At 43.7% G+C, this 61,110-nt stretch overlaps 4 protein-coding genes across 4 annotated transcripts; 3 read left to right on the top strand and 1 right to left on the bottom strand.

Moving 5' to 3' along the window:
- The first annotated feature begins 61 nt into the window (after positions 1-61).
- On the top strand, positions 62-1,033 carry LOC130131356 (trace amine-associated receptor 13c-like). Its single transcript, XM_056301019.1, has one exon. It carries the CDS (start codon positions 62-64, stop codon positions 1,031-1,033), a length of 972 nt encoding a protein of 323 aa, XP_056156994.1.
- A 5,947-nt stretch (positions 1,034-6,980) lies between these two features.
- Positions 6,981-15,646, top strand: stoml2 (stomatin (EPB72)-like 2). Its single transcript, XM_056301018.1, has 10 exons — positions 6,981-7,115; positions 10,550-10,702; positions 10,864-10,963; positions 12,557-12,615; positions 12,741-12,842; positions 12,933-13,067; positions 13,348-13,492; positions 13,943-14,022; positions 14,135-14,263; positions 14,606-15,646. Exons 1-10 carry the CDS (start codon positions 7,074-7,076, stop codon positions 14,705-14,707), a joined length of 1,047 nt encoding a protein of 348 aa, XP_056156993.1. The 5' UTR covers positions 6,981-7,073; the 3' UTR covers positions 14,708-15,646.
- Positions 15,647-25,224: 9,578 nt separating this feature from the next.
- LOC130131678 (vascular endothelial growth factor C-like) lies at positions 25,225-40,921 on the top strand. Its single transcript, XM_056301459.1, has 8 exons — positions 25,225-25,326; positions 29,137-29,404; positions 30,643-30,833; positions 32,291-32,421; positions 33,839-33,942; positions 34,209-34,343; positions 35,287-35,488; positions 38,620-40,921. The coding sequence occupies exons 1-8, from the start codon at positions 25,225-25,227 to the stop codon at positions 38,729-38,731; spliced, it is 1,245 nt and encodes a 414-aa protein (XP_056157434.1). The 3' UTR covers positions 38,732-40,921.
- A 5,766-nt stretch (positions 40,922-46,687) lies between these two features.
- Positions 46,688-57,012, bottom strand: LOC130131818 (uncharacterized). The gene is made up of 8 exons (XM_056301593.1): positions 56,993-57,012; positions 56,813-56,828; positions 56,410-56,546; positions 55,850-55,991; positions 54,731-55,012; positions 53,595-54,266; positions 48,809-53,213; positions 46,688-47,948 (listed from the first exon to the last, which is right to left on the bottom strand). The coding sequence occupies exons 1-8, from the start codon at positions 57,010-57,012 to the stop codon at positions 47,938-47,940; spliced, it is 5,685 nt and encodes a 1,894-aa protein (XP_056157568.1). The 3' UTR covers positions 46,688-47,937.
- Positions 57,013-61,110: the final 4,098 nt, after the last annotated feature.

Here is a 61,110-nt window from a genome sequence, read left to right on the forward strand (position 1 = left end):
GTGATGGAGAGGCCAAGCAGAGAGCTGCCAAACCTCTGCAGCTCTTCCATCAGCAGCCCTGATGGACACCTTGGACGAGGCCGAACACTGCTTTCCTCAGCACAACTCTTCCTGCAGGAGGCGCACACCCCCCAGCACGCTCCTCTACATGGTGTTCAGCTCCATAGCGCTCCTCACAGTGGTTCTCAACCTGCTGGTTATCATCTCCATCTCCCACTTCAGACAACTCCACAGCCCAACCAACACCATCCTGCTGTCGCTAGCAGTGGGTGACCTACTGGTGGGACTGCTGGGGATGCCCATTGAAAGCTTACGCTACATGGAGTCTTGTTGGCTCCTAGGGACATTGCTGTGTGCTTTAACCCCTTATTTTTCTTACTGTTTATGCTCCATAAGTGTGGGTAACTTGGTGCTCATATCGATAGACCGCTACGTGGCTATCTGTGACCCGCTGCACTACTCTACTAAGATCACAGTGACTAGAGTTAAAATCTGTATCTGTCTGTGCTGGGTCGTCACTCTTCTGTACAACGGTCTTATTCTGATGGATCATTTAAAACAGCCAGACAGGTTCAGCTCCTGCTACGGAGACTGTGTGGTAGTCATCAGTCACCTCTCAGGGATCATAGATCTGGTGTTCACCTTTATTGGACCATGTACTGTCATAGTGGTTCTCTACATGAGGGTGTTTCTGGTGGCTGTGTCTCAGGCACGTGTCATACAGGTGCACTATGGGGTTGCTTCGTCTTCCCTGGTGGCAAAGAGATCAGAGAGAAAGGCAGCTAGGACTCTGGGCATAGTTATAGTTGTGTTTCTAGTGTGTTTCTGTCCGTACTACTACCCCTCACTGGCAGGCGAGGACACTTCCAACAATTTGTCATATTTTGCTGTGCTGTCTTGGATCATGCTGACCAACTCCTGTATCAACCCTCTCATCTATGCCATCTTCTACCCCTGGTTTAGAAAAGCTATTAAATTCATATTTACCCTCAGAGTCCTGCAGCCCAGCTCTCGTGAGACCAACATACTGTAGAAAGAAAGGCGGTGTGGGGCAGAAAGGCGTGATTTTTTTTCGTACCCGTTTTCCGAGAACTCTGCCTCTGATTGGCTAGTACTCGTTACCTCCGTTGATTAGGTTGGTTAAGGTTAGGGTTAGGGTGGGGTTAGGGATAGGGATAGGGTCTTCCAGGAATCCAGGTGAATGCTCTCTCAACGAGTACTAGTCAATCAGAGGCAGAAAGGTGCAGACAAAACTACTCGTCTGGTCTCATGCTGATATCATTGTGCTGGGGAAGCTTTACAGGTTTTGCCATATCTTCATTTCTAAGAGAAACCTAACTGATGAATCATTAAGGAACGTTCAGATCCAGTGTTTCTCTCCTGCTGGGGGAGATCAGAGAGTGTCAGTTCAGTGTCAAGCACATCTTACCCCAGAGAAAACAACGGTTATCATGGTTGCATGTGAGAGTGGTTCAGTAAATCCAATCAATGTCTTGAGCTTTGTGCAAAAAAAACGAAAAACAGTGGTTATCTGATATGTGGATTATGTGGGCGGCATTTTCTTTGAGAGCAAAACACTGTCATACGTATATGAGAAAGAAAAAAATATGTTCTCATTTAGTTTCCCTTATTCAGAGAAATGCATTTTGTCATTTACTCTAAAACCAAGCTAATTTGCACCCACTCCATGTCTATCTGCAAAACCGACTGTAAGCTTCCATGACTAACATTAACACTAACATTTTAATATTGCAAATTGGATTATTCCAGTATGCATTTAACTTTGCCACAGTCTGAAAGCACTCCTACTTAAAAAAAAATTTTTTTTAAAAGCAAAACACACTGAATCAACAGACTGCAACCCCATCCCCATGCATTATAAATGTATATATTCACAATGTAAGCATGGGAAAAGCCATTATCATTACTTTGGCATATCATATAGAGGCCACAATGCCTGCCTTCCTTAGATAAATATAAATATACAATATACTGTAGCGAATTCGGGGAACAATGCAACCACAGGTACTGCTGCGGCCGGGAAGCGAACCCGTATCGCCCGCACCGCAGGAGACATCGCTAATCGCTCAGCTAAAGGGTCAGACTCGCCATCCAGCGGCCAGCGTGTCTACTTATCCATGCATGTTACAATACCATAATAGACAATAAATAATACATGCTGCTATAAAGTATAAAATAGTATATTATAAGATCATTCAACATTATAATCAAACTGATCAGACCACGTTCCTCCTCAGAGTCCCTGAAGGCTCTTTCTGTGACTGCTTGCTGATGAGCTGGGAGAAGAAAAACATATCCTAATGACAGGTTTTTTACTCCTTTTCTTTCTGTCCCCATTGTAATGCTTTGAATAAATGTATTAAAGATAATTTTTGCCGCCATCCTGTAAGTTTTTTTTTCTTATGATCTTAATCAAATGAGAGATGTCTGCAATCACCTTTCACTTTTTCATACGAAATGTAAAGTATCAGCATAATAATAATCATCATCATCATCATTATAAAAAAAATTTTTTTTTAAATGCGCATGTACATATTTGTGGCACCTTAATTAAGACTTAACAACTAGCGTCAGTCTTAGGTTGTCAAAGGTTGATATTCTACATATGACTTTGTAATATTTAAAAAGAAATACTGCCCAGTGGTGTTGATGAATTATGTAATTTTTTAACATAATTGATACAAAGCCCAAAGGCAAACATCAATTATCATATATACATTAATTATTCGATATCAACGGTTAATTAATAGACATTTATATGCTTGTTTGTGTTGTGTTAATGTGCCCAGCAGAAATTTTCCCACCCAAGTACTAACCAGGCCCAACCCCAGCAGAGATTCTGTGGGCACATCTTTATTTCTTTTTTTGTGGCACACTTGCCTGAGTAGGTCCATTATAGAGCAGACTGCTGACAGGTAAACATGCTTTCCTTGGCCATTGAGTATTTAACTTTTTGATTTTACAGGGTGAGCAGTGCTTACCTTCCTTACAGGGACAACGGGTCCTTGAAAACAGGTGCAAGCGAGAAAAACTAATCCCATCACAATGAGCATCAATCTTACCCAAAATTGTTTTGTATCTTTCAGTGAAATCTTATTTTCATGGCCTTTTTGGCTATACACCTTCTGGATACCAGTGTAAAAAGGAGATTCTGATCCAGAGATGATAGCCTGAAAATTTTTTAACAGGGTGCTAAAAGAATGAGTAGCCACAAGGTGCCACAAGCAAGCAAGGTTTTTCTATGCATACACACATAGTCAGTTGGGCTTCATAGATATGGAAAGTAGAGAGTTTTACTCTCTGTAAGCATCTCTTCTGTCTTCTCAAATAAGGCTCAGTGGAAACTGCAAATAAGTAGACTGATGTGCTGCATCTTCACTAGATGTGATGGCCTAAATAGCTATTGAAATGCCATTGCTCTGTAAGTGAGGCTTTGTTTGACATCATTAAAGGAATGAGGCTTGTTGGGGATAATGTAATCCTACCGATGACAAAGAAAAAGGAAGAAGAAGGGGGCGTCCGGTTAGCATAGCAGTCTATTCCATTGCCTACTAACATGGGGATCGCCTGTTCGAATCCCCATGTTACCTCTGGCTTGGTCGGGCATCCCTACAGACACAATTGGCCGTGTCTGTGGGTGGGAAGCGAGATGTGGGTATGTGCCCTGGTCGCTGCACTAGTGCCTTCTCTGGTCGGTCGGTCATTCGGGGCGCCTGTTCGGAGGGGGGGGGGTAGCGTGATCCTCCCACGTGCTACATCCCCTTGGCAAAACTCCTCACTGTCAGGTGAAAAGAAGCAGCTGGTGACTCCACATGTATCGGAGGAGGCATGTGGTAGTCTGCAGCCCTCCCTGGCTCAACACAATGAGTGGAGCAGAGATCAGGACAGCTCGGAAGAGTGGGGTAATTGGCCAGGTACAATTTAGGGAGAAAAAGGGGGGAAACCCCCCCCCCAAAAAAAAGAAAGAAAAAGGAATAAGAAAAAAGCTAGAAGCAACAGAAGACAAATCAAGAGATGTGGTGAAGACCATACACTAGACCTTCACTGAAAACACGAATGAGACTAGCCTAAACTAAAACGAAGAAGAGATGCACGTTGAGCGACAAATCACTCAGCTTAGATAGTACTCACACCAGACCGAGGAAGACAATAAACCATTTTATGAAAGAATTGAATTTGTTGGATATTTGGAGATATGGTAAACCAAATGCAGTAGAATATTCCTGTTATTCCAGTACTTATACAACTAACGTATAGACCACTTTTTAGCCACAGCACTACTTGTTTGCAAAACTGATGAGTGTCATTACAGCAGTATGGTTCTACCCAACCATGCAGCTATTTCTTTGAGTTATAAAGATACTAAACTTCTGAGTCATCCCCCGAAATGGCGCTTTCAACCAGGGTGGCTTGTGGACCCTACATTCACAGATTTCTTTAGATAAACAAATTGACTTGTATTTTGAATGCAACACTTCCCAAACATCTGCTCACACAAGATGGGAGGCATTCAAGGCATTTATTAGAGGTCAGATAACTTGTTTTGCCAGCTCAACAAAAAAAGAGATCCCAACTTGAAACTGAAGACATTAGATGAGAAAATAAAAGAAATAGAAACAGATATCCACCAAAACAGGCCTAGCTCTATAGATGCACATACAAAACTACTCCTACTCGGATCACAATATAATGACCTGTCAGCTAACAAAGCAGCTGTCAGTTTAGGCAACGGAATAGACCACTACGCTACCCGGATGGTAGGAAACGGCACGCCCAAAGGTGGTGTGACTAGTCTATTGTTATTTTCCATCAATGATGTGTTTTCCAGGGTACCAACCGATACGGGGAGATTGTTGTTTGGTGATGATGGGGCCTTGTGAAAAAGAGGGAGAAATCTTGGGTATGTGATCAGGAAAGTACAAGGAGCAATGGATAGGGTAGTACAATGAGGATTTGATTGGGGGTTGTAGATTTTCAGGTAAAAAAAAAATTAAACTCAGACTGTCCTCTTCATTAGGAAAATAATTGAGGAGGGTATGAAATTAAGGATGTATGGGAAAGAATCGCAAAAATCTAAACACCCCAACCTTTTATGAGTTTATTTTGATTCTCGGTTAACTTGGTTAGAACATATTAGCAAAATAGAAGAGTAAAGTAAAAAGTGGTGAGACGTGTGACAGGTAAGGGAGTGGAGAGCAAGTGGATCATCTTTGAAAGTCATACATGTGGGCACTGATGAGACCTGTATTTGACTATGCCTTGTGTGGCATATGGCTCAGCAGCTTAATCTCTCCTTGGGAAGTTTGATGTAATTCAAGCATAGGTATTGAGAGTATGTTGTGGGGCTTTCAAAACCAAAATCTGCAGTAAGTGCATTACAGGTAGAGATGGGAGGAATGCTATTGGAATAAGGAGCAAACATCTGGTGGTTAATTACTGGGTCAATTTACAAGGGCACAGTGACTCTCACCCAATCTGCAGGAATGCTAGGATAACAACAGGTCTAAATAGGATAATTTGGGGCAGATTGGCAGTGCCCTTGCAGAAGAGATGGGAGATATGTGGAATGAGAATTAATCCTAGAGCAGCAGTCCCTGCAGTGGCTCCATGGATGCTTCCATCACCTAAAGTTGATTTGTACTTACTGGAGTTTAAGAAGGGAAGTGATAAGTAAAGTATACTTGGTATATGCTTTCAACAGCTATGTGGAATCAAAGTACAAAGGTTTGTTACAGATGGAACTAAAAAAAAAACTTGAAATGAGAATTACAGGCTTTGGAGCGGCAATCCCAGCAAAGAAGGTAGAAATAAATGCGTGCACATCTAACTTGCTAGGGGTTTATATGGTGGAGATGATGACAGTTTTGGAAGCATTGTAGTGCATGGAAGAAGTTAAACCAGATTAAATCAGATTTGCTGAGATTTTGTTCAGTTCTTGCACATTTAAGATCTTTACACATTCAAGCCGGGGTCAGGATATTTTATATTAAGTCATACAGTCAGTCACAAAAATCATTAATCAGGGTGGTCAGTTTATGTTTGTGTGGGTTGCTGCACATGTTGGGCTGAAGGGGAATGAGAGGGTGGGTGATCTGTCAAAGCAAGCTTTGAGAAAATAATAGATACTGAAATCATGATTCGTACATCAGAAGCCAAATGCATTGTTTTGGGATGAAACAAATCAATTTTGGAAAGAAAAGTGGGATGGAGAGGTGAAGGGGAGACATTTATATCAGATCCAAGAAAAGTATCAAGGTGAATAGAACAGCAAGTGGTAATAAGAGAGAACAGTTAGTAATGGCTAGACTAAGGTTGGGACACTGTGGGCTAGACAAAACACAAAGTAGCTGGGAAACATCAGTCAGGTTTATGTGAGAAATGTCAAGTGGGGGAATCAGTTGAGCATGTTATAATGGTTTGCAGGAAATATGAGGTATACAGAGAGGTGATGAGGTCAGAGCTGAGGGAATTTGGTATGCAGGGATTGTCATTAAAAAAAAGTTCTCGGATGTGCCTGAAGTAGTATATATCAGGGTGTCGTTTACTTTCTTAAAGGAGACAGAAACTTTTTTTTAGGATTTGATTGTTATTATCTATTTTTTTATTATCTGAACCGTTTATCCTGCTCTCAGGGTCGCGGGGATGCTGGAGCCTATTCCAGCAATTGCTGGGCGGCAGGCAGGGAGACACCCTGTGATGGCCTGTCGGCAGGGCCTGGCCAGGCCATCACAGGGCTTGATTGTTAAAAGAGAGAAACTGTGTTTGTTCAGAGTATGAAGCATATATGTTGTAGTACATGAAGGGATGAATTGGTTTGTTTTTTGGGGGTTTTTTTTTTGTTTGTTTGGGGTTTTTTTGTTTTTGGTTTTTTTGTATGATCCACACTCCGGAGCAGATGGTGGCGGTAATGCACCATAAAGTTGGATGCCAACCGCCTTTAAATGCTAAAACGAGGAAGAAGAAGAGGTCGCGCCCCATCAGTTCCAGGCTAATAGCCAACCTTTAAGAGGAGATACAGCTGCCCAGCGCGCTCTGCACTGCGTAAAGACAACATGCTACGGACACTGTGTCGGAGTGGAGGTGCTCTTTTAAAGGTAAGGTGTCCGTGTCCGTTTGGCGCTTGTTAACATGGGCTGTTTTCTTTGGGCATGTGGAAAAACCTAGCCAGCTGGCTAGCATAGCTGGGTTAGTTAGCCTCTCTGGGTAACTCATGGCACTTCGAAGAAAGTTGAATCAGTTCATCTGGACACAGCGTTTATCGACAGAAGCCTTTTATCACTCATCTAAGTGACCTGTCTGTCAATAAACGTTGTGTCCACATGAACCGAGTCAACTTTCTTTCATTTTCATACCTGGATTATTGAGCATACACAAAGACATCATGGCACGTCAGTTAACGGTAGGTGCTGTAGCTAGAAGTCATCTGCAGTGGCGGCTCCTGCCAAATATCTCGATGATTGGGGTGATTGCAAGGTGACCTGTTCAATGGGTAAATAACCTAAGTCAGCTAGCTAACTTGACATTGTCACATTGCACTGTATAATTTTTTTTTCCTGGTCACCTCACGTAACAATACCACCAATAACCACTGGATGGCAACATAAGGCACGGATCGTTCCTTGGGCCACTGTACATAGTGTACAGTATTTGTGAACCGCTACATAGCAGTTCATTGTAAACGTCTTGAATAAAATTATTTTGGCTTTACAATGAACAATCCACTGTGGTCATCAACAGATAAATTGTCTATCAGGCTGCCCTCACAAATACCTTTCAGTGTAAAGAGAGAAGAGACTGCTTTACCATTAATCAAATAGAATTGAGTAAGGTCTTCACTCTCACAATAATCTGATTCAGTCTTCATCAGCTAGCCTTTGAACACTCCACAAAATGTCACACAGTTGACAAGACAGGCTACAATGTGGCGGTTCTTGCTCACCTCATCGTTGTGAGGATGCACAGCTAGCTATCCTGTAGCTCTCGTCCAACTGTGTGGCAATGTTGACCCTCCCAAGAGCTGAAAGTTTCAGGCAACTGTCCATATGCATCTTCAATGTGTCATGCTTTTGCACCTTCTGCGAGAGATGATGCATTTCGGTGACACCCATAGTTGTCCAAGAAACCAGGTGGCTTTATAACAATATAATAGATATGGAAATCCTACATTTTTATAGAAACTTACAAAAGCTGAAATTCTAACTAATTTACATTCGATATTGCCTATTCATAGACTGGAACTTCACGGAGGTACATCTGAATTGTATTTCTGTAGGTTTGCATCTTATGACCTCCTCGTGCGCTTCTGAGCCCAAATAGAGCCTGCACTGCCTTCTATGGTCAGTGCGACACAAGCACAGAGAGGCAGCTTCACAGAGCCAAGTTCCACTTGGTACGGCCGATTCACCTGACCTACATGTCTTTGGACTGTGGGAGGAAACCGGAGCACCCGGGAGAAACCCACACAGACACAGGGAGAACATGCAAACTCCACACAGAGGACGACCCAGGATGACCGCCAAGGTTGGACTACCGGGGGTTCTAACCCAGGACCTTCTTGCTGTGAGGCGACTGCACTACCTACTGCGCCACCGTGCCACAAAGGCAAAATGTCCACCATTGAATTAAGTGCGGACTTCAGCTTTTGAACGTCTCACACCAGATGTGTGTGTGTCAGCCCTGTGATGGCATGGTGGCCTGTCCAGGGTGTCTCCCCCTGCCGCCCAATGACTGTTGGGATAGGCTCCAGCATCCCCGCAACCCTGAGAGCAGGATAAGCAGTTTGGATAATAGATGGATAGATGCATATCCCACAGAAAGTTGTAGCTTCTCAGAAAGTTAATGGTTTGGCATAGAGCTGATTAGATCCACCCCCAGTAACTGAATTTGATTCTAATAGGTAACCAGTAAAATGCTCAATTTCTCACATATATAACAAACCAAATTTTATGAAAATCGGTTCAGAATTAAGTGAGTTAATGTTGATTTTTTTTTTAAGTTAGGTCTGCATCTCTCAACACAAATATTTGTTTACTAGCGGATCTTGAATGCTCCAATATGGCGAATGCACATATGCATAGCGGTGGCATGCATGACGCAGCACTGGCCAATGAGGTATGGCTGGCTGCCCTGGTTACATATGACGAAAACACGTTAGTGCAAGCCCTCCCGGAACCCATAGAGATTGCATTGCAGCGTCTGCAGTTAAATAAAACTGCCTTACCATGAAGGTCTGTCTATCAGAGCTATCTGGGCGATTTTCAACCAGACTGAAATCGCCTCAAAGGGGTGGTACTCAATGGAACACGACTTGACACTGATTGGACAATGATATCCAAACGCAGGACAAACTGTAGAACAGTCGCAGCTCGCGTAACACTGTGGTAGAAACATTTTCTCCCTTTTCCATTTGGTGTTGCATCACCTGATTGCTCTAAGGCATAAACTGCCCATGGCAATGTGTCAGTAAACTGATTCTCTTATGTCCAATAAGCTGGCCAAGCCCTCCGGTTGCAAAACAAGTATATACGAATTAAATCATTTTCAAATCATACATCATATTAGAGTTAGTTGATCTGACAGGTATAGCTAATGTCATGGATATATATACACGTTTGCAAATTTATCAAAGAAGGTTGAATCAGTTCATCTGGATAAAACGTTTATTGACAGATGCGTTTCATCACTCAACTAAGTGACATCTTCAGTCTAAACTGACTGCAGCTATCCCCACCCTTATAAACAATACAGTGCCTAACGACAGAAACCAACGAATATGGGTGTGATCTTTAACTAGAGTTTCAAAGGCCATGTGTACTATTCACAGAGGATAAGGGATTGTTGCAATTACAGCATTGTAAGATGGTGACAGATGTATAATGACCGAAAGCAACGACCAGTTTGATATACAAATATGAGTGTGCCCATTAACTAGAGTTTTGATGGCCATGTATGCCATTTACAAGGGTTGGGGAATAGTTGTAAGATGGCGACAGATGTACTCTTAGCCCCCCCCCCCCCCCCCGGTTTAGGGATGGTTGTTCCCTCTTAACATAGATGGCCTCTTTGAGGAAACCATCGTTCCTCCCTATCAAGGATGTGCACATCCTCATTCCTGAAAGTGTCCACTGGCCTGTAGATGGGTGTAGACTGCTGAGTCACAGGAGACCAAGACTCCGCAGTGTACACCCATCTATAGGTCACACCCATATTTGCATATGAAATTGATCATCGGTTTCTGTCGTTAGGCACTGTATTGTTTATAAGGGGTGGGGATACTTGCAGTCAGTTTGGATTGAAGATGTCAGTTGAGTGATGAAACGTATCTGTCGATAAGATGAACTGATTCAACCTTCTTTGATTTTCTTACCTGGATTATTGAGCATGCATCAAGACGTTTGAAAATTTACTTTATTGATTCCTTCTGTGCAATCACACCAGCCATGAATCTCCTCATCTGACAATACTTGTGAGGGCAAACCCATGAATGGACCTAAAATGCTGACGTTGTCTTAATTCTGTGGCTCTGCAGAATTCCCAGAGGAATGTTCCCCGGCTGTGGGTAACTCCAGCACAGCAGCGATGGGCCTCAAGCTTGCCCATGAACACTGTGGTCCTGTTTGTGCCACAGCAAGAAGCCTGGGTGATTGAGAGGATGGGTCGCTTTCATCGGATCTTAGAGCCGGTGATTCCCTTGTCATCTCACCTGTTTGTCATCTATCTATCCATCTATCTATCAATCTCTCTATCTATCTATCAAGACAGAGCAACATTTCCTTAATTTCTTATTCAAATCCTGACATTTTTGCTTTGATTAATCTTCACCCCCCCTCATACCTCTGCCAGGGATTGAACTTCCTGATTCCTATATTTGACCGAATTCGTTACGTGCAGAGTCTCAAAGAGATTGTAATTGATATCCCAGAACAGTCAGCAGTTTCTCTAGGTGAGTAACACCATGTTTTCCCATTACATATAGCAACATATGCATAGTAGTAGTAGTAGATATCTACATATGCAACCTATAGCTTTGGATAAGCTATATGTTTATATCCAATGGCAAGGGAGTGCAAGTTGTTGTGTTAAAGCTGCTACAAGGAATTTGGGATTGATGCTGACATTGCGCCGCTGTGGACACAAGTGGTAGTGTTTGGCAGAAAAAAAACCTCATTGGTGCAAAGATCACCATTCAGCCTTGTGGTAGCTCGTGCCTTTTGTTTTGAAGAATGCAGTGAGAGATGTAGTGGTGTTTTGGAAAAGCAGCTGTTTGCAAGATGCACAGTGATGATGTAATGTGTATCCGATTGTGGCTATGTATCACATCTGTGTGCCGTAAATCGTTTGTCATATTTCACTGGGAATCCGGCCTGAGACCAGCATTTGGAATTATTTCATAACAATATACTCTTTCTAACATTCTCATTTGCTTTTGTCGCTCATATAGAGGTGTCCAAATTTAATAGACTTTTAATCAGTGATGAACTCTTCGTAGCAGCTTTAAATTTGTTTGATAATTTTTTTTTGTCAGCTTGCTTGAAGGCTAAAGCCCCCAGCTGACTACACAATTGTTCTTATTGTATCAGACTGAAAAGTCAACTCATTGCACACTTAATGACTGAAATTTGCAGATAGTCTGCAAATCTTAGTGGTGCACATGTTTGACATTTTTTTACAGTTGACCAGCTTCACACCACACAAGCACATTCAGACTCATCGTCATTTGAGTCGTTAAAATCAAAGGATGGCTCCGACTGGTCAAAGTGTCGGTCAGGGGTGAGAGATTTGAGTCTTAAACCCCCACACATTGTCAGGCGTGTGCCAACCGTCCATGGTGACGTGCCCTATTTTCCATGGACCAGTGCCTACTCTCCATATTCTTGAAAATCAGTTGTCATAGCCAAAGTCGTGGTTGTGACTGGGCTTTACGTCATCGATTGCCTTCTCAGCTTTGCAAAGGTTACGTTACATTTGACAGTGCAATAAGTCATGGTTTGCAAAGGCAAGAATAAAAATGTATAAGGATTTATCTTGTTTACCATTGAAGCTACTTGTGCTGGTCACATGACACGTTATGTGATCATCGCACCCTGTCTAAATTAATGGCATTAGCTTAAGTTTGACCAACGATGCTTTACTTGCATGGCATAGTCCAATATGCTCCTAATAGCGCGCAATGCTAATTTTGGCCAGCAGGTGTCACAGTTTCCCCCTGTGTATGATATTGCTTTGGGCAAGGAATGTGGGGGATTCTTTCTACCGTGGGGATGGCACCAGACCTCAGACTTTACAATGACTGGGCAAACCATGTGTGTGTTTATTTCGTCAAACACTTAAGACGTGAGCAGTAATGCTGAATGAGTTTCACTTTTATGTAAAAAACTGCTGTCATTTTTAAAAATGTCTTATTGATTGCTTTTGTACAAAACAGTCACTTGTAAGCTATTAGTTTGCATATTTATGTTTCCTTGTTTAAATAAATTCTAGGCTAAGCAAATACATTTTTACAGTTGAATCAACTGATGTTTGTTTTTGTGCACAGATAATGTTACACTGCAGATTGATGGAGTCCTTTTCCTAAGGATCTTGGATCCTTTTAAGGTTTGTTGGCAAGAGTTAGAGTTCTTCAAAATGCTGGACGTAACATGCACCATACTCTCCTATTCACCAAGTCACTGTGATTTGAATGAACTTCCTAAAAGCTGGTCCATCCTGTTTCTTCCCAGGCTAGTTATGGTGTGGAGGATCCAGAGTATGCAGTAACACAGCTGGCACAGACCACGATGCGTTCAGAGTTGGGCAAACTCACACTGGACAAAGTCTTCAGGGTAAGAGACAGCTGTCCTGTTCAGCATGTCATCGTTGTGTTTCAATGAGAAGTCCTCTAATCTTGCTGACCCCCCCCCCCCGATTTCAAGGAAAGGGAATCCCTAAATTCCAACATAGTTGACTCCATCAACCAAGCATCCGACGAGTGGGGGATCCGCTGCCTGCGTTATGAAATCAAAGATATTCAAGTTCCACCTCGTGTCAAAGAATCTATGCAAATGCAGGTAAGTCAAGTCTTCGAAGTTAATGATGGCACTCCATAACAAGGAGGAAGTATTAATTATGCAAAGTGATGTATATATACTGTTGGAATTATTGTTAGTCTAAACTCTCTTATTTTACAGGTTCACAAGATAATTTGAGTAGTAACACACAAGCGGTTTAAATAAGGGACTGATGTCTAAAAACCAAATGCCACAGAGCATTATTTCTGTGATTTCTCAGTGGGTCCGAGGTAGCAGCACCCCACGTCCATGTGTCTTTTACTTTTTTTGATCTGTGTAGGTGGAGGCCGAGCGCAAGAAGAGAGCTACAGTGCTGGAGTCTGAGGGAGCAAGGGAAGCAGCCATCAATGTTGCTGAGGGTTGTAAGCAATCTCAGATCTTGGCCTCTGAGGGAGTAAAAGCCGAGCAGATAAACAAAGCAGCTGGTGGGTGAATTTTTTTCGTCTTTCTCAATAAACATTTGATTCAGAGGAAAACCAAAATCAGTTAGGATTAATCTTGGATGACTGCGCTTTGGAAAATATCCGGTGTTTGAGCAAAGGTGTGTATTTGAACTCTGCCAGATAAGCTTTTCTGACACACACCTCTTTGGCTGGGATCGCACAGCCATATTTGAACAAAGCTGATTAGATGTTCATTATCTTCTGATTTACATTTCCATGGCAAATTTGAAGTGTTGAGGAAATGTTGATCACAAAACAGCAGAACCACACACCATCGGCTATTGAGTAGACCGAATCCAATGCCAGCAACCGCCAGAGGGAAACACAGCTGTAATGGAGTGATCCAGCAGTAACGGCTTTGTTTAAATGAATGAACTTCCATTAGAGCCTAATACATAAAGTGTGATCCTAGCCTTTCTGTCTTGCCTCTAGGTGAAGCCCAAGCTTTATTGTCTGTCGCAGAGGCCAAAGCCAAAGCCATTTGCCTTCTGTCTAATGCCCTAGCTGAACAGGTAATGAGGATTTAACTGCTTCAATAATTAATGCTTGTAAAATCCCAGGAACAGGGACATTGTTTTGGAATGCTGACGTCAGTCGAATCATGTTGTGACTGTTTTTGGACAGAACGGAAACGCGGCGGCCTCCCTGAGTGTGGCTGAACAGTACGTGTCTGCTTTCTCCAACCTTGCCAAACAGTCCAACACCGTCCTTCTACCTTCCAATGCGGGGGACATCAATGGAATGGTTGCACAGGTGCGTGTCCATGCAGAACTTGTTGCAACACATTTGCCTTTTTCAGAATTTGGCAAAAGAAACCTCTTCTTTTTCATTTTCACTATTATAGATATCACAAGTTTATGAGCTTAAGAAGAACTTAACATTGTTAACAAGTCCAGGGTAATTATTCTTAGTGGCAGTTACAATGTAACGACTTTATGAAAAAGACAAAAAATCACACAACCTGCAAAAGCATGTCTGTTTGCAAAACCTTGATGACAGAATATTGTAAACCGCTTTCTCTTTCTCTTCATGTGAACGACTAGTTTTCTTTGTCTGTACAAGTAACCGGCTCCCATGTTATTATCCTGCCCTCAGGCCATGAGCATTTACGGTACGCTAGCCAAGCAAAGGCCAACAGTGCAGAACACTATGCCTGAGACGGCGGTGGAGGAAAAGAGTGAAGAAGTGGCCCAGTAGCAGGACACCCTAAAGTACTCTAAGCCTTAACAGACACAGGATTAGATCAGAAGGAAGCATTATAAGACTGGGGTCTCATGGCTAGCTGTTTGAGACCTGTCAATTTCTGGTGCAAAGGACACATATTACAGTATCTGCTGCGGAGAACAGGATGTTGACACTGAAGGACGGGGTGGGTTCTTGATAAACTGAAGGAATGAAGCCTTGGAGGTCTTGGGACATAATGTTCTGCTATTAAATGGGGCAAAAGCAACATAGAATAGACCTTCTCTGTTTAAAAGGATATCAGCTGTCGGTAATGTGTACCGTTGTGAATGTTATCGTTTTGTTTTTCTTAATGTGATTTCAATACATCTGATAGAATGAGGGGAACACCAAGCAGTGCGGCATCTGGACACTGCTTGGCGTCCTCCTCACCACATTCTTAATATATCTTACAATTCCATTATGATTCTGTTATGCTCTTTCTATGTTGTATTCTGTAAACTGTGTACACACAACATCTGTCCGTCGTGGGAGAGAGATCCCTCATCTGTTGCTCTCCCTGAAGTTTCTTCCTATTTTTTCTCTCTGTTAAAGTTTTTTTTTGGGGGGGGGGGGGTTGTTCCTTATCTGATGCAAGGGACTAAGGACAGGCTGTTGTATGCTGTAGAGCCCCCTGAGGCGAATCTGTGATATTGGGTTATACAAATAAAATTGACTTGACAGTTGTATGTGAATGACTTGTCAGTTTTTTTTTTTCATTATTATTATTGGACTAAATCTAAATCCACCCATGATGAAACAGACCCATGGTATTTGGGGAAAACCTGTTGGTTGTGGAGGACAGGATGAAACAAGATCCTGGGGACTAATGGGTTTGTGGACTTTTGTGGGGTCACTTATTGTTGGGGGTTTACATTTGGCACTGGACAAAAAAATAATAAATTGGTTGTTATAGGTGAACTTTGTCATGGATGATTTTTTTTTTAGACTATATTAGGGTTTGTCTTACTCTACATTAAAATTTTACAGCTACTTCGAAAAAGGTTGGCCATTTCTATTAAACCGAGATGTACCCCAAAACTTCACGTGGTGGGCTTCTTCATACAAGCATTTGGAATCAGATATTTCAATCGTACTTTCTTCCAGTAGTTTGTTTATTTTAAGCAAAAACGAGTTTTGGAGGACATGAAACGGATCATTCACATTTGTACTGATGTACAACGTGTCCCCATACCAGCCGCACAGTGTTAAAACCGATTCCTTTTTCTTGAGTTGGGCCCCCGGCTCAGTTTCATTCAGACAGTTGTACTTTGTGTTCCACGTCACCCTCCCGCCTCTGAACACCACTTCTTGACACACAATTATTGCTGCAACATACATGAATAGAGTAAGAGTCACAGGCCAATGTTAGCATTCGCATATTCAAACCTACTGAAGATACTTAAGTAGGTTTACTAGCCTACACAAAAATGTTCTGCGATGTGACTACTGACTCTGCACTGAGACCTGTAACTAATCCGCGGGTCATACTACTGAAGCAAGCAGTACACGTCTTTTCAGAAAGCGATATTGGCAGTCATTCCCCAATTTCACCTGATCTTCGCTTCGGGCTAGCGAAATAGACAGAATTCTTCTCCACGATAACTGATGGTCTCAACAGAGTCGTCTGTTTTTTTTTAACCCCCTTTTTCTCCTCAGTTGTGCTTGGCCAATTACTCCACTCTTCTGAGCCATCCTGGTCGCTGCTCCACCCCCTCTGCCGAGCCGGGGAGGGCTGCAGACTACCACATGCCTCCTCCGATACATGTGGAGTCGCCAGCTGCTTCTTTTCCCCTGACAGTGAGGAGTTTCGCCAGGGGGACATAGCATGTGGGAGGATCACACTATTCTCCCCAGTTCCCCCTCCTCCCTGAACAGGTGCCCAGACCGACCAGAGGAGGCGCTATTACAGCGACCAGGACACATCCGGCTTCCCACCCACAGACACGTCCAATTGTGTCTGTAGGGACGCTCGACCAAGCCGAAGGCAACACGGAGGTTCGAACCGGCAGTCCCCGTGTTGGTATGCAATGGAATAGACCGCTACGCTACCCGTACGCCTCAGATTCATCTTTCTTGTTCGAATCCCCCTGTTACCTCCGGCTTGCTCAGGCGTCCCTACAGACGCAATTGGCTGTGTCTGCGGGAAGCCGGATGTGGGTCTGTGTCCTGGTCATTGCACTAGCGCCTCCTCTGGTCGGTCAGGTCGCCTGTTCGGGGGGAAGGGGGAACTGGGGGGAATAGCGTTATCCTCCTACGTGCTATGTCCCCCTGGTGAAACTCCTCACTGTTAGGTGAAAAGAAGCTGCTGGCGACTCCACATATATCGGAGGAAGCATGCGGTAGTCGGCAGCCCTCCCCGGATCGGAGAGAGGGGGTGGAGCAGAGATCGGGACGGCTCGGAAGAGTGGGTTAATTGGTCAGATACAACTGGGGAGAAAAACGGGGGGGGGGGGATTCGTCTTTCTTGTTGATTTTTACTGAACAGCTAGCCTGAAGAGCTGGTGTGTGGTGAAGGGAAAGCACAGTTCTTCTCTCACTCACCCTGTTCTATCTCTTGCAAACGAGAGAGAAAACTTCCCCGAGTGTGTCTCCATTTGACCGTATTGCTAACTGTCATCATTATGGTCACAGCTATGTGCTAAGGAGGCTGTCCCTTTGCAAACTACAACTTGGAGTTAGCTGACTTGTATGGATGGATAGACAGATATTTTGCAAAATGCCATCTACAGCTAGACTAAAGTCTTTCCTTGAAATTAGGTTTTAGGTTATGACTGAAATGAAGGTGTGGGGGGGGGTCTGAATTTTAATAAATCCATTAGCGGGACCTGGACCGCCTCCACAGCTCTATGGTGTCTCTTATCAGGATTTAACCCTTCAAATCCTGTGAGAGACACTGCAGTTGTATGGTTTCCCTCCCTTCCAACTCGCCACAGAACCGTTTTACTTCAACTATGCCACGGTTTGATTTCTTTGCTGTGAAATTCCTCATGTGGGCCTTCACATGCTAAACCTGCCTGTGTTTCCACAGACCTTGCATCTTTATCTGACCTGCTTGCACTGTAGAGCTGAGCGCCACCTAGGTATAACTTGGATAATCACAGATGGATGATAGACAACCCTAGTTTTACAGGATGAATGAACTTAATGACATAATTAAAGGTGGTAACAAATTGTCAGCAAACAGCTTACTGAAGGCTTCCAATGGGGCAGTATTAAAATATCTTGCATGTTAAGCAAACATAAACAGATTTAGAATGAATGACACTTTGTGCATTGAGCCCCTTCAACTTTTTAATGACCGAAAACAAAATATTTCTAAAAATCTCCACTGTATTGTCCTTTAGGACTGTTAAACATCAGAGTATTGGAGACTTTTTTGCATCTGTGTTGCTATAACAGTGATAATAATAGTGATAAATTAGTAGTAGTATGTCTTTGAATGACTTTTCATACAGACAGCTTGCTGTAATCTTACTTTAAAACTGTCCTTACTGTGACATTATGCTTCACATTTCTTCGGAAGCTCGATTCAAATTTCATATTATGACAAGTTGTATTATCACAAAGCTCTGTTTACTCATCTCCTGGGTCTCTGAGATATGCATACCAGAAACTAGCGACTATTTCCTCCTCCTATTCAGTCTTGGGCCATATGTGTAGTCATGAATGAGGCGCTGATTTAATGCTTATCTGAGTCTGCCATATTCTCTGTATGGTGAATGTAGGGATGTGAAAGGCTGCTTAGACTTCTTGCTTACTTAATACAATTTTCTATATTTTGAAATAGGTTGTGTGTTCTTGCCTATAGTCTTCTCTCTATATCACCATCAATTTTAATAAGTGCGATTGATTGGTCATACAAACTAATCACAAGGAATGTCTTGATGCATGCTCAATAATCCAGGTAAGAAAATCCAATAAGGTTGAATCAGTTCATCTGGACACAACATTTATTGACAGATATGTTTCATCATTCATCTAAGTGACCTCTTCAGTCTCAACTGACTGCAGGTGTCCCCACCCTTATAAACAATACAGTGGCATAATGACCCAAACCAGTGACAAATATACAAATATGAGCGTGACCATTAACTAGAGTTACAATGGCCATGTGTACTATTCACAGAGGATTTGGGAGTGGTTGCAATCACAGCATTTTAAGATTGCGAGAGATGTACTCTTAGCCCCCCCCCCCCGCCCCGTTCAGGGATGGTCATTCCCTCTTCACATAGGCGGCCTCTCTGACTCCCCGTTCAAATCAAGAGTTCCTCACTATACGTCCGCGGTGGCGTAGCGGTCCAAGCATCGGCTTGGTGTCGATGCAGTTGCCCACTGGGGACTGGGGTTCGCGCCCCGGTCTCGTCAGATCCGACTATGGCCGGACTCGATGAAGCAGCAATCATTGGCAACGCTGTCTTCGGGAGGGGGGCGGAGTCGGCTTGTGTTCGTCATGTGAATGCGTCTCTGTGTGTGTCGGAAAAACAGTGGTTCGGCTTGGATTCGCCTTGTCACGAAAGTGGGGAGGCGCTTTCCTTCGAGACTGCCGGCCGGAGAGATGCAGTTGGCGAACGCATGCAATACGAGGGTGGGTGTTTGAATTAAAATAGGGATCAATTGGCCACTAAATTGGGAGAAAAAAGGGAAAAATCAGAAATAAATTAAAAAAAAAAAAAAAAAAAGAGTTCCTCACTATAACATCTTCATCCTTGAAAGAGTGGCCACTGGCCAGTAGATGGGTGTAGACCTCATCCTTGAAAGAGTGGCCACTGGCAGGTAGATGGGTGTAGACTGTGGAGTCCTGGCCAGGACTCCATCCATGTCCACCTATGTTAAGAGGGAACAACCATCCCTGAACCGAGGGGGGGGGGGCTAAGAGTACATCTGTCGCCCTCTTACAATGCTGTGATTGCAAACATTCCCAAATCCTCTGTGAATAGTACACATGGCCATTGAAACTCTCGTTAATGAGGTGTCTGGGTGGCATGGCGGTCTATTCCATTGCCTACCAACACAGGGCTCTCCGGTTCGAATACCCATGTTACCTGCGGCTTGGTCGGGTGTCCCTACAGACACAATTGGCCGTGTCTGTGGGTGGGAAGCCGGCTGTGGGTATGTGTCCTGGTAGCTGAACTAGCGCTCCCTCTGGTCGGTCGGGGCGCCTGGCCGGGGGGAAGGGGGAACTGGGGGGAATAGAATGATCCTCCCACATGCTACGTCCCCCTGGTGAAACTCCTCACTGTCAGGTGAAAAGAAGCGGCCTGCGACTCCACGTGCATCAGAGGAGGCATGTGGTAGTCTGCAGCCCTCCCCGGATCGGCAGAGGGGGTGGAGCAGGGACCGGGATGGCTCAGAAGAGTGGGGTAATTGGCCAAGTACAACTGGGGAGAAAAAGGGGGGGGACACCCCCCCCAAAAAAGAAACTCTAGGTAATGGTCAAGGCATTTTGCAAATGAAACCGGTCATTGGTTTCGGTCGTTATGCCACTGTGTTGCCTATAAGGGTGGGGGTACCTGCAGTCAGTTGAGACTGAAGAGGTCACTTAGATGAGTGATGAAAAGTATCTGTCAGTAAACATATCCAGATGAACTGATTCAACCTTCTTTGGTAATCATATGGAAGGCCCACAGAAACAAGCGTCCTCATGAAATCAGGTTATATAGCCTGTAATGGCATTTATATGTATGACTCGACCGACAAGCCACATCCTGTCTCCTGGTAATTAATCATAATACAAGAGACTACGATCTCAATGAGCACAACATTAAAGCGACCATAAACGGCGCGACTGCATAGTTTGAAATGCCATCCTTGTAATCAGCTGCCCGGCCCATGACTCTCAACAAACACTGATCCATTAGTACGAGTCGTGCCCCACAAAGACCTCGGCTGTTTGCTCAGTGCAGAGACTTTGAGTTATGAATGCAACCGAACAGTTTCCATGCTCCCACTGGCAGTGATGTCAGACTATCAAACATATGAGCAGCAGACACGTGTGTAAGGATAAACTACGGATGGGTCTATTTTGCAACTTACTCTGTTATTAATGCAAAAACATAGCAATTGTGTTGAATTAACGAATTATAGCCAAGGGTTAGCAACTTGAACCATGAAAGTTAGAAGTTTCTAACCGTTTCCGAGCTCACAATGGGGGATTTCTTTTTTTGTTGTTGTCATCTTACAGTCCATCACAGCCATTTTCCCCATAGACTTTTTTTTTTACAAGGGCAATGCTTTTCATCTATGTCATGCCGAGGCAAGCGGCATATTTCCAAATACTGTTTATATTTCCACAACTATGTCATTCACACAAACTAGCAGTCTTTTGCAGCCAAAAGCTCTTGTTCATCCCCGCTGATACAGCATGCTATGGAAAATGAAATTATGTGATATGAAACTGTACTCTGCTCTGGTTTAAACAACAGCAACAAGAAACGGGTCCAAAAAGTATCCCGGACTTCATCCAATAATCGGTTTACATTCAGGGGGGGACAAAAGGAAATGACGGTGAAGCAGATGTGATACTTGATATCTTAGAAGCTTTGCTTTAATTTTGTTATAAATAACCAAATGCACGAGCTGCTGGTTTGGAGTTTTTCTCGAGACTGGATGCTACAGCTCGTGTGTTGGAGCTCTTTCTGTCGTCGCCCATGAAAGGCTGCGGCTGCAAAGACCGAGTCTGGCACTGTGCTTCACTTTGATCAAAACCGTGTTGTTCAGAGATTTTGGTCTCAGGGGGAGATAATTCAGTTTGTGTGTGTGTGCGTGTGTGTCTTTAGGGAGTATCATGGAAAAGTCGATTTTGCATGAGGTTTATCAACATTTTTAATCAAGAGGTCTGACGTCCGTTGAGGCCAAATCCCCTAAAAACAGAAATGGAAACACCCGACTCCATTAGACAGGCTCATTTTGGGGCAAATCATCACATGTTGCCCTGTCTGAAAAAAACTTTTGCCCTCATCAGGTCTGCTGGTTATTTGGTACTTTTCCCTCAACCTTACCTACAAGGATAAAAGGGACTCATAGTGTATAATCAGGCCGATCAATAGGCCTCTAGTTCTTTATACGGGCTACTTGGTCAGCACCGTAGACCCATAGCTCACAGAGAGTAGCCTGCGACTCTGGACCAGGAAGTGTTCCCTCTATCATCTCTAATTCTATCTGCAGAGTTTCGTTCACAGGATGAAATGGAGAAAGCAATGAATGGAATGTGGAATTTGGTTACGCGGATTTCAACACATAAAGCGCATGCAAGCAGACACTTGCCACTGAGTGCATGAGTGTGCATGAGTGTGTGTGTGTATATATGTCTTCAATCCCTGGAATGGCTCACTGTGATTGGCCAAAAAATCGGATGTTTTTTCCACGCAGGCATTTCCCAGACACACCCCCCCCCCTCTCTTAGCGTATGCCCTGGCCCTAACTCATCGTCTGTCTCTTCTTGCTACTCTTTCTCTCGGGGCATCTAGTTTGCCTGTAGTGTGTGTTACGGTTGTCAGTATCACGTCGCCCTCAGACTGACAAGATGCCATTAAAAGACAAATAAAGCAGTTTGCCACAGTGTGTATGGCTCTTCTGTTCAACTCTCCTTCACCCAGAATACTCCCACTCCCGTGAAACACACACAGGCAACGCAGTCAAGTGTGTGTATGTGTGTGTGTGTGTGTGTGTGTGCGCGCACACCCACAAGTGAGAGAGTCTGAGAGAGAGTGTGAAGGTGTTATGTGTGTGTGCGCACCCACATGTGAGACCAAGAGTGGTGTGTGTGTGTGTGTGTGTGTGTGTCTGTGTGTCTGTGTGTCTGTGTGTGTCTGTGCGCCCACATGTGTGAGAGAGAGAGAGAGAGAGTGAATGTGTATTTGTGTGTTTGTGCGGACCCACATGTGAGAGCGAGAGAGAGTGTATGTGTGTGTGTGTTTATCTTTTCCACACAGACCACCCACACACACAAACACACTATGCGGTAAGAATGAAACTTGGAAAGGAACGTACACTGGCATAGGGTATAGAAAGTGGTGGATAAGAGGAGAAAAGAGATATGCAATCAACCCCAGATTCCGACAAAGGTGCAATACAACAAACAACAAAAAAACCTGTGGAAACTTTTAATTACATCTTTAAATGTCATAGCTGTCTGATTGCTCCGGGAGGAGTGTGACTAATTGCATTACGCTTTTCTTCTCCATTCACACACACACACACACACACACTTCGACTGAGCTCAGTGAGGTGAACATTATTAAAAGGAGATCAAGGCAGAAACGAGGGGGATGGGAAGATGTAAAGCACAAACGGGTAGATTGATAGATAGAATGGAAGGGGGGGGCGAGGGTGAGAGAGACAGCTAAGACATGAACACCTCGTAAAAAGGCACTCAGGGCTGCAGTTTGGGAATTCACAGACCGATTTATCCATTCACCGCTACCAGACACGCACGCACGCACGCACGCACGCACACACACACACTCGCCTTTTAAAGTAATTAGGAAAGGGTAGAGGCTCATGAGGGGAAGATGATGAATGTGTGAGGAACGCGAGGGATGAAAGAGTGAAAGGAAAGGGAGTATATATACCATTTTAGTAAGCTATAAAGTTGTGTTTTTTTGCTGGGAGAAGGAAGGTGTGTGCCAACCGCTGCCTTTCTGGCAACAATTAAAAACCACAAAAAAATCCCCGTATGAGTAGCTACCGTGAAAGTGGGACACTTTCTGAATTTGAATCGTGACCCCCCCACCCCCACCACTCCCCACCCCAGGGGCAATAAAAACAGGATGGCTGACTCCTTCCCAAAGGATGTAATGACCTTAACTAACGCAGCGTTTCTTTCCACGTGTCAAACTAGTCAAACTGCCCTTTATTTTGCAATCCGCGACACTTTGTTATTACAACAGTCACGGGAACGGGAGACGCATTTTCCCGCAAAACAACAAAACAAAAACGCAGTGAGTTGCAAAAGCACTTTCATCACGCCACACGGGGGGAAAAAAATAAAATAAAATAAAAAAAATCACGTTGGCTATTTCCACTGGAAAAGTCACGCGGGCGTATGGCGACACGAGTTGCATTGAGAGGAAGCAGGGCACGAAGAGGCATTGTCTCCTGCAGCAAGACACCACACGGTGCGCGACGAGACGAGACGAGACGAGGAGGAGGAGGAGGAAGAGGAGGAGGAAGAGAAGTAGTACAATCAGTTGCCACGCACCTTTTATGCTTGCCTGCGGCGGAGCCTTCACTCCGCCAAAGCGGGACACACACTTATTTTGGTGCCGTTCACGCGACGGGACAGTAAGTAGGACGCGTGCGCCTTCTTTCGGGAGTCGTCCGCGGGACGTTGCAGACCGGTCTGCGCGACTGGCTCGTTCACGTCCTGGGACGTCGCGGACGAAAGTTTCGTCTTTTCTGCACATGCAAATTGCTTCTGTTGTGGTTTAAAGACTCTCCCTCTTCTGTCTGTGATGCGTCGCGGAGGGCGCTGCCTGCGGGACAGACGAGTCATGTCAGGCATAGACAGATTGCGATAGCCTTCCTGCCTACCGATCAAATCTCATAATTGTTTTAGAGAGAGGGGGGAGAGGGGGGGGCGAGAGAGAGAATTTGCGTCTTTGCCGGTGGCTCGAGACACTAAGTGAGGAAGAGGCGATGAAGAAGGGAGTGACCGAGTGAAAAGATCGAGGAGAAAGAGGAAGAGGGCAGCACTTTCTAAAGTGGATATATAAGTATATATATATTTAAAGAATCGGGGGTGATGCAAGACAGACTGATGGTATGACGACACGCCGGAGAGGGAGAGAGGGAGAGAGGGGACGTCAAGAGTTAAATATTCTGGCAAAGACGCGAATGAATGGATGAGGGAGAGAAGGCGAGAGACTTCACCTCAGAAGCGATATCTCTACGAGATCTCTGCACGGAGCAATGCGACGAGAGGCGAGAGAGAGCGAGAGAGAGCGAGAGAGAGCGTGCCTCTCTCTGAAGACAAATGACGTCTTTTCACTCGGCTGATTAATGACGCGTTTCCCCCGCTGCGGTGGTCATTTCGTTTTGTTTCGTCAACTTTTTTTTTATAGCCTCTTTCTGACCAAAGGTAACACAGACTTTGGTGGGCTCTGTACCTAAAGTCACGAACAGGTCACCAGAGGGAAGGAGGGAAGGGGTTAGAGAGAGGGAGCGAGACGGCGAACAGAAAAAGACGAATCCCCTCATCATGTTGTATTCGCTGAACTCGCCTCTCTCACACGACGACCTGCGCGCGAAGAGCACGTTTGTACCTGGATAAGGAAGGAGGACGGGACCGATACACCTGGAATGAGAGAGGACACCGGCTGATTCCCAGAGCTCAGCACTGCACCTCCGCCTCCCCTCCTCTCCCCCCTCCCCCATCTTACTCTCACCTACACACACCCCCTTCCTTTCCTCTCCCCCCGGTCTGGCCTCTCCTGTTTTCACCTCCTCTCCGTTCATCTCCTCTCATCTCCCCCATCTCTCCTCCCCCCACTATGTGGATGCTAGTTGTGCTCCTATGGGTTGTAAATAACACTAATTTGCTCCTCGGACAAGACTACACAGACTACTACCAAACTGGGGACACGGGCACAGAGGTAAGGCTTTATTCTGCTCCACACGCTGAAAGGACCAAAAGTAAGGCGCGCTTGCATGCGAGTGGTTTTGACTCGATGAGGATCAACAGCACGTGTTCCGTCGTTTTTTTTTTTGCAAAATGTTACAAAACGTTTGTGCATTTTCACACAAAAAAAACCCCCAAAACGTTTTGAGTAAAAGCTGGTCTCCTGTTTTGACATGAAGGTGACGGCATCACATTGTTCTTAACGGGTTTATTTAGTGTAGTTTTTTTGTTTTTTTTTGTCACTCAGCATTCATTTTAAATCGCCCCTAATGGGTCAGGATGCGCCTCCTCTCGTCTTCAGCTGTGATGGACGGGTGAAATGTAGCTCGGGCTAAACGCAAGCCAGCTTTCACGCTAAACGCCGTTTCAGTAGCGCGCCGGAAACAGCGGGGAGATCAGAGACTGACGTCACTTTCTTCCATGTAACCGCGGGCTCCGTTTGCGTCATGACCGGCCATACAGTTAGCTGCAACAAAGTTAAAGTTGTGTGTGTGTGGGGGGGGGGGGGCTTATATAGTCGTGCAATCGAGTAGATGAGGAGACATAGTTGGATACATTAATGCAAATGACTTCAAGAATAAAAAAAAGAAAGAAGCAGTTTGATGTCAGAGTCTGTGGCCCAAACCATCTCTGCGGTATCTCTTGTTACTGCACAGTAGTGATGGTGTTTGCAGGCCGCTCCATGGTGGAGTAATGACATATCTGGAAACAAGCTCGGGGCCTGTAAAATGTGTGGTGTCCTGTAAGAGTTGTAGGAACGCTGATCTGAGAATGATAAGGGTGTCATGAAGAGCTTCGCTTCTTGTCACATGTCCTGACCACTAACACGAAACCAGATCTTTTTTTTTTTTTTACTTTAAATGGTGGGTTGGAAACAAGGGTGGCCAGGCATCACCCACTAGATCTGCCCTTGCATAAATCTAAAACGAGTATAAAACTAGTTGACCTGTGCTTGGTGCCATTTGTTGGGTTGAAGTTCAATGTGGCCTCAGAGTGTAAGCCGCGCTTCCATGTTAAGTGGAATGAATGAGTGAATATATCTATTCACTCGTTCAGTTATTTATCAATGACATCCACATTTTGTACTCCACTCCCATTGTCGGTTTGCTAAAACGTGTTTGTCTTTGAAGTGGATAGGAAGATAATAAAATGATTAAGTATGAGCGCATGAAAATGTATGAACAAGTAGACAAGAGGAAGAGGAGAAAAAGTGCAGAAGGAAAGATGGAAGGTATTGATTAAACAATTACATTTCGATGTGTCTACCTCATCTGCTAAGTGTGCGTGTGCACTTGCCTCTGATAACTTCGGACACATGCTGTTTATGTTGTACTCAGAATATGTGACACATGAATGTGTGTGTGTTTGTGTGTGCAAGCTTGCGTGTGTGCACATGGGAGCAGTGTGTGAAGATGCAGAACCACCCTTAAGAACAACTGAATGCTTATAGGCTTGTGTGTATAAGCAATTGGTCAGTCATGACCTCATGGTCCCACAGCGATGACCTCATGTCATGTGATCTCCTGGTTGCACGCAGATGGAGAGACAGACAGGCAGACAGTGGGAGAGAGAAAGTAAGACACAGACAGGCCTTGAAAGAACAACAGGAGATGGGGGGGGGGTGTTGAAAGGTGAATGAAAGAAAGAATCCCTCAGTTTTCAGAGGATAGAAGAGAGGAGATGAGAGCGACGTGAGAGACGGAGAAGGTGAAGAGGGATAAGCAGACCGCGGACACGAGGAAAGTGCAGAGAGAGTCTGGGGAAAGAAAGATGGAGTGAGTGAGACAGAAGGAAGGAGAGAAAGAGATCTTGTACAGATCTGGCCATGGTATGCCAGCTCTGCCAGTCTTGTCTTTATCAGCTCGGAAACTAAAATAACAAATCTAATTTCCCGGAGGAAGATTTAGCTTGAGACATTATCCAAACTGTTGGAAAAGAAAAAAGAAACCCTAACTCAGTGTAGTCAACCACAGGCAATAGCGGGCCGTTTCGCTCACAGAAAAAAAATAATTGTTTTTTTTGGGGGGGATAAGAAACCAGGCCCCTCTTCTTCAAAAAGTGAATGTCAACTATGCAGCAAAAATGCCAGTCGGTTTTGTCGATTCAGGCAAGCTAAACACAACATTACATCTAAAAGTAATCAAGTATTCATGTGATACTTCATTAGTTACATACACATGCGTGCACACACAAACACACACACACACACACACACACAGAATAGCATTGATCAAGTCAATCAACCTGAACAATCACTGGTTCCTTAAAATGAAAATGAAAAAGAGGAGGTGGCCCGCCTGGTCAGCTCAAACATACACATAAGCGAAGACCCCGCTCACACCCGAAATTGGCAGCGCGAGATTCCTTTGCGTGTCCTTGCACAGAATAAAATAGGACGACGTGAAACTGGTAAAATGATAGCTTCCTCCATTTTGAACTCTCCGGTACGGCCGCCCTGTCAGAGTCAAAACAATTTTCCTACTAGTCGACGGCATGAGTTCACGTGTCAACGTTTTCTAAAGTTGGACTCCACACGAAGGTATCGTGCGGATTCGCTTTTCTACCAGACGCAAATTCGCTGATCATGGTGGATCCCCTTCAAATAAACGGATTTCGGTGCCACATATTGGGCGGCACGATGGCTCAGTGGTTAGTGTTGTCGCCTTACAGCAAGACGGTCCTGGATTTGAACCCCGGGGTTGTCCAACCTTGGGGGGGGTCGTCCCAGGTCATCGTCTGTGTGGAGTTTGCATGTTTTCCCCATGTCTGCGGTGGGTTTTCTCCGGGCGCTCCGGTTTCCCCCACCATCAAAAGAGACATGCACGTTAGGGTTAATACTCCTGTCTGTGCCCATGACCCAAGCATGGCAAGACGAACTGGAGCTGGTCCCCGGGCGCTGCATGGCAGCTGCCCACTGCTCCTAGCTGCACAGCTAGGATGGGTTAAATGCAGAGAAAAAATGTCCCCCACGGGGATCAATAAAGTAGTTTAAAAAAAGTATTGCCACCATAGATGCTGGTGTTACCAGTACCTCAGTCTGCCTCCCTGCAGTTAATGTTCTGCTGTCGCTTGACCTTGCTGGTGGAATTCAGGCTTATCTAAAGGGCAAGGCTCCCCCTCCACTCACCCGAGAGTCAAAATCCAGTCCTTTAACATTTGTTGAGACTTCACAACCAGGGACAAAAATATAAATGCATGTTTTGTTCTAGACTGGATGTATTGATTAAAACGGGTGGAGACAGGGAGAGAGAGTAAAGGATGGAAGAGACTCAGAAAGACAGAGAAGCTTAAATTTGCACTTGTATGCCAACTGTGTGTGTGTGTGTGTGTGTGTGTGTGTGTGTGTGTGTGTGTGTGCGTGCGTGTGTGTGCACGTGTGAGAGAGGAGAGGACACACTAATCTGCAGTAGCCACAACAGTAACATGTTACAACACATTGGTAGCTTTTGGTATTCCATACTTATCAAGGCAGAACACCGAAAACTTGCGCTAGAGGTTATTTAACCGAACAGGAGTGGCACCATTTCACCATCTGTTCAGAATTGAAACACAAACAACAATTTATCTCTTAACGGCAACACCCACATACTTACATCGGGTCTGAAATGGTGGTCATACCGAGAAAATCAATATCTGAATTTTTAACAAAATTCTACTTCATCGATTGATTTCACTGAAAGCGGCTCTCTTTGTACAAGTATTCTTAACGCTGAAAGCTATGATTAGATGATGTCAAAATTAATTTTGTGCTTGTTCAACTTGAATCTACTCTCCCGTCACGCAGGCTCCAGTACTGTCAGACGGCCGACTGAGTTTAGAGACGGCGACCAGTGTGGACCAGCTGTTAGAACTACTCTACCCAGAATACAGTTTACTTCAGCACTGCGTGAGGAAGAGGTCACGGCCCGCTTCTTTCCCTTCCGCTGCCGTCACCACCACCTCCTCTTCCTCCTCCTCCCTCGCCCAGTCATTCTATCACCCTGGCGATGAAGGAGATCTCTGGGGCAGGCCAAGGCTGGGGGCTCTCTACAAGGCCGACGGAGCGTTTGAAGGTGAAAAAAAAAATGAAAGCGAGTGAAGTTACATGAAAAGGGCCAGGGGCAAAAGCATCGTGTTAAAAATGAATGAGCAATAAAAAGAGTAAAAGGCGTAAAAGCAGCAAAGCAAAGAAATTAAGTTTATCTGGTAAGAACGGCAGGGAATGAGGAGACATGGGGTTGTTATTCAAAACTGGAGCAACCTATGATGGTTTTTTGGCATAGTGGTCTGGCAGTACAACTTTATTCCTAAACCTCTCCTGCACTGTAATCCTTTCAACACACACACACACAGACACACACACACACACTCTCTCACTCACTCACTTCCCTTTCCCCTAACTACGGTTTTTGTTTCTATGATGGGCTGCCATCAACCCAAAACCTCAACTTCCTCAACCTCAGCTATATTTCCCAGACTATAAGTCGCTGTTTTTTTTTACTCGTCTGGCTGGTCCTGCAACTTGTATTCCAAAGTGACTTATACAACGCAATTTTGTCGGAGGAATATGCTGCATTGCAACTAAGGCCACTAGATGGCACTGTTTAATCTTGTGACAATTTAAAATACTGTGCCGCCATATAAATGCGACTTATACACCAAAGCGATTTACATGTTTGTTTGTTTTTACCTCGCAACAACGCATTTTTTGCTGAGTGTGACTTATACTTCAATGCAACTTGTAGTCCAGGAGATATGGTAGCTGCCCAATTCAACTTGTACATGGAAATAAATGCAAAATACTTCATGTCTTGTTGTCAGGGTGCAGCGTTGTAGTACTCGAGGCCCTAATAATTTGGCATAAGATATTGATAGCTATATTAATACCATAACATTATTCAGTTTCGTGCAAGGGGCAGGCACGTGTGTTCCACCTACATGCGGATTCACGTGCATACCCTCATGCAAATCCTGTTGGAACTCGACTCAGACTCAACCTTGATGACTCGGACTCAGGTTATGGGGACTTGACTCGGACTCTTCTTTGGGGACTCGGACACCGTGGACTCGAGATTCGACTCGGACTTGAGGTTTAGTGTCTCGACTACAACACTCAGGTTGCAAACATTACTCTTCCACCTGATCAAATGCTTTGTATAAGTGGCGGGGCAGCAAGGTAAACAAACAGAAAGTGGTTCTCGAGACCATCTGTGGTGTGTGTGCTTTTAAAACACGACTTGTTTTACTTCGCGAGCGCTATGTTCGCGCCACTGAAACTCCGGAGTGTGTTCTTGTCTGTGCGTTTCCGCAGTCATCCTAGATGAGGTCCAGCGAACCATGTGTCGGCCAAGAGAAGTGTGCGTCGAGGTCTCCAAAGAATACCCAGAATCCACCAATCAGTTATACCTGCCTCGCTGCGTGTCACTACATCGGTGCGGTGGATGCTGCAACAACGAAGCCCTGTATTGCACCAATACAAGTCACACACTCGTCAGCAAGACAGTAAGTGACACACCGGGTGACCGACAATCCTGCAAAAACAGTGCGTTTGATTCGTTATATTGGCTGCTCTGATTGCAGCAGACCAGGGGTTGTTTAAATTCCTTACACATCATCTAAACCTTCACGAGGTTTGTTTTGGTTGCCTACACTTCACCGTAACCTTAAGCAAAGCTGTTTTGCGCACTAAGACTTACTTGTTATGTCATACATGGTTAAACAATGTGCATCATATATTTATTTATACCCCAGAGGTGGTCCCTAAGTGGTTCCTTTTATAGAGTGTAGGTTTAAAATGACATATTTTACTGCAGTTTTGTGTAATTTATTTTCTGTGTCTCTGTTATCATTGTATTTGTTGGCCTTGCTCCTATGTAAACGTTATCAATCCATGATTGACATTTTCCTCATTTTCTTAATGGTTTCCTTTTTGGATCTTATTTATTGTTTGCCAAGTAATTTAAGATGACATTTTGGGAGGTACTAAATAAAAGATGCATATGAAGTAAAAAAAAAAAAAAACTTAAACCCCAGCCCGAGCCACTATTGGATCTTAACCTGCCTAAAGATACTGCAAAGAGGAGCCAACCTATTCAGTTATGCAACATGAAGATCCTGTGATATAATCAACATATTTAACTTGGAGGACTATTTGGCTGCTTCTGGACATCATGTCCATGCAGACACACACACACACACACACACACACACACACACACACACACAACACAACACACTCTAACACTTGCACAATCTTGCAACTCCTTACGCAACATTTTAGATTTTGGGCATTTAGCCACGACTTCCATCCAGAGGGACTTGCAGGGATTTGAAGAGGCTTTGATCGACAACATAAAAAGCAACGATTAGTGAGGAGCACGAGGGTCAGAGCAGCAGCGGCCTGACAATACACGTACTGTATAAACAGACATTAAAGATATGGAGGAGAAATGACACAAAGGCCCTTTTCTGTAACGGCTAGCAAGACGGGCCTCTTCAGAGGAAACCCAGTGCAGTGAGGAAGAGGGGGGCAGTAAACTGGGAAAGAGGAACACAAATGTCTGAAAGCGTTTTCATGCTCAAGTTATGGAGCGAGTCTGTCGTCATCGCTGGAATGGGAGGCGCCGTTTTGTTGTTGCTGAGCAAACAGTTTACAAAATACATATTTTAAAAGCCATCAGGAGTTTTTCCTTGCATGCATTGGCACTCTTACCCCAGAAATCCCTACTTTACATACTGAACTGCAACTTGTGCCTTGTTAAAAACACACAGCTCAGTAGCGTAGTACACATACGGTGATCTTAACTATGGAAAACTTGAGTCATGTTTAGATTTAAGATCTTTGGGAAACACCGTGCTTGCTGCCATAATTGTGCTTACACATCAATGTGTATTTCAGCTGCATACAGCGCACACACACACACACATTTTGCTAACCTTAAAATGTCTGTCTCTGTCAGCTGGTGGAATTGTCTCCGCCCAAGGTGGATCGCACTTTTGTCACAGTAACCTTCGTCAACCACACCTCCTGTGAGTGCCAGTCCAAACGGCCGCTCCACTCCATCATAAGACGGGCCGCAACAGAACACCTGTGAGTGGAAGAGCAAATCTTAACTAAGTCAGGGGTTTCTCAGATTTCGTGTCAGTTTCAACTGTGTCAAGACTAAATTATAAAGGTCATGTACATAGGTGTACCGCAGGGATAGGCAACATGGTCCAGAAAGGTCCGGTGTGGGTGCTGGTCTTTGTTCCAACCAAGCAGTTACACACCTGATTCTATAAGTCAGCCAATGGTCTTTGCTAAGGACCTGGATTTGTAGACTCAGGTGTGCAACTCCTTGGTTGGAACAAAGACCTGCACCCACACTGGACCTTTCTGGACCATGTTGCCTATCCCTGGTGCCAGATAAAAATATGTACGCAACATGCAACAATTTCAAAGATTTTACTGAGCTACAGTCCAAACAAGGAAATCAGTCAATTTGTGGATTTCACATAATTGGGGACATAAATATGCATCTGTTGGTGACAGAAACCTTAGAAATAAAAAGGGGGCATTTGGGTGGCATAGCGGTCTATTCCGTTGCCTACCACAGGGATCACCGGTTCAAATCCCCATGTTACCTCTGGCTTGGTCGGCGTCCCTACAGACACAACTGGCCGTGTCTGTGGGTGGGAAGCCGGATGTGGGTATGTATCCTGGTCGCTGCCCTAGCACCTCCTCTGGTCGGTCGGGGTGCCTGTTCGGGGGGGAGGGGAACTGGGGGGGATAGCGTGATCCTCCCACGCGCTACGTCCCTCGGGTGAAACTCCTCACTGTCAGGTGAAAAGAAGCGGCTAGCGACTCCACATGTATCGGAGGAGACGTGGTAGTCTGCAGCCCTCCTTGAATCGGCAGAGAGGGTGGAGCAGCAACTGGGATGACTCAGAAGAGTGGGGTAATTGGCTGGATACAACTGTGGAGAAAAAGGGGGGGAAATAAATAAATGAAAAGGGTCGGGTCGTGGATCCGTCAGTGTGACCATTGTTTGCTTCATGCAGCATGACACATCTCCGGGTTGCTGTTTGTGATTGTGGCCTGTGAAATATTGTCCTCATCCTTTTCAATGTCTGTGGACTGGTCTGTTGTCCCCGGCACAAAGGCACACCCGTATAATGATGCTGCTGTTTAATCAGCATCTTGATATGCTACACCTGTTGGGTGGATGGCTCGTCTATGCAAAGGCGGAGTGCTCACTGGGGTGTAAACAAATTTGTGCACAACATTTGAGAGAAATACAGCTTTTTGCATGTGTGAAAAAAAATCTGGGGTGTTTTACTTCAACTCTTGAAAAACCAGACCCAAAACCTAAATGTGTTAATGCACACATTCATGTAACTGACTGTTAATAAACACATAGGAGCATTTCATTGGTGTGTTCATATACATTTATATGTGTGTGCATCTCATTGTGTGCATGAATTGTGCATATATGTGTGTGTGTGTGTGTGTGTGTGTGTGTATATAGATGTTCCCCTCCCCAGGTTCCCTGTTCGCCGGGGCAATTATGGGATGCAGTCAGCTGTCAGTGTGTCCCTGCCGACAGCAGCAAGTACTCTGCAAGAGAGTTGGGTGAGTATGACTGTGTGTGTGTGTGTGTGTCTGTTCCTCTTCAGTCATCACCTTATTGGGCAGAGCTCTTGACACAATCATGATAATGTGTTGCTTGGGAGACACATCAGTCCCGTTTCTCCTTTTACGACCGCATTTCATTTGCATGGACCAACACCCTATGACTTGACTCATACTGGAATCTGTTACAGGACTGGCAACCATCAAATGTAAAAAAAATTGACAGAAGAAATTAAATTTTTCCTCTTTTTTTCCCCCCATTCCAGAGGTGTTGGACTCGGGACTGCTGGCTCTTTGTGGGCCTAACAGGATCTTGGAGGAGTCTACCTGTGATTGTGTCTGTCGCAACGGGCTGACCGAAGCCAGCTGCGATCCGGGCTGGAGACTAGATCAAAACACCTGTGAGGCTTGTTTAGATTATTCAAAATATTTCCCCACATTACATTTAGTATTCAGAAAAGGACGTAAATTCAAAGGCAGGAATCTTACTTCAGTTAAATCAAACATATGGCTCAACCCGATGCATGGTGCATGATCATGCATGTTATGTTACCATGTTACAAAGCTTCAGAATGTCAGGAGAAGTCAATGAAAGAATAAGTTTTGTATTAAGGGTTTCTGGGTAGCATAGCGGTCTATTCCGTTGCCTACCAACACGGGGCTCGCCGGATCGAATCCCCGTGTTACTTCCGGCTTGGTCGGGCGTCTCTACAGACACAGCCGTGTCTGCGGGCGGGAAGCTGGATGTGGGTATGTGTCCTGGTTGCTGCACTAGCGCCTCCTCTGGTCGGTCAGGGTGCCTGTTCAGGGGGGAGGGGGAACTGGGGGGAATAGCGTGATCCTCCTATGCGCTACGTCCCCCTGGTGAAACCCCTCACTGTCAGGTGAAAAGAAGCGGCTGGCGACTCCACATGTATCAGAGGAGGCATGTGGTAGTCTGCAGCCCTCCCCGGATCAGCAGAGGAGGTGGAGCAGTGACCAGGAGGACTCAGAAGGGTGGGGTAATTGGCCGGATACAATTGGGGAGAAAAGGGGGGGGGGTCCAAAAAAAGGTTTTGTATTAAGGAGAGAAAATGAGAGAAAATTTGGCTGACAAATACACTTAGAAATAGGTATGAGGTATTTGGAGGTAGCGGAGGCCTATAGTACCTCTAATACTGTCTAACTTTCCAACCCATTTGGGGAATATGTGTAGTCCCATGGGAGAGACTTTACGACTCGCTGGGTATGACAAAAGTTACTTCAGCAGAAATATTCCAACTTATTGTAACCTCAAAGACTTAAATTCATCCCTTTTTTACCTTCTCCCCCTTTTTCAATGGATTGCGTCCCATCCTCTTCCAGGTGAATGCCAGTGTGAGGGTCAGGGCCAAGGGAGGTCGTGTCCTCATGGCCAGCGGTGGGACGAGCAGCTCTGCGGGTGTGTGTGTGAGGCGGACTGTCCCGGTAACCAGCCCCTCAACCCCAACACCTGCCAGTGTCAATGCAGAGAGAGTCCACAGTCCTGTCTGCTGCAAGGCAAGAAATTCAACCCCAACACCTGCAGGTAAGAAACAGGAAAGAGACAGAGCACTGAGCTGTGTGGTATTCGTTGGAAAAGGGAAAGAGATCAGGTTTGAGCAGTTTTACATGCTTTGAACGAACTAGTTTGTTCAAGTCATCGTCGTCCAGAGTCATTCATACCTTATCGAAACGGCTGATATCAAAGGCGGGGCAAGAGGCTGTCCGTAATAGAGACGGGTGGGATTGTAAACAGGAAGTCTTCATAATCTCGAGACAGAAACGGTCGAACGAATGCGGATCAAGGCGAACACTCTCAAGAGGGTTTCTCCTTGAAGCTGTTCATGGTGAGTGTTGAGAAGTCAACACGGTGGCAAGTAGCAGTTTTACAGAGAGTTACCAAAATGAAATTTGCCGGCCACTTGAAACCCCAGCCATTTCCTCGCCTGGGCACACCGGGCCAATCTCTGCGGAAAGTGGCCGTAGTCTCCAGAATGGTTGGTTTGGAAAGTTTCAAAACTGTTGGGAGGCAGACCCCCCTCTGATCTGAACATCTGAACCAAGCTTTCCCACGTTATCAGAAGAGCACTTTGTTGAAGCATGGAGCAGTCCTCAGTCCCCCCCGAGTTAGATATCGTCTCCCCTTGCCGAAGGGTTCTTGAGAAATCCACTGAAACCAGGATACCTGGGCACACCTTAAGTGAAGTGTGAGGAGATAGATGACTGTGGTAAACTGTGGGCAGTTTTTCAAGGTCGACGTTCCAGGATAATGACAAAAAGTAATTCCCACATCAGATTCCACCTTAAGAAATTAGATAGGATGTGGATGATGTGGTGGGTAGAACATTTTTAATGGGCATATCATACCTTCCCACCCTTGAAAAATGAGCTCTTCGCTTTATTCCACCTTTCTTTCCTCCTTTCTGTCTTGTCGTGACCTTTTATGGACATCAAGTGTCTTAAATATCCTGTTCTCAGCTATGTGTGCGAGTGCTTGTTTGTGCTATATGTATGTGCATGTTTGTTTTTAAGTGTCATGTTCCCAGAACCAGCATGCAAAAGCTCAACCTCCCTCTGACCCTAAACCAGAGCCCTAGGAGAGAGAGAGAGAGAGAGAGAGAGAGAGAGAGAGAGAGAGAGAGAGAGAGAGAGACAGAGAGAGAGAGACAGAGAGAGAGAGACAGAGAGAGAGAGACAGAGACAGAGAAAGAGAAAGAGAACAAGAGAGAGCTTAGTGAACTTGCTAAGCAAAGACAGACAGGCAGACAAACAGATAAACAGGCTGACGAGCACAAATAAATAGATATATAGACGAATTTTGGAGAGAGAGAGAGAGCGAGAGAATACAAAGGAAGACAGGCAGGCTGCCTGCCACAGCCTGCGGGACTCACAACCACTATAAGATCCCCAAAATTATATGCTATTTAGTAATTGTATTAAACTGTACAACATTTATTGCACTGTACTGTATGGCAATCAAAAAAAAATTGACTGCTTCAGTAGGCAAAAATATGGGACCTGCTTATGTGGTGACACCTAGGTATTTAATATGTGATGTAATGTGAATTTAATGTGTTTTTAATATGTGATGTAATTTCTGAATCTTCTGCAAACTGCTTTAGCAACAACATATTTTTTGTTTATACCAATAAAGCTATTTGAGAGAGAGACAGAGACAGAGAGAGACAGACAGACAGAAGAGACAGAGAGAGTGAGAGAGAGACAGAGCAGTGGCACTGCATGACAGGAAAGTAAACCATAGTGGACTACATTTAAATGACCTTACATACCAGAGGTTCTCCAACCATTTCAGACACGGAGAGGCTCAGTGGAGTGCCCTGCTCTCTCCCTCTGAGCTCCAGCCTTATCAAAACATAGTAATACACTTGTGATCACTTAATAGACCCAAGGTTTCCATTTGTGACCCAGTAACCCTATCTTTGATTAGAGGATAAGCGCTTCAGTCTGCAACAGTTTTGCTAGCATCCTAACAGCCAACGGGTTTAATTCGACCGAGGACACAAACGCACAAGTAAAGCCAATCCAAGTGAAATTCTAGCCAAAGGGACTTCGCTAAACACGCTGAATGCCATAATGCTCCTTATTGGCGCTACTTCCGAGATTTCTGGACGGGGATCCGAACTGAGTAAATTTAGCCTCTTTTCTTGAGACCCGGCCTAATAAAAACACAGCTCCAAAAACACAGAGAAGCGCCTGGGAGTTGTTTTTGGCCGAGCTCCTCTAGATAGATGGCTCCGGGAAGAGGCAGTGTGAAAGGGTATTATTGTAGCATGAGGGCAACAAGGCTAATGCTGTCTTCTCTGCTCTTTCTTTTCCATCCTTCCATTCAACTTTTTGTCCTTTTTTTTTTTTTTTTTTTAGTTTGATTCAACATCTGGTCACAGGAGGTGGTATACACACACACACACACACACACACACACACACACACACACTGAAAAGCACAAGTGCATCGACACACTAGGGCAAACACGAATATACACAACAGTCAGAAGTGCGTACACAAACCAAAACGCACACACGCTCAGATGTGCAAGTACGTTGATATACATAAGCACACACACGTACACGCACGCACACACACACACACACACACACAGTACACCTGCTGTGATTCTGAAAAGGGAGATGTTTCCCAGAAATGGATGAATTCCATCCACTCCCACGGGAGAAATTCCCCCTCTCCCTCTATCTATCTGTCTCTCTCTCGCTCGCTCTCTTTCTGTTATACACGCACGCCTAAAGTTTGGATTATGTTTTAGCCATGCAGATGTAGAGATATGAATGATCAAGTGTATTCATGCCAAACAAAAATAACCTCACTTTTGCACAATCCTCTTTTTCTCCCTGCCTGTCTCTCTTTCTGCCTCTCACTCCGTCTATCTCACCATCTCTCCCCTGATGGGCTCTCCTTCTTATCCCTTCTCCCCCTGCCTCTCTGCCATTCTCATCCCTTGTTCTTATCCCTCCCTCTCTATCCTTTCCTCCTATCCCTCTGTCTGCCTCTTTCACTCTCTCTATGTCTCACTCTCCTCTCTTCCCCCATTCTTTCTTTTACCTACCCCCTTCCCCCTTTTCCCTCGGCCTTTCTCCTCACATCCCTGTTTCCGTCAATTAAAACTGCCATGTCTCTCTTTCTTTCTCTCTCTCTCTGCAGTTGTTACAGGTTACCTTGCAGGAACCCTGTGCGATTGTGTCAGGCCGAATTCTACTACAGCCAGCAGGTCTGCCAGTGCATTCCCAAATACATGAGGCCTAAATGGAATTAACCAGTCACAGGAGGAAGGAGGCTTTGAACTGAATTTCACTGGACTGCAGATGGCAAACTGTGGCCATCACAGCATCCACAATGTGGTGCTTCTGTTCAAGCACAGAAAATGTTTGGCACAGTTGCACAAAGTGCGTCAGCTAGTCTCAAGAAGGCAGGAAAAGTCTTAACTATCGGCAAAGTTTTAATGGACCGCAAGCATAAAAAAGGGGGTTACAATAACAATGGTGGTGTTCTGGCTGTCTTCTACTGCTAAAGCAAGAAACCTCTGGACCCAACTGCCCAATCGTGGGAAAGCAGGACAGTGCTTTGTAAAACCAAAAAAGACCAATGTCGTCACAAATGAGGAAGGGCAGAAGTAAACTCCGACATTACTGCAGAACTTAAACTGCAGCTATCACAATGCTATGATGATCAAATGGATACTGGGGGATTGGGCAGAATGGCCATATTACAGGACGGGAATAGGGCAGGAGAGAAACCAAAATCAAATTATGCAACATTACCATGGAGCAACCTTGGCTAAAAGGAGGAAGTGATGGATGGCATTTCAGTCTCTGGGACAAGTTGGAGTCCAGCCAGTCTGCACCTCTCAAGTGGGTAGACCAAGATCTTAACAGAGAGAGAAAACTACACTGGTTATTTACATAGGCTGAACTGTAAAAGCCTTACCAAGCACGATCACAGCAGGGCACCATTCAAAAGCATGAGGACTGCATAGGATGGACCAATGGCAGACTTGCTCCTTGTCGTTTCCAGTGTCCGTCCCAACTATAATGTCATTGAAAAACGTCTCAAACCTCCGGGGCCACCACTTGTTCTTCACTGGGGAACCATGAAATAATTATTTATGTGAATAGAATAGAGATTAGACAATGCAGTATCAGCCTGCTGTTAACTGTCTCAACTTTTTGTTCAGCATTTTGTGCTAACATGGTTTAAAAAAAAAGAATGTGTTATAAAGATGTTTTTAAATACTGCCCTTTTGAGCAGTGTTGGCTGAACATACAAAATACACTTTATATAATGTTGGGCCAGTGAGAAAAATTAAATTACACTTTATAATAACGACATTAACTGAGTTGCTTATAAATGTCTTATAATTCCCACTTAGTAACACTAGGTGGCAGCACCTCTGCCTGTTAATTTTGGTGTCACCCAGGTTTCAGTCCTAGGTCCCCGGCTATTTTTACTCCACACAATCTTCCACGGGTGATATTATCTGTACATATTTAAAAAAATTTCAAACATATTTAAAATTTTATAATGTCAAAGATGCAATCATATGTAATTGTAAGATACTTTACAGTGAAGTATTTGACAAAATCTTTGAATTTCTTTTTTAATCCAAAATTGATGTATAGCATTTTGGGATGAAGCGCTTCACCTGTTCTTGTAAGTCCACTTTTTAGAATAAAAATGAAATAGAAAAAAGTGGATGTGTAGTGTCTCCCTGTGTAGCTTGCCGTTCAGTTTTTTTTTCTTCTTGTTCCTGTCTATATTATCTTCGTAGTACACTTATTTTTGTGTTAAGGACTGAACAGAAATCTGACTGTATAATTTATTGGGGGAATAAGGATGATTCTTGCTACTGAATCATTAACTTTTTAAGATACTGTTATTAGCTTTTTTTGTCATTTCCCCTTGTAGTTTTTTTTCTTCACTGTGATGGTGCGGTACTGCTAACTGGGAAAAACAGCTTCCAAAGAAAATGTGTTTTCTAATATTTTATGACAGCATTAGGTTGAATGTTGATTTACTGGTATTGATATTTTAAGTGTCATATTATTATGGCGCATTCTTTAAAAGTATTTTGGGACAGCGTTACCTTGTCGCAAAATTAAAAACAGCTATCTGGAGTATCAAATGCAGTGGTCAAAGTATCGAACACGATATTTTAAATGCATTAAAGCATGTCTGCTTTCCTCAACATAATAATGACCGGATTTTACATCAGCCCCCCCCGTGAAAATCTTCCTTTCAAAGGTGTAACTGTGTGTTACCAGACAGCTAAGAAAGCATGACAAAGGTGTTGCTAAGATGTTCAGACCACATCTCAAAATGACAAAGAGGAATCCATTGAAAACAAGCTTTCAACACACCCACACACCTGTGGATAAACAAGACTCTTCTCGCTTTCTCTCGCCATCTGTATCTGACACAGTATACAATGAGTTCATGTGAAAAATAAAGACCGTCTTTCTGTCTGCTTGCATGTCTTACATACTACCTGACTATCATATACACATCATACAGTACGTGCAAATATATATATATATATATATATATATATATATATATATATATAGTGAGTCATATTCATATTAACCACATAAACATTTATTCATACTCAAAGTGTTTTTAGTAAACACTAACTCAGACATTTTTGACTCGACTAACTTAAATAAAATTCCTGCCATGACCCAAGGCTGTTCGTTCAACATCTACAAACTCTGCCAAACCAAGAAACCAGAGAACCGTGGGTTACATCAAGGGTGTCAACAGAGATTTTTTTTTTTTTGTGTGGTTGCTTTAGTAATGAAAGAATCTTTTTATGGTTCAAATGAGTTTTACTGCCTAGGATCACTCAATGGTTTGAACAAGGCTAAGCGTGCACGTTCTGATATATCATCCAGGCTTGGGCACAGATGCTTGCGTTAACACAAATGCTGCTCTTTTTGACATAGCTCTTCAGTTTGCTTTTGGTTGTATGGTTTAGGACATTCTTTCATTCTCTGTATACACTTAATCCAATTCAAGGGGCACCTGAGGGTCGGGGCCTATCCCAACAGGTAATGGACAAAATAGACCACCCCATCCCCCGCTAAGTCATGACAAGGCATCCCATTCATCCCTGGGACAGATTTAGTCTCCTATTCACCCGACATGCATGTCTTTTGGGACTGTGGATGGCACTCAGAGCATCTGGACTCAACCCACACAAACAGGAGGAGAGCATGCAAACTCTACACACAACTCAGAAACCGTCTAGCCACGAGACAACAGTGCCAAGCAAAACCTTATTTAAGACATTTTCCTTATTATCAACTATCAACATACCTTTGCTGAACTGTTGCTGTCATAGTGACCATTAACTAGATTCACATTGGCCATGTGTTCTAATCACAGAGGATTGGGGAATAGTTGCACCAAACAGATGCTGGTGAAGAGGATGACACATTTACAGGCCAGTGGCCACTCTTTCCAAGGATGAGGATGTGCACATCCTTGATACAATTACGTCAGCATTGGCCTTGCAAGGTTCAGGGCTGATTTAAAACAGTAGATTGCATATTGGGCCATTTTCACCCTATGAAATGCCAATTTTTATAAATTTCATGAGAAGTGTTAATATTAACATCAGCATTTATGTATTTCTTCACCGTAGTCATATCATTCAGTTTACAGCTCAAAAAACACGTTTAAGTGTTTAGCACCTCTTTAACTATCTGTGGGAAGCTAAATGGACTGTGTAAGTTTTAGCTAGTCACTGAACACACCAACCTTAGCACCGATGTGCAACCCCAGCAGCTAAAATATTCAGTATATGTTCACATAGTCATATATTCACATAGTCAATAGTCTCTACAAATATGCAATCTCAGCAGGGAAATAAACAATTTTATAACGTAACGATCATTTTTCAACGGCATCTCTGCATTAGGGGTCGGCGAGGCCTGGTCCCACCAGATAGAGCCAGTGAACAATAATTCGGAGTAACAAGTAATATTTACTATATTGTAACCGATTATTTTCTTGCACGGTGCGGGATTCGATACGACGTGTACTGCACCACAAGGCGACATCACTAACCACTCGGCTAAAGGGTCAGGCCCGTCAACTAGGTGCTAACGTGTCTTATTACTAGTTTACAATATTGTAGCGAATTCGGGGATAACGCAACCATAGGAACTGCCGCGGCCGGGAAGCGAACCCGTGTCGCCCGCACCGCAGGAAGCATCGCTAACCGCTCGACTAAAGGCTCAGACCCGCCAGGCAGCGGCCAGCGTGTCTTCTTATCCATGCACGTTACAATATATTCGTATCTAACATCGTTGTCCATTTATCACATACGACAACGGTATCGCTGTCCGATACATTCCAAATCTCTTCCTGTACCTGTTGAGTAAAGGTCGATGCTTCTAGCAGTCTTCGCTTGGTTAGCGTGGGGCCCGTCAGCGTTCATTTAACCAAACGAGCCGTTGAAGCCACTGCGCACGTTCAAAGCGCTTTCGATAATGAGATCGGGGCACGATCATGTTGGCCCCATGCGGACCCGGCTCCAGGGGGCGCTGTAGTGAGGCTTACCCCCCCCCGCAACATTCAATGCCCCCCCCCTACCCAAATTATTTCAAGATGTTTAAATCCTCCAAGTAAATTAATTCCTTCACGTGTTGCGTCAGCAGGTGTCTCGCGAGTTTCAGTAGGGTAAGGTGTGCTCAGTCGGTACGCTTGTTTTTTTGCTGTGCGCGAACTGACCAAAAGTCGAAATGGACACAAGAAGATTTTTCAAAGTTGACAAAAGCAAAATGACCAACTCAAAATGATCGAAGCGAAGGAGGAGGAGGAGGAGAGGGGAACCGCACCTGGAGTTACTGAGGCTAGTCCACGGAGCAACAGGGAACCGCTTCCGGAGCAGAGGAAGCATGGCGCAGGGAGCCGCAGCCATCTTTAGCCATAGCTAACGGTGTGGGAAGTGGCAACGTTCCCTCAAACAGCCCTCTGGATGGCCGCCAAAGTTCTCATTCATCCAGGTGATGGTTATCCAAAGGAGCTGAATCAAGTGCATAAAGGCACGAACGGAGGAAGCCTCTTGGATGAGAGGCGAAACGTCTTCACGGATATATACCAAGTCCAGTTGCACTTGATTCAACTCCTCTGGATGTGTTTTTTGTCTTTGTGTTGCACTGCTGGGGGCAACGACATTTCGTACATGAAATGACAAAGTGTCCCTGATTCCTGATATATGCATAACATCATACACAAAGTCATATTCACATCAACCACATACACATTTATTCATACACAAAGTGTTTTCAGTAAACACTTTAGTAAACACACTTGACTTCATTAAATTAAACCCTCGCTCAACAAACGAGTAAAATAATCCAGTGATTCAAGTAATTTTTTTGATTAGACAGTACAAGCTTGTTTCGTGGTATATGCAATCATCAGCTGTCAATAGATGCTAGATGTCAATCTATTGACAGCTGATGATTGCATATAGCACGAAACAAGCTTGTACTGTCTAATTAAAAAATATTTGAATCACTGGATATATACACACTAAATGGATAAAAGTATTTGGACACCTGACCATTACACCTACAGGAGCTTTTATGACATCCCATGGGCATTAATATGGAGTTGCTCCCCCCTTTGCAGCTATAACTGCTTCCACTCTTCTGGGAAGGCTTTCCACAGGATTTTGGAGTGTGTATGTGGAAATTTTTGCCCAACCATCCAGAACAGCATTTGTGAGGTCAAGCGCTGATGTTGGACGAGAAGACTTGGCTCGCAATCTCCATTCTAGTTCATCCCAAAGGTGCTTCGATGGGGTTGAGGTCAGGGCTCTGTATGGGCCAGTCAAGTTCTTCCACACCAAACTCACCCAACCATGTCTTAATGGACCTTCATGCTGGAACAGAAAAGGGCCCTCCCCAAACTGTTCCCACAAAGTTGGAAGCATAGAATTGTCCAAAATATGCTGAAGCATTAAGATTTCCCTTCACTGGAACTAAGGGGCCTAGCCCAACACTTGAAAAACAACCCCGTACCATTATCCCTCCTCCACCAAACTTTACAGTTGGCACAATGCAGTCAGGCAGGTAATGTTCTCCTGGCATCCGCCAAACCCAGACTCGTCCATCAGACTACCAGAGAAGCGTGATTCGTCACTCCACAGAACACGTCTCCACTACTCCAGAGTCCAGTGGCAGCGTGCTTTACACTCCTCCATCCTCCGCTTGGCGTTGTGCTTGGTGATGTAAGGCTTGCATGCAGCCCCTCGGCCATGGAAACCCGTTCCATGAAGCTCCCGGCGCAGTTTTTGTGCTGATGTGAATGCCAGGGGAAGTCGGGGACTGTGCAGTTATTGAGTCAACAGAGCGTTGGCGACTTTTACGCACTATGAGCCTCAGCACTCGTTGGCCCCGCTGTGTGACTTTACGTGGTCTGCCACTCGGTGGCTGAGTTGCTGTTGTTCCTAAACGCTTCCACTTTTCAATAATACCACTTACAGTTGACAGTGGAATATCTAGCAGGGGAGAAATTTCACGAACTGACTTCTTGCAAAGGTGGCATCCTATGACAGTACCACGCTGGAATTCACTGAGCTGTTCAGAACGACTCGTTCTTTCACAGATGTTTGTAAATGCAGACTGCATGGCTCGCTGCTGGATTTATACACCTGTGGCAATGGGTCTAAATGAAACACCTGAATTCAATGATTAAGAGGCGTGTCCCAATACTTTTGTCCATATAGTGTTTTCAGCCTTAGAAAACTAGCATGCACGGGAACATTGACATATTGGCCTTCAAAGTAATTTTAACACAGTCCTGGAGGGGATGTTTGGTCGCGCGTGCGTGTCTGCGGCTAATTTTGCAAACACACCGGACCTGTCAGCCTAAACATAATGTGCACAATTCTGACTGCATGGTAAAGAACCTCTGGTGGCTGCTGCGATTAGAAACCTTGAAAAAAACGTTTGTTCTGGCCAACACCGCTCGCTCTCTCCCTTTACTCTCTAGTTCGCTCGACCAGCGCTGCCAGCTCTGAGTCAACTGTGCGCATGCGCGACTCCTACAGTTGAGTCAGACTGGGCAGCGACAGTGCCAAAACCAAAACCTTATATATTCAGGTAAGAGTTTTGAATGAAAACGACTGCTGACGTTAGCACAGGAGAACTGGACGAACACTGGATGAACCAAAAAATTTAAAAAAAATAAGTCGCCTTATTCACCTCCCCGCCACGGAGAATAGCTATACATCGCCAATGTTAAAACTCCGCTATAAAAACACAATTTACAGAGCTGGATTAACCACAGAGTCACAGCTGGAAATAATCTCAGTAGCTACAATAAAACACTTAACATGGCTGGGCCGTTTTCTTACCATCGTTTTATGAATGAAAGTCAATCAGCAGAGCGGCCATTCGCCTTCATTCATTTTATATCATAAAACCGCGACGGTTAAACACGTTGCAATTATGATCGCCTGGTCTCTCATTTCATGCCAGACTTTGGGTCACTTTCGTGCGAGGGTCCGCCAAGGAGGCTGCACATCCACAGACTGACAGGCAAAGCATTTTTAAAGGGTAGACTTCTTTTTTTTTTTTAGCTTGAGCGCTGCATATTAAAAACGTTTTTTTTTCATATTTCCTGTTGAATCCACTTGGGCACCGCGACAAAGCGTTATAACGACGGGAAAAACACTGGTTTTTCTGTCCGTGTGTAGGTGTCGAGCGCCGGAAAAGAGGAGATCTGCACCCTAATGAGTGCACTCCTCTAGTGGTTGAGATACTGGGGGTCAAGATCACATGGCTATAAGCTGTCGTAACTGGTTTTGGTGGAAATAACGTATCTTTATACACGCCCAGTGGGGCCAATAGCAAAATTTAGTTGATCAATTTAAGCAAAATTCCTGCTTCTGTGAATACCCCACCAACGCTTCAACATGACAGTGTTATGTCACCTATCCTGTAACCTCTTGAGAGGGTCGTTGGGGCACCGCTGTTGAGTCCGCAACCAGTCCTCGCCATCTCTGCCTGTCCTCAACTGCCCTCTGTAAGCTGGCAATGTATGTAGGACTAAAGGGAGACAAACATTTTTTTATTTGATCCTCTTGGACCGAACTGCATGCCGTTTGTGAGTAATAAGTGTATCAGAGAGGCTAAAACAAATGTCCAACGTGTGCTGTATACCAACAAATTATATGGCCAACAAAACCCATTCAGCGTCATTGGAAGTGTTTTATTTTACTTCAAGAGCAAGATATAAACCCAGTTCCAACACCCATATATATAACAAGCCAATCAAACTCTTCAAATATTTACAAAAGATAGAAAATAAGCATATAAATAAATTAAACCTGATGTTGATTATGAATGACTCACAGCCTTCGAGTGTACTCCCGGTGACCCTAATGCTGTGGTAGTTTTTCCTACGTCCACCATTGGGACCACTGAAGAGAACACCTGCATTCAAACAAAAATCACATTATATCTGAGGTCTCGGAAGGCTCAGTCGAGTTTTGCCGACATGAAAATATAATCTCCATTAACAAAAGAGATGAGAGCCGAAGTTTCAACCCTGGAGTGGGTCATTTGCAAGTAAAACGAGGGCAAAATTAAGACCTAACCAGTGTGATTTAATTAGGGATAGGGGGCACGTTTTGTAGTTCACAAATGTCATTGCTAGATGAAAAATAAATCATTGGGATGTTCGGATGAAATGTTCAACAACATAATTTGAACTAATCCGTTTTGTGGGATTGCTGATTTGTGACTCCCTCTTTGTTGCAGGCAGAGCACATGATATACTCTCATTACATTATGTTTAGCAAGAGAAACAATATCATTTTAGCATAACCAGGAGGGTGTCAGCTATGGTGAACTCTGCCCCCTATTGGTTACTCATGATTATAAGAATAAAACTGATGCAGCGTACATAAAGTAGCACAGAGCTAGTTAACCCCACTATGAGGTTTGAGGAACAGAATTAGTCTTATCAAAAATAAGTACAATTAGATCCACACATTAAACTTAAACTTACAAAGGTGTAATCCATGAAAATGTAACATTAAGGATGTTTAAGCAAGCATGACATTCTTGATGCTTAACTGTCCACTATGAATCCAATATTTGAGATAATGCTGATAAAGGCAGAAAAAACTGAAGCAAAAGGTTTGTGTTAAAAAAAAAAACAGTGCAAAAAGCAAATATTGTGATCTAATTTTATGGCTTACTGATGCAAAGAATGTGTATCCTAATAAAAATAGGTGCAGCCCTGTTTGACTTCTGCAAAATTACAATTTCACAGCTTTCAAGAGTCCAGTCTTTGAGCCAGAATACTTGATCACTACCAGATGAAGTACTGGGAACAGCAATTTGGGTCCAGGGCAGGCACTTCTAACAGTCTGACTGTGAATCAATTCAGTAGTCCTCAGATTGGCTATTTCAAACATTGTGGCCCTTCCAGGACCTTGCATTACAGGCAGTCTGTAGGAAAAAAAGAAAAAAAAAGAAAAGGAGACTTTTTCACTTCCCAGTCTCTTACTGTGATGACTCCTCCTATAACAAGTCTGTAGGATCGAACAAGGCTCCTTTGAGGTGCTCTCTGCATGTCCATAGATCAGTCTGTATGTCTGCATCTGTATGTCAATTCTCTTTTGAATTGTGCTGTGTGGAAGTCTTCAACTTTTGCCTGGAAAAAAATTATCGAATAATTTAAGTTTTTACATAACATGGGGCTTTTTTCTCATCTGTGACCGGTCTTGCTGCTCTACCTGTCCCCTCATCACTGTTGATCCTCACTAGTTTTGTCACAATCATCTACTGCTAAAAGCACTGTCTTACTGACTTATTTTCTCAGAGGCCATAATATACTTCTGTAACAACTCTTATGCTTGCATCTTAAAAAACAAGACTTTTGAAATCTAGGCCTACAGGCAATTTACAAACAGATGACACATTTAACAACTACGTCCGAATGTTGTTAATTTTATTCGGCCGTCAACACTGTATAACATGCTCCCTCTTTTTGTGAACCAGTGTATGTTGTGATACTTTTACCTAGTGGCTTTATGCATGCTCAGTAACAGACAGAAGAGGTCAACATACTGAAGAGTTCACTTAGATGAGTGATGAAATGTTTGTCAATAAACATCGTGTCCAGATGAACTGATTCAACTTTCTGTGAACTTTTACATAAAGTGAGATTCTGATATTCTTCTACATAAAGTTACAAAGATATATTCTGTCGAGATACAGATAGCTTTGACTCGATCTAAATGGTTTAAACCCCTGACCAGAGATAAACTGTGTGAATAGAGGCAGATCTACTATGACTTCACACTTACCCTCATCATCAGAGTCAAAGCCGAAGAGGTTGGAGCACTTCTTCAGCAGCAGATGACTTTGCAGCTCCTCCGTACTGCTAAAGGAAATGAAACAGTTGGCACAGCGTTGCCTCTGCTGAGGGCTGACAGCCTGCTGTGGAGGATGATGATTCTGAGAGGAGTGGGAGAACATGGACATTTCTTTTCTCCGCTTTGGCATGTTGGTATATCGCTCATCGAGGTATGCCGTAGGTGGGGGGCGAATGTACAGCCTCTTCCCATAGCTAGAGGGTGTCTCTTTTGGTGTGGCACTGGCTATTTCCACCTTGGAATTTGCTGCATCAACTTGAGGTTTCTCTGGTTTGATGGGTACCACTTGTCCGTTCACTATCAAGGAGTAGCCAAGGACGTTAGTTGTAGAGACAGATGTGGCCTCTTGTGTTTTTTCAGCCTCTCCTTCAGCCTTCTCTTCTGCTCCTTTCCCAATTGTCTGGTCAAGTTCTGATTGACCCCTATCATCAACCTCCAGTTTTAACTGACTGCTGAAATCCTCCTCAGTATCTGGTTGGGCTTTAGCAGTTTTTGACTGTAAAGCCTCCCCAGTATCTTGTTGGTCTTTAGCAGTTTTTGACTTTAAATCCTCCTCAGTATCTTGTTGGACTTTAGCAGTTTTTGACTTTAAATCTTCCTTCATATCTTGTGGGGCTTTAGCAGTTTTTGACTCGAAACCTTCCTTAGTATCTTGTGCTTTAGCAGTTTTCAACCCGAAAGCTTCCTTCGTATCTTGTTCAGCTTTAACAGTTTTTGACTTGAAATCCTCGTTAGTATCTTGTTCGGCTTTAACAGTTTTTGACTTGAAATCCTCGTTAGTATCTTGTTGGGCTTTAGTAGTTTTTGACTTGAAATCTTCCTTTGTATCTTGTTGGACTTTAACAGCTTTTGACTTGAAATCCTCATTCGTATCTTGTTGGGCTTTAGTAGTTTTTGACTTGAAATCTTCCTTCAGATCTTGTTCGGCTTTAACAGTTTTTGACTTGAAATCCTCATTAGTATCTCGTAGGGTTTTAGCAGTTTTTGACTTGGCATGCTTCTTTGAGGCTGACTGTGTGCCTCTCTCTTTGTTAGGACATTTCTTCTTAATCTTTGGGCCCTCTGTTGTGTTTGTGTCCTTTTGTTTCTCCTTTGTCTTTCTGTTGTCTGATGGAGCAGTTGGATTATTGCCATCCTTAGGAAGACTGCGTTTTTTGGCAGCTTTCAACTTCTTTGACTTTTCCTCAATAATCGACTTCGGCATTTTCTCTGCAGCAGAAACTGGAGGGACCGTTTCCTTTGAAACATCAGGTGATAGAGATGGTATGGTGATAATATCAGAGGTATTTTTTTGTTTAAGAACAGAGCTTTCATTAACCTGCTGCTTTATGGACTCTTGTGACTTTGAATTGTCATTTAATTCCACTGTGCCACTGATGCAAGTAGTTTTGACTACACCTATGTCACAGATTTGCTTCCTCTCTTTTCGCTTCTTTTTTGATTTGTTGTTCATGTTTGATGCCCGTGCCGTTTCTAAAGGACTAGTCGAAAGCTGAGTCGCAACATTGGTTTTCTGATCCCTTCTCCCTTCTGAGATGATTCCATCTTCATGACTGTTCATTTTCCGGCCCATCACGGGTTTGTTCAACTTGCCTGATCCAGGGCGACAACCCATTCTGTTGTGACTTTTTACATTCATTGTCACTTTCTTTTTCATAAAGTTATTCCTCATTTTGCCATTGGTTTCGATGATGGAAGAAGAGACTTGGTGAAGACTGTGAACAGGCAGCTTTTTTTTCATCCTTCTCTCTTTACTTAACTTCCTCCTAAATCTCCTGGTGGGATTGGTGGGGTGTGGGAAGGTGTCCTTGTTAGAGAGACTCCCTGTGACAATTACATCCTTAGAGTTGGGTTTTACTTTAGCCTGCTCCATTGCTGGCAGAGTTTTAGATGTTGTGAGAGAAGCTGTCCGAGAGCGATTTCTTTTGGACGGCTTCTCTGTAGCTTGCTTTTGTAGTGCTGGAGCATTCCTCACACTTTCAGCTCTATCTACATTAGTAACAGGCTGTGCAGCCATGGCATCCTTCGGTTTATGGCCCCATTTTTTCATGGCCTGCACTTTATCACATTTATTTCCTGTTTTGAGATTTGCTCCCTTAGCTGTTATGATGGGTTTGGAAGCATAATGCTCACGTTCATGAAGATTCAGTGCCCAGAGACAAATAAACAGCTTGGAGCATCCAGGGAGGCAACACACTGCCTGCAGTGGACTGTGCCTCCTAGTGTGGCGTCTCATTTCTATTCCTGTCTTGAACCGGGCATTACAACCCTGGTGAAGGCAGGGATGCCTAGGAGTGAGTCTATGTCTTTCGACATGGTGCTGGTAATGTTGAAAACTCCACAGAACTCTCATGCAAATACTGCATCTGTTGTTTCCGATCTGGAAAGCCAATTCTAAGGGTTTGACATTACCATAGTGAACTTCCAGAGCATGATACAGTAACACAACACGATTTCTGGATAGGTCTGCATTCCAAGAGCATCTATCCACAGGACAGCAAACCTTGGCCAACATCTCAATGCTCCTCTCCATCACACCACCTTCCTCTTGTTTTGGGGTGGTCTTAAGGAGCTCAAGAGATTCTGACTCCTCTGGCATGTTCTCTGTGGAATGGCATGACTCCAAAGCTTGAATTGATGCTGGTGTGGAAGTCCCCTCCAACTCTAGAGTTTCTGGCAACAAAAGCACCTGAGCTCCATGACTTGTTAGTTGGCTTGACTCTTCAAGCAGTGTACTATTCTGCATTGCTTCCATTTTCAAGTCATCCTGCTTGACTAACACCATCTTACTTTGGCTTTTGCAAATATGGCCGTTAATTTTATGCACAGGTGATTTGCAGTTACCATGTTTTAACATGTTCTGAACATGTTTGAATGGAAACTTATTATCCGATGGCTTACCAGCTGAACGCAACTTTCTGGATTCAGATGGAACTGAATCTGAAGGTTTCAAAGTTTTATGGCCAAGGGTGGATTTCCTTGGTCTTCCTCTGTGATTCACAGAAGATGAACTTGAGGTCTCAGTCTTGGGTGTGGTGATCCCTTTGTTCTGTGGGAACTTATTTTCTTGGGCAATGTTGCCTGCTGACTCTTTGCATTTCTTCAGCTTCTCTATGTGCTCAGAAAGGTGCATCATGGCCAGGAGGTCATCTTTGAACAACAACCCACAGAACATACACTTATCTTTCCTGTAGTGGAACATTGCGTGCACTACCACACGTTTACCTTTAAAGACCTTGTTACAGAGGGTGCAACAGTACTCCAACTTTGACTCCTCAGATTCCTGAGGAACAACATCTGGGTCACCATTGTCAGGACTTTCCAGAGCTGTATCCTGAGCGCTCTCTTCCTCTTGCACCTCGACAATGGTGGTCGCACTCTGTTCTGTAATATAGCCGCTGGAGGTAGAAGGAATTTTGCATGTTACATTAGGCATACCTCCAAGCACCAGCTCTGCCACCTCTGGAGCATGGCCTCCCTGTGTTGGCTCTTTGGGAACCTCTGTTTCTGGAACAAATGCCTGTGGTGCAGATTCAGTAACTATCTCTGTTACTAAAGTCAGAGCACATAGGTCCTCTCTACTGTTTGCATCCCGGGATGCCGTAGAAACCTCTGATTCTGATGTCTTTTGTGGGGCAACAATGTTTGCACCAGGATCTGGGTCTTTTGGATTTAGAACAATGGCATCAGTTTCAGCTACATTGACATCATCATTGCAAGGCATGTGAATCTCTGCATCTTCAGTTAAATCTCCTGTGACCAGAAACTCTAAAATATCACTAATTCTAGGGCTATTTGACACTTCTGTGACGCTGGGGTTATCAAAAGGTATTGGCTCTTGTACTTTAGCAATGCCTGCAATAGGCAGTGGTGCCACAAACATATTGGGAGTGTTGGCCACACTTGTATTGGCTGCACTTGAATTTGAAAGACTCGTGCCTAATTCAGAAGGGTCGAAACACATGTTTGATTTTTCCTCATCGTATCTGCCAACGTGAGACTTCTCAGCTCTGGGAATAGATTCAGTTGTAACAACATCCTGAGACTGGGCGGTCAACTCAACTGCAACAGCGATGTTTGAGACCTCGTTAGAAGTCGAGGTCTCTGGGATCTCATCAGCAATTGTGGCCGGTGAGACACCATCTTCACATGAGTTCTGTGACACTGTCGCTGTGATTTGACAGACACTGTTTGTGGTCAGGCCATTAAACTCTATATCTGATATTGTGGAGTGGGTCACTTTGGCCTGCTCTTGAGTTTGTGAGGAAAGGGCAACTTTCATTTCTACATCAGGGCTTTCACATAGTACGTCTGAGGGTACTTTGGGTGGACTGCCCTGCACAGAGGAGCGAGTAATAGTTGACACAGAAGCTTGACTGTTTGAGACAACACCTTTCCCTTTCTGCCGTCGGTTATAACAGTGTAACTGGTGTAGAAATGCAGTGGTATCCCGTGCTCTAATAACCACCTCTTTGCGATGTGGAGCCTTACCTGGCTGCAGCCTGACAGGAGGTTTTACTGTGGGTTTATACAGAAGCATTTGAGGATAGCCTTTTCGTGTATTGCAAATGTCCTCATCAAAATTACCCATCAGTTCATTGTCTGGTTGTGACAGTTCAAGAATTATGTGTGTGGGAGAGGCTGGTTTCAGACAGTGTATAGAAACACCCTCCCAATGTTCGTTTTCACTGTCCCTTTCTGTTAGATGACCGTGTACTCTAGTTTTGTGTTTTGCATTGTTCTTGACTTGGCCGGTCCCAGCCTTTTTGACTGCTGGAGCCCGATGCCGCTTCTGATGCTTAGATTTCATCCTACACTTTTTGAGCTTTGGAGGGGCACTATTCTCCAGAGTTCCTGAGTCCTCCAGAAGCCACCTGGGTGTCCTGATCCTCCGTTTCGGGGGGTTCTTCTCAGAGAGTCGTGTGATGCGCCTATGCTCTCCATAACCAAACTGCTGGGCAAAATTGTCCTTTGTTTTGTCAAGCTGCCAAAACGAACGCCTGAAAGATTCGGATGATGGCTCCTTAATAGATCGTGAACCTTGGTTCCTTTTCTTCTTCACTGTGTGGTTATCAGATATTCCCGTTTTGCTTGGGCACATCTTGTTTCTTTTTGATGCCATGAAGTTTCTGGTCTCTTTATGATGATGTTTCTTAGCTGCTGCTTGGTAGTGTGCACCTTCACCTTCTGTTTGTTTGTGACAGTTGGTCGGATGGGTGTTGGAACGCATAGTGGGGTCTTTGGCACAGTAATTAGAGACCCAATTTTCATCCATGATTTCCTCTAGGGCCGCATTTAACACCTTCTCACTCATTAGCTTTAAACAGCTGGTCCGCAGGGCAATGAGGTTCCAGAACTCTGGGTCAAAGTATAAGCCCTTCTTTAGGATCTACAGAAGAAAATGGCAAAAAAAAAAAAAAAATCAAATCATTTAAAAAAATAAACATGTCATCAATAGCTGCTTAATCGTCAGAACATAATGATTTGGACAACATGATCAATCTAGTATACATTGGGGGTATGATTTGGACAACATGATCAATCTAATATACATTGGAGGTAGTATATGTAAGGCATTGCATTCGATGTAGCAGTCACTTTTACCTGCTTATTACACAGGTTATTGATAATTTCAAACCTAACAGTTGAGATATTGGAAGATGGGATTAAATAAAAGAGACACTGCTGGATGGATTCTCGATAGGATTTAGGGCTACCTCTGGTGAATTTATCCAATTGGTATTACTGCAAAAATGCATTATCTGGTACAACAAAATACAGATGCACACAATCTCCTTAAACTCTAACAGAAATGACATGGCAGAACTTTCTGATTGGTACATGGTACACTACCTGCAGGATTTCAAAGCGAATGTGGTTGCCAATGGGGCTGGACTCTGCATGGTACTCCTGGTCAGGGTGTGTATACAGAAGCAAGACAACCTTGTAGGCCTCAACAGTGCGTTCCAAAAAGAAGACAAGGAGAGCACATGCCCGGCACACCTCCAGGTCATTGGGCAGTAGGCTGGCAATAGTTTTGTAGATTAGGGACTTGGTGACTGCATCACAAAGGAGGCAGGACTGTAGCGCATTGGCGCAGAGTTCCACACAAAACTGGAGTCCTTTGTCGCCTAGCTAAAATGACGGAAACAAAAGAACATGGAAATTTGGAAATAAACTTTCAAAGCACAGTCTGACTGATTTTCTGAGCCATCTTTGTCTCGCGTAGAGGTCTTTAACAATTGTCCCAAATTTGTAAAGCCAAATTCTAAGTAGTTTCTACATGCTGAGGTATTGAATACAGCTTCCCTTTGGCTTAAAAATGTTTTAAAGTAAAAGGCTTGTTCAAAATACTTTAAATCATTCCAAATTGTTGGTAAAACACCTTGAATGTGCAATAAATCAATATGAAATGCTTTAAATTGTGTTTCCAATGCTAAATTATGTTTTAATAAGTATATTTTAGGCATCAATAATTTCACCACACGTACTTTTGTGGTGTATCACATTGTAAACACAGAGCATCTAACAAACTGTATAGCAATTGTAACATAGGTGGCAACATAAGTGAAAAGCAAATTGCAAATTCATAGCAAATTATAATTTCAAAGCCAACACAAGTTGGCATGTCATGTAGCTAAGAAAAGTTTAGATGATAGTTATTCCATACTGTTTTTTCTATAAATAAGCACACACAGTAAATACTAAGCTTTGTGAGATTCAAAGCAATTTAACCATAAGTGTATGTTTCTTACAGACTATTGCATATTATCATCACAGTTAATTAATGAGTGATACTGTGAATTTACATGTCCCCTAATCTGCCAGATAGCTAAAAAATCTTTGTTTTTTCACTGGAATGGGTCTTTTTATGTTCATGGAACTTAAGTAGATTACTTCAGTTTCTGAATGGTTTCACAAAAATGTATAGCACCCTTCTTAAAACTTAAAAAATGTAGATTTTGATCTCACCTCTTCCAGAATGACTCTGATGAATGGGAAAATTGAGTTGACATTTGTGGCAGTAAGCATCAGCTGGCGGCTCTCCTCCAATAATGCCTGGCTGGATGTATTCACTCGCCCATGGAGTTTACTCCATATGAAAACAAGATCCCTGCAAGAGAGGTGTTTAAGCTGGCAAATGTTTTCACAGCGAGTAATGAGCATGAACTACCTTTTTATGGATTTTGTTAAGGTTAGACCTATAGGTATATAACCAGGTTCAGAACATATTTATCATTTATTGTTGTTGCTAAAAATCCCAGACGCCTATGGTAGCATTATTTTCTTAAAGACTATTTAAAGCAACAAAAATCTTAAAATAACAAAATAAAAAATGAAGTGCCAATGGATCTGCAAATATATAAAATGTTAGGTAATATTTGTATCATGATTGAACAATATTTGCTCACTTTTCTGAACTTCCCTGAGAAGGAATACTCGTATGGTTAAAATGCTGGTAACGTCTAATTGATCTTCAAGTCAAAACACACTTTCAGTGTCTAATAAACAATACAGTAAATGTGACCAACCACAAATAGAGCATGTCTCCCTTGTGAAGCTGCTGTGAGAGGAAGGTTCTGCTGAGAGCCAGTAGCAACTCATCTTCTTCTGAAGTCTCTAAGCTACAGATAATGCGCACTGCTTCTTTACCACTGAGGTCAGCCACCTGTTGGGAAAAGCAGGAAAAAAAAGTTTGTACAGCCAGGTATACAAACTAGTTAAGGGTGAAAACGGTGAGAAGAATATACGAGCAGAGAAAATGGGAGTATGTTTGAGTGGGCAGGCTCTCGACACCCCCCAATTATTTCTCAGCAGATCTGCACAAATCACATAGGTGACCTATTTTGGATTAAAAACGGTGATAAGTTTGCATGCCTGTACGTCACTTTTGTCCTGAATCCTTAAATCTGATTCTAGTCAGCTACAGCTGACTGGAATCCTGAAATACCTGCGAGTGTGTAAAAGGCAATAGAGATAAAGTGGATTACAGCATCTGGGCTCAGAAGTCTTGTATTTAGGCCCAAAACTGGACAATACTCAAGGATATGGTATTGATAATTCTTTTTCCTCGAAAGACTATAATCATTCCCATACAGCAGCCCTTCCACCTACCTCTTTGTGTAACTGGTCATGTTGGGAGGTTTTGTAAAGCCAGGTGAGGTAGACCTGGAGGAAGAATAGGTGTTGCCCTGCCATGGGGTGCCAGGTGCAGCACCTAGCCAGGGCCACTGCCTCTCTGACCCTCTCACAGGCCAACAGGTAATGCACCCTCAACTCCAAGAACACTGGCAGCTCAGAGCCAATGTACCCATCCACTGTTGGAATATCAAGCAAGGCGGGAGACAGATGTCAACTTTGTTTATTTCTGAGCTGCAAGGTTTTTTATGAGATTTAAGATACTTAAGATATGAGATTTTTTATGTTCAAAAGAATCCGATGATCTATAACAGTTAAAACCTTCCCCAACCAAATCACCAAATAAATGGTTTCAAAACTAAAAGAGATTATTCTGTAAGTAAAACATTACCTCTGATATTTCAAGAGCTTCCTCATTAATAATTCATAATGGAGGTGCCTCTTCAACAGATGGTCTGTTTGATACAAGGCTTGCCCCCATTTGGAATGCCGCTTTGCATTTTAGAGATAGTCAATGTTTTGCATTGATATTTCAGTTAAGTTAATAAAAAAGGCTTTATACTCAAAGTTGGAGGTAAATCTTACATTATTTCACTCTAAGAAAGTATAGTGCAAAGCAACTTGGAAGCTTGGAGGCTTGTGTTCCCATAAGGCTAGCATATTTCAGGGCCCCCAAATGGTCTAGGATGACCAGAAAGAATCACTCGTAAATGTTGAAAGTATTTTCAGTTTTCCGCAGTAAATGGTTAGTTTGACAGGTAACTACATAACAGTAAGACACAGCAGAAAAATTCCACATTTTTACCAACCTTCATTCTGAGGTAAGTTGGACTCTTCGAGGATGGCCTGTAAGGCAGGGCTTGCCCATGGCCCGCCGTTCTCCATCAAATAACTCATTTGGAGCAAGTGAACATTCTGATGCTTTGAAAGGGCCAAAAAACATTCCTGGAAGACGGAAGGGAGACCAACAATGGCCTATAATTAGGCTATTTAGTTCTCAAGGAATTAAAATCAAACAGCTTGTCATGTCAAGGAACATGGGCTTCAATTCATGAGTTGCTGATTGACACTTGGAACAAAAATCCAACCTAAAAAGAGTCATTACTGTTTTTGAATACTACCTCTTCTGAATTAATTTGGTTATCTCACTTACTTAAGCAACACCAGGCATATTTTGCATTATGGCAGTACTTTTTTATCGACTGTTACAAAGACAACCAGATTTTTTATTTATCCATAGCATAGCACATTTATCAACAAACTGTAGCTTAAAAGACAAGGTAAAGTATAACTGCTATATTTATGTGTGCCATAAAGCAATCCCTATATTTCCTTATATTTCATAAATGGTAGCAGACACAATGCATAGTGAAAAAGCTTCTAGGGAACTGATACGAACAGTGACTGTATCATTCTCCCATAGCCATTAGACTATGTAACCCAAATAAATTTAATGATGGCACGTTAAAGCAAAAAAGTTACCTGGTCCTGCTTTTAAGTGTGATTCTATGAATTAAAAGAACCATTTTGCTATGTCCTGACACACTGATCTTAAATGCATATGTTTCTCAGGTATATGCTTGGTTATCTCACTTGTGTGCAAGTGTGAACTGACAGACAATCAAGACTCTAATCTATGATATTACCGAGACAAACAAAATGGTTCCATTGATAGTGAACTGCAGGCTAACTTTTTGTGCTCAATCACTGTTTATCATTTACATCCAAATGAGGATTACTTCATTGTCATGGCAACAGAAATATAAAGGCAGTTAATTACTAGTTCGCAAATATTGGTTGTTAAGATAGTAGGTTACTTACTGTGATTAATACATACTAAAAAAATGTGGATGACAATCCCTGCCCTACTTGGCTTTTTGGCCTGAGGCTACTACTAACAGGTAACCACAGGATTTTCCAGTCCAATTAGAAAAACACCACTACCAGGTAACCACGGGAATTTCCAGTCCAATTAGAAAACCACTAATGTCTACTCTACAGTGTGTCAAGTAGATGGTCTGCACTTCAGCCTTACCTGGAATGTAATTGTGAAGTGTTTCAGTGGATCCTGATGGAAGTCCATATGGTCAAAGAACAGCAACAGCTCAAAAACACTCCTGTGGGGGGAGTAAAAAATGTTTTGATTCATTGGCCAATACTGATGTTTTGTAAAATTACTCCAGCAACACTTGAACGCAAAAATTCTGAAATTTTTCTTTGTTTAACTTAATGACACCTGTGAGGGCACTGGAAGTGACACTGATGTTTGATGCTTCAAACCCCAGACATCCATTATTAAACAGTGCAGTTGTGTCAGCACATTCCCCACAGCTGAAAGATACACAGTCAAACTAGGATTTTAGCTATTGATGTTGAAGTATCTGTTAGTATAAGTCATCTCCAAGCTTGGTCTGCCATATTTGCTTGTTAGCCACAACTTCCATTTTTCTTCAAACTCACCCCTACCAGTCTTATTCTTCTGCATGAGGCTGCTATGGTGCTATTGTAAATCATTATATCTTCATTGTTGTTCTGAAGAAACACCAGATATTGAAGTAACTGAGCAGGCATGCAGATTTTCATCGAGGGAAAAAAAAAGCCAAATTTTGGATTATTGCATTACAAAGTTTTATCACTAACCAGCACCTGATTGCACACTCAGGGCTCCATACTACCTTTTTCATATGGTTGCACTGGTGTGCTTAACTTTTTCATTTAGATGCACCAGCACATAATTTAGGTGCACCCAAATGTTTTCACCGCACCTTTTGGCGCCGCGATAATACATTTTAAGTAATACCTTTGTAGAGGCCTGCCAAAAATGGGAATATGGATATGTGAAATATATTTTCGAGTCTGCATGGTTATGCATGTTTCAATATGGGTAAAGTAAGTGGAGTAGTGCATTTGCCATAATTCTTTGATTCTTTTGTGAGCTTTGATATCCTGCTTAGCTAAACCAGTGTAATATCAGTTTAATAAAGTGATGTATGTAATTTCAGTTTAATAGCATGATGTACTCTAAGCCAGAGACCAGAGAGGGAGGGGGGGGGGGTTCCGGAACATGGCAGAGGAGTTTGCTGAGTTATCGTTTTGTCGGTAGAAATTGAGTTTAGTGTCAAAGCGAGTAATATTTTGTGGACTGAAATACTTCTAAGGATTTGCACAAGTACTGTATTGTAACAGCTTCAAGTCCTGTGCATCTCGACATTTCGCAACTCATTCTTCCCCAGTTTGCCATGGAAGTTGGCTAGCCTAAAGCCAGTTAGGTTAACGTTAGCTATTTTGCTTTCCATTTTGTTATTTTTCTTACTTAACTAGCTTTGTGAAAGTGTATAGTCTTAACTATCAAGCGTGGCCGTTTTGCCAGAACTGTCGTAGGGACAGTCATCTATAAACACCGGCTGTAGTTTGTGAAGGGAAACCGGAGACGAGAGGATTTCCATCCATCCATCCATTATCTTAACCACTTATCCTGCTCTCAGGGTTGCGGGGATGCTGGAGCCTATTCCAGCAGTCATTGGGCGGCAGGCAGGGGGAGACACGCACACGTGCGCACACACACACACACACACACACACACACACACACACACACACACACACACACACACACACACACACACACACACACACACATTCCTAGGGACAATTTAGTATGGCCAATTCATCTGACTTGCATGTCTTTTTTTTGGACTGTGGGAGGAAACCGGAGCCCCCAGAGGAAACCCACGCAGACACGGGGAGAACATGCAAACTCCACACAGAGGACAACCCGGGATGACCCACCAAGGTTGAACTACCCCCGGGGCTCGAACCCAGGACCTTCTTGCTGTGAGGCAACAGTGCTAACCACTGCACCACCGTGCTGCCCACGAGAGGATTTCACTGAAGCTAATTACCTAGTTAGCACTGCCTGGGAGGAAGGATTCAGGTTGCCACAGCGGATTTTTGACCTCCATAGCTTTCTGTCTGATGCATCCCTCTCCCATAGTCCAACCCTCCTCATGTCCTCCTCTATCTGGTCTCCATCTTTTCCTTGGTCTTCTTTTTTTTCTTTTGTCAGGTATTTCCAGGTCCAATACCTTCTTTCCT

The sequence above is a fragment of the Lampris incognitus genome, chromosome 21 (assembly GCF_029633865.1).
Source record: "Lampris incognitus isolate fLamInc1 chromosome 21, fLamInc1.hap2, whole genome shotgun sequence".
Lineage (NCBI taxonomy): Eukaryota > Metazoa > Chordata > Actinopteri > Lampriformes > Lampridae > Lampris > Lampris incognitus.

Excerpts from the sequence above, each read along its gene's own strand:
- LOC130131356 (XM_056301019.1), top strand. The coding sequence starts at position 62 with ATGGACACCTTGGACGAGGCCGAACACTGCTTTCCTCAGCACAACTCT.
- LOC130131818 (XM_056301593.1), bottom strand. The coding sequence starts at position 57,012 with ATGACCAGTTACACAAAGAG. Across the intron at positions 54,267-54,730 it reads TTCGCTTTGAAATCCTGCAG|ATCCTAAAGAAGGGCTTATA; the intron begins GTAGTGTACCAT and ends TTTCTTCTGTAG. Across the intron at positions 53,214-53,594 it reads ATGCAAAACACAAAACTAGA|GGCAGTCCACCCAAAGTACC; the intron begins GTACACGGTCAT and ends TCCTCTGTGCAG.
- LOC130131678 (XM_056301459.1), top strand. The coding sequence starts at position 25,225 with ATGTGGATGCTAGTTGTGCTCCTATGGGTTGTAAATAACACTAATTTG. Across the intron at positions 25,327-29,136 it reads CTGGGGACACGGGCACAGAG|GCTCCAGTACTGTCAGACGG; the intron begins GTAAGGCTTTAT and ends CCCGTCACGCAG. Across the intron at positions 30,834-32,290 it reads ACACACTCGTCAGCAAGACA|CTGGTGGAATTGTCTCCGCC; the intron begins GTAAGTGACACA and ends TGTCTCTGTCAG.
- stoml2 (XM_056301018.1), top strand. The coding sequence starts at position 7,074 with ATGCTACGGACACTGTGTCGGAGTGGAGGTGCTCTTTTAAAG. Across the intron at positions 7,116-10,549 it reads GTGGAGGTGCTCTTTTAAAG|AATTCCCAGAGGAATGTTCC; the intron begins GTAAGGTGTCCG and ends GTGGCTCTGCAG. Across the intron at positions 13,493-13,942 it reads GCAGATAAACAAAGCAGCTG|GTGAAGCCCAAGCTTTATTG; the intron begins GTGGGTGAATTT and ends TCTTGCCTCTAG.